The sequence below is a fragment of the Aulostomus chinensis genome, chromosome 1 (assembly GCF_037954235.1).
Source record: "Aulostomus chinensis isolate RoL2024-O1b breed Wild chromosome 1, RoL_Achi_v1.0, whole genome shotgun sequence".
NCBI classification, from domain to species: Eukaryota; Metazoa; Chordata; class Actinopteri; order Syngnathiformes; family Aulostomidae; genus Aulostomus; species Aulostomus chinensis.
In genome coordinates this window covers 32,714,053-32,786,141 of record NC_141320.1, presented here as the reverse complement: position 1 = coordinate 32,786,141, position 72,089 = coordinate 32,714,053, and the positions used below count along the sequence as shown (strand labels likewise).

Here is a 72,089-nt window from a genome sequence, read left to right as displayed (position 1 = left end):
TTGAGGTTCTTCGAAACACTTACTACATTACTGTAAGCATCACTGACTTGATTAGCAACTATCACTACATTACTGTTAGCATCATTTTAAGTTCATTAGCAATTCTTCCGACATCACTGTCGCAATATTTTGAGGTTCGTAGCAACTTTTACTACATTCCCGTGCAATATTTTGAGGTTCTTTGCAACTCTTACTACATGACTGTCAGCATCACTTTGAGGTTCTTCGAAACACTTACTACATTACTGAAAGCATTACTGACTTGATTCGCAACTATCACTACATTACTTTTAGCATCATTTTGAGTTCATTAGCAATTCTTCCGACATCACTGTCGCAATATTTTGAGGTTCGTAGCAACTTTTACTACATTACTGTCGCATTATTTTAGGTTCGAAGCAACTCTTACTACATGACTGTCAGCATCTCTTTGAGGTTATTCGAAACTTTCACTCCATTACTGTTAGCATCATTTTAAGTTGTTGAGCAATTCTCACGACATCACTGTAGCATTAAATTGAGTTCATTAGCAACTCTTACTAAATGACTGTCAGCATCACTTTGAGGTTGTTAGAAACTCTTTCTACATTACTTTAAGCATCACTGAGTTTCTTAGCAACTATCACTACTTTACTGTTAGCATCATTTTGAGTTCATTAGCAATTCTTCCGACATCACTGTCGCAATATTTTGAGGTTCGTAGCAACTTTTACTACATTCCCGTGCAATATTTTGAGGTTCTTAGCAACTCTTACTACATGACTGTCAGCATCACTTTGAGGTTCTTCGAAACACTTACTACATTACTGAAAGCATTACTGACTTGATTCGCAACTATCACTACATTACTTTTAGCATCACTTTGAGTTCATTAGCAATTCTTCCGACATCACTGTCGCAATATTTTGAGGTTCGTAGCAACTTTTACTACATTACTGTCGCATTATTTTAGGTTCGAAGCAACTCTTACTACATGACTGTCAGCATCTCTTTGAGGTTATTCGAAACTTTCACTCCATTACTATTAGCATCATTTTGAGTTGTTGAGCAATTCTCACGACATCACTGTAGCATTAAATTGAGTTCATTAGGAACTCTTACTAAATGACTGTCAGCATCACTTTGAGGTTGTTAAAAACTCTTTCTACATTATTTTAAGCATCACTGAGTTTCTTAGCAACTATCACTACATTACTGTTAGCATCATTTTGAGTTCATTAGCAATTCTTCCGACATCACTGTCGCAATATTTTGAGGTTCGTAGCAACTTTTACTACATTACTGTCGCATTATTTTGAGGTTCGTAGCAACACTTACTACATGACTGTCAGCATCACTTTGAGGTTATTCGAAAATTTCACTCCATTACTGTTAGCATCATCTTGAGTTCATTAGCATTTCTTACTACGTCACTGTCGCATCATTTTGAGATCATTAGCAATTCTTCCGACATCACTGTCGCATTATTTTGAGGTTCGTAGCAACTCTTACTACATGACTGTCACCATCACTTTGAGGTTATTCGAAACACTTACTACATTACTGTAAGCATCACTGAGTTGATGAGCAACTATCACTACATTACTGTTAGCATCATTTTAAGTTCATTAGCAATTCTTCCGACATCACTGTCGCAATATTTTGAGGTTCGTAGCAACTTTTACTCCATTACTGTGGCATTATATTGAGTTCATTAGCAACTCTTACTACATGACTGTCAGCATCACTTTGAGGTTATTCGAAACACTTACTACATTACTGTAAGCATCACTGACTTGATTAGCAACTATCACTACATTACTGTTAGCATCATTTTAAGTTCATTAGCAACTCTTACTACATGACTGTCAGCATCACTTTGAGGTTATTCGAAACACTTACTACATTACTGTAAGCATCACTGACTTGATTAGCAACTATCACTACATTACTGTTAGCATCATTTTAAGTTCATTAGCAATTCTTCCGACATCACTGTCGCAATATTTTGAGATTCGTAGCAACTTTTACTACATTCCCGTGCAATATTTTGAGGTTCTTAGCAACTCTTACTACATGACTGTCAGCATCACTTTGAGGTTCTTCGAAACACTTACTACATTACTGTAAGCATCACTGACTTGATTAGCAACTATCACTACATTACTTTTAGCATCATTTTAAGTTCATTAGCAATTCTTCCGACATCACTGTCGCAATATTTTGAGGTTCGTAGCAACTTTTACTACATTCCCGTGCAATATTTTGAGGTTCTTAGCAACTCTTACTACATGACTGTCAGCATCACTTTGAGGTTCTTCGAAACACTTACTACATTACTGAAAGCATTACTGACTTTATTCGCAACTATCACTACATTACTTTTAGCATCATTTTGAGTTCATTAGCAATTCTTCCGACATCACTGTCGCAATATTTTGAGGTTCGTAGTAACTTTTACTACATTACTGTCGCATTATTTTAGGTTCGAAGCAACTCTTACTACATGACTGTCAGCATCTCTTTGAGGTTATTCGAAACTTTCACTCCATTACTGTTAGCATCATTTTGAGTTCACTAGCAATTCTTACTACATCACTGTCGCATCATTTTCAGATCATTAACAATTCTTCTGACATCACTGTCACATTATTTTGAGGTTCGTAGCAACTCTTACTACATGACTGTCAGCATCACTTTGAGGTTGTTCGAAACACTTACTACATTACTGTCAGCATCACTGAGTTGATTAGCAACTATCACTACATTACTGTTAGCATCATTTTGAGTTCATTAGCAGTTCTTCCGACATCACTGTCGCAATATTTTGAGGTTCGTATTAACTTTTACTACATGACTGTCGCAATATTTTGAGGTTCGTAGCAACTTTTACTACATTATTGTTGCATTATTTTGAGGTTCGTAGCAACTTTTACTACATTATTGTCAGCATCACTTTGAGTTTTTTAGCAACTATCACTACATTACTGTTAGCATCATTTTGAGTTGTTGAGCAATTCTCACGACATCACTGTAGCATTAAATTGAGTTCATGAGCAACTCTTACTAAATTACTGTCAGCATCACTTTGAGGTTGTTAGAAACTCTTTCTACATTACTTTAAGCATCACTGAGTTTCTTAGCAACTATCACTACATTACTGTTAGCATCATTTTGAGTTCATTAGCAATTCTTCCGACATCACTGTCGCAATATTTTGAGGTTCGTAGCAACTTTTACTACATTACTGTCGCATTATTTTGAGGTTCGTAGCAACACTTACTACATGACTGTCAGCATCACTTTGAGGTTATTCGAAAGTTTCACTCCATTACTGTTAGCATCATTTTGAGTTCACTAGCAATTCTTACTACATCACTGTCGCATCATTTTCAGATCATTAACAATTCTTCTGACATCACTGTCACATTATTTTGAGGTTCGTAGCAACTCTTACTACATGACTGTCAGCATCACTTTGAGGTTGTTCGAAACACTTAATACATTACTGTCAGCATCACTGAGTTGATGAGCAACTATCACTACATTACTGTTAGCATCATTTTAAGTTCATTAGCAATTCTTCCGACATCACTGTCGCAATATTTTGAGGTTCGTAGCAACTTTTACTCCATTACTGTGGCATTATATTGAGTTCATTAGCAACTCTTACTACATGACTGTCAGCATCACTTTGAGGTTATTCGAAACACTTACTACATTACTGTAAGCATCACTGACTTGATTAGCAACTATCACTACATTACTGTTAGCATCATTTTAAGTTCATTAGCAATTCTTCCGACATCACTGTCGCAATATTTTGAGGTTCGTAGCAACTTTTACTACATTCCCGTGTAATATTTTGAGGTTCTTAGCAACTCTTACTACATGACTGTCAGCATCACTTTGAGGTTCTTCGAAACACTTACTACATTACTGAAAGCATTACTGACTTGATTAGCAACTATCACTACATTACTTTTAGCATCATTTTGAGTTCATTAGCAATTCTTCCGACATCACTGTCGCAATATTTTGAGGTTCCTAGCAACTTTTACTACATTACTGTCGCATTATTTTGAGGTTTGAAGCAACTCTTACTACATGACTGTCAGCATCTCTTTGAGGTTATTCGAAACTTTCACTCCATTACTGTTAGCATTATTTTGAGTTCACTAGCAATTCTTACTACATCACTGTCGCATCATTTTCAGATCATTAACAATTCTTCTGACATCACTGTCACATTATTTTGAGGTTCGTAGCAACTCTTACTACATGACTGTCAGCATCACTTTGAGGTTGTTCGAAACACTTACTACATTACTGTCAGCATCACTGAGTTGATTAGCAACTATCACTACATTACTGTTAGCATCATTTTGAGTTCATTAGCAGTTCTTCCGACATCACTGTCGCAATATTTTGAGGTTCGTATTAACTTTTACTACATAACTGTCGCAATATTTTGAGGTTCGTAGCAACTTTTACTACATTATTGTTGCATTATTTTGAGGTTCGTAGCAACTTTTACTACATTATTGTCAGCATCACTTTGAGTTTTTTAGCAACTATCACTACATTACTGTGAGCATCATTTTGAGTTGTTGAGCAATTCTCACGACATCACTGTAGCATTAAATTGAGTTCATTAGCAACTCTTACTAAATGACTGTCAGCATCACTTTGAGGTTGTTAGAAACTCTTTCTACATTACTTTAAGCATCACTGAGTTTCTTAGCAACTATCACTACATTACTGTTAGCATCATTTTGAGTTCATTAGCAATTCTTCCGACATCACTGTCGCAATATTTTGAGGTTCGTAGCAACTTTTACTACATTACTGTCGCATTATTTTGAGGTTCGTAGCAACACTTACTACATGACTGTCAGCATCACTTTGAGGTTATTCGAAAGTTTCACTCCATTACTGTTAGCATCATCTTGAGTTCATTTGCAATTCTTCCGACATCACTGTCGCAATATTTTGAGGTTCGTTGCAACTTTTACTACATTACTGTCGCATTATTTTGAGGTTCGTAGCAACTCTTAGTACATGACTGTCAGCATCACTTTGAGGTTATTCGAAACGTTCACTCCATTACTGTTAGCATCATTTAAAGTTCATTAGCAATTCTGACTAAATCACTGTCGCATCATTTTTAGATCTTTAGGATTTCTTCTGACATCACTGTCGCATTATTTTGAGGTTCGTAGCAACTCTTACTACATGACTGTCAGCATCACTTTGAGGTTGTTCGAAACACTTACTACATCACTGTCAGCAACAATGAGTTGATTAGCAACTATCACTACATTACTGTTAGCATCATTTTGAGTTCATTAGCAATTCTTCCGACATCACTGTCGCAATATTTTGAGGTTCGTAGCAACTTTTACTACATTACTGTCGCATTATTTTGAGGTTCGTAGCAACTCTTACTACATGACTGTCAGCATCTCTTTGAGGTTATTCGAAACTTTCACTCCATTACTGTTAGCATCATTTTGAGTTCTCTAGCAATTCTTACTACATCACTGTCGCATCATTTTCAGATCATTAACAATTCTTCTGACATCACTGTCACATTATTTTGAGGTTCGTAGCAACTCTTACTACATGACTGTCAGCATCACTTTGAGGTTGTTCGAAACACTTAATACATTACTGTCAGCATCACTGAGTTGATTAGCAACTATCACTTCATTACTGTTAGCATCATTTTGAGTTCATTAGCAGTTCTTCCGACATCACTGTCGCAATATTTTGAGGTTCTTATTAACTTTTACGACATGACTGTCGCAATATTTTGAGGTTCGTAGCAACTTTTACTACATTATTGTTGCATTATTTTGAGGTTCGTAGCAACTTTTACTACATTATTGTCAGCATCACTTTGAGTTTTTTAGCAACTATCACTACATCACTGTTAGCATCATTTTGAGTTCATTAGCAATTCTTACTACATCACTGTCGCATCATTTTCAGATCATTAACAATTCTGATGACATCACTGTCGCATCATTTTGAGATCATTAGCAAATCTTCTGACATCACCGTCACATTATTTTAAGGTTCGTAGCAACTCTTACTACATGACTGTCAGCATCACTTTGAGTTTATTAGCAACTATCACTACATTACTGTTCGCATCATTTTGAGTTCATGAGCAATTCTCACGACATCACTGTAGCATTGAATTGAGTTCATTAGCAACTCTTACTACATTATTGTTGCATTATTTTAAGGTTCGTAGCAACTCTTACTACATTACTGTCAGCATCACTTTGAGTTTATTAGCAACTATCACTACATTACTGTTCGCATTATTTTGAGTTTATGAGCAATTCTCACGACATCACTGTAGCATTGAATTGAGTTCATTAGCAACTCTTACTAAATGACTGTCAGCATCACTTTGAGGTTGTTCGAAACTCTTACTACATTACTGTAAGCATCACTGAGTTTCTTAGCAACTTTCACTACATTACTGTTAGCATCATCTTGAGTTCATTAGCAATTCTTCCGACATCACTGTCGCAATATTTTGAGGTTCGTAGCAACTTTTACTACATTACTTTCGCATTATTTTGAGGTTCGTAGCAACTTTTACTACATTACTTTCGCATTATTTTGAGGTTCGTAGCAACACTTACTACATGACTGTCAGCATCACTTTGAGGTTGTTCGAAACTCTTACTACATTACTGTAAGCATCACTGACTTGATTAGCAACTACCACAACATTACTGTTAGCATCATCTTGAGTTCGATAGCAATTCTTCCGACATCACTGTCGCAATATTTTGAGGTTGGTAGCAACTTTTACTACATTACTGTCGCATTATTTTGAGGTTCGTAGCAACTTTTACTACATTACTTTCGCATTATTTTGAGGTTCGTAGCAACTTTTACTCCATGACTGTCGCATTATTTTGAGGTTCGTAGCAACACTTACTACATGACTGTCAGCATCACTTTGAGGTTGTTCGAAACTCTTACTACATTACTGTAAGCATCACTGACTTGATTAGCAACTACCACAACATTACTGTTAGCATCATCTTGAGTTCGATAGCAATTCTTCCGACATCACTGTCGCAATATTTTGAGGTTGGTAGCAACTTTTACTACATTACTGTCGCATTATTTTGAGATTCGTAGCAACTCTTTGTACATGACTGTCAGCATCACTTTGAGGTTATTCGAAACACTTACTACATTACTGTAAGCATCACTGACTTGATTAGCAACTATCACTACATTAATGTTAGCAATATTTTGAGTTCATTAGCAATTCTTCCGACATCACTGTCACATTATTTTGAGGTTCGTAGCAACTCTAACTACATTACTGTTGCTTTATTTAAAGGTTTGTAGCAACTCTTACTACATTACTGTCAGCATTACTTTGAGTTTATTAGCAACTATCACTACATTACTGCTAGCATCATTTTGAGTTTATGAGCAATTCTCACGACATCACTGTAGCATTGAACTGAGTTCATTAGCAACTCTTACTAAATGACTGTCAGCATCACTTTGAGGTTATTCGAAACTCTTACTACATTACTGTAAGCATCACTGAGTTTCTTAGCAACTATCACTACATTGCTGTTAGCATCATCTTGAGTTCATGAAAAATTCTTCCGACATCACTGTCGCAATATTTTGAGGTTCGTAGCAACTTTTACTACATTACTTTCGCATTATTTTGAGGTTTGTAGCAACACTTACTACATGACTGTCAGCATCACTTTGAGGTTATTCGAAAGTTTGACTCCATTACTGTTAGCATCATTTTGAGTTCATTTGCAATTCTTACTACATCACTGTCGCATCATTTTGAGATCATTAGCAATTCTTCCGACATCACTGTCGCAATATTTTGAGGTTCGTAGCAACTTTACTACATTACTTTCGCATTATTTTGAGGTTTGTAGCAACACTTACTACATGACTGTCAGCATCACTTTGAGGTTATTCGAAAGTTTCACTCCATTACTGTTAGCATCATTTTGAGTTCATTAGCAATTCTTACTACATCACTGTCGCATCATTTTGAGATCATTAGCAATTCTTCTGACATCACTGTCACATTATTTTGAGGTTCGTAGCAACTCTTACTACATTATTGTTGCATTATTTTAAGGTTCGTAGCAACTCTTACTACATTACTGTCATCATCACTTTGAGTTTATTAGCAACTGTCACTACATTACTGTCGCATCATTTTGAGTTTATGAGCAATTCTCACGACATCACTGTAGCATTGAATTGAGTTCATGAGCAACTCTTACTAAATGACTGTCAGCATCACTTTGAGGTTGTTCGAAACTCTTCCTACATTACTGTAAGCATCACTGAGCTGATTAGCAACTATCACTACATTACTGTTAGCATCATTTTGAGTTCATTAGCAATTCTTCCGACATCACTGTCGCAATATTTTGAGGTTCGTAGCAACTTTTACTACATTACTGTCGCATTATTTTGAGGTTCGTAGCAACACTTACTACATTACTGTCAACATCACTTTGAGTTTCTTAGCAACTATCACTACATTACTGTTAGCATCATTTTAAGTTCATTAGCAATTCTTACTACATCACTGTCACATCATTTTGAGATCATTAGCAGTTCTTCTGACATCACTAGCATTAAATTGAGTTCATTAGCAACTCTTACTAAATGACTGTCAGCATCACTTTGAGGTTGTTCGAAACTCTTACTACATTACTGTAAGCATCACTGAGTTTCTTAGCAACTATCCCTACATTACTGTTAGCATCATCTTGAGTTCATGAGCAATTCTTACTAAATCACCGTCGCATCATTTTGAGATCTTTAGCAATTCTTCTGACATCACTGTCGCATTATTTTAAGGTTCGTAGCAACTCTTACTACATGACTGTCAGCATCACTTTGAGGTTGTTCGAAACACTTATTACATCACTGTAAGCATCACTGAGTTAATTAGCAACTACCACTACATTACTGTTAGCATCATCTTGAGTTCATTAGCAATTCTTCCGACATCACTGTCGCAATATTTTGAGGTTCGTAGCAACTTTTACTACATTACTGTCAGCATCACTTTGAGTTTATTAGAAACTATCACGACATTACTGTTAGCATCATTTTGAGTTAATGAGCAATTCTTCCGACATCACTGTCGCAATATTTTGAGGTTCGTAGCAACTTTTACTACATTACTGTCAGCATCACTTTGAGTTTATTAGAAACTATCACGACATTACTGTTAGCATCATTTTGAGTTCATGAGCAATTCTTACGACATTACTGTCGCATCATTTTGAGATCATTAGCAATTCTTCCGACATCACTGTCGCATCATTTTGTGATCATGACCAATTCTTCTGACATCACTGTCACATTATTTTGAGGTTCGTAGCAACTCTTACTACATTATTGTTGCATTATTTTAAGGTTCGTAGCAACTCTTACTACATTACTGTCAGCTTCACTTTGAGTTTATTAGCAACTATCACTACATTACTGTTAGCATCATTTTGAGTTGTTGAGCAATTCTCAAGACATCACTGTAGCATTGAACTGAGTTCATTAGCAACTCTCACTAAATGACTGTCAGCATCACTTTGAGGTTATTCAAAACTCTTACTACATTACTGTAAGCATCACTGAGTTTCTTAGCAACTATCACTACATTGCTGTTAGCATCATCTTGAGTTCATTAGCAATTCTTCTGACATCAATGTCGCAATATTTTGAGGTTCGTAGCAACTTTTACTACATTACTTTCGCATTATTTTGAGGTTTGTTACAACACTTACTCCATGACTGTCAGCATCACTTTGAGGTTATTCGAATGTTTCACTCCATTACTGTGAGCATCATTTTGAGTTCATTAGCAATTCTTACTATATCACTGTCGCATCATTTTGAGATCATTAGCAATTCTTCCGACATCACTGTCGCAATATTTTGACGTTCGTAACAACTCTTTCTACATTACTGCAAGCATCACTGAGTTTCTTCGCAACCATCACTACATTACTGTTAGCATCATTTTAAGTTCATTAGCAATTCTTACTACATCACTGTCACATCATTTTGAGATCATTAGCAGTTCTTCCGACATCACTGTCGCAATATTTTGAGGTTCGTAGCAACTCTTACTACATTACTGTCAGCATCACTTTGAGTTAATGAGCAATTCTCACGACATCACTGTAGCATTAAATTGAGTTCATTAGCAACTGTTACTAAATGACTGTCAGCATCACTTTGAGGTTGTTTGAAACTCTTACTACATTACTGTAAGCATCACTGAGTTTCTTAGCAACTATCACTACATTACTGTTAGCATCATTTTGAGTTCATTAGCAATTCTTCTGACATCACTGTCGCAATATTTTGAGGTTCGTAGCAACTTTTACTACATTACTGTCGCATTATTTTGAGGTTCGTAGCAACTCTCACTACATGACTGTCAGCATCACTTTGAGGTTATTGGAAACTTTCACTCCATTACTTTTAGCATCATTTTGAGTTCATGAGCAATTCTTACTACATCACTGTCGCATCATTTTGAGATCATGAGCAATTCTTCTGACATCACTGTCACATTATTTTGAGGTTCGTAGCAACTCTAACTACATTACTGTTGCTTTATTTAAAGGTTCGTAGCAACTCTTACTACATTACTGTCAGCATTACTTTGATTTTATTAGCAATTCTCACGACATCACTGTAGCATTGAATTGAGTTCATTAGCAACTCTGACTAAATGACTGTCAGCATCACTTTGAGGTTGTTCGAAACTCTTACTACATTACTGTAAGCATCACTGAGTTTCTTAGCAACTATCACTACATTACTGTTAGCATCATTTTGAGTTTATTAGCAATTCTTCCGACATCACTGTCCCATTATTTTAAGGTTCGTAGCAACTCTTACTACATGACTGTCAGCATCACTTTGAGGTTGTTCGAAACTCTTACTACATTACTGTTAGCATCACTGACTTGATTAGCAACTACCACTACATTACTCTTAGCATCATCTTGAGTTCATTAGCAATTCTTCCGACATCACTGTCGCAATATTTTGAGGTTCCTAGCAACTTTTCCTACATTACTTTCGCGTTATTTTGAGGTTCGTATAAACTCCTACTACATGACTGTCAGCATCACTTTGAGGTTATTTGAAAGTTTCACTGCTGTTTGCATCATTTTGAGTTCATGAGCAATTCTTCTGACATCACTGTCACATTATTTTGAGGTTCGTAACAACTCTTAGTACGTGACTGTCAGCATCACTTTGAGGTTATTCGAAACGTTCACTCCATTACTGTTAGCATCATTTTGAGTTCATTAGCAATTCTTACTAAATCACTGTCGCATCATTTTGAGATCATTAGCAATTCTTCTGACATCACTGTCACATTATTTTGAGGTTCGTAGCAAGTCTTACTACATTATTGTTGCATTATTTTAAGGTTCGTAGCAACTCTTACTACATTACTGTCAGCATCACTTTGAGTTTATTAGCAACTATCACTACATTACTGTGAGCATCATTTTGAGTTCATGAGCAATTCTCACGACATCACTGTAGCATTGAATTGAGTTCATTAGCAACTCTTACTAAATGACTGTCAGCATCACTTTGAGGTTGTTCGAAACTCTGACTACATTACTGTAAGCATCACTGAGTTTCTTAGCAACTATCACTACATGACTGTTAGCATCATCTTGAGTTCATTAGCAATTCTTTCGACATCACTGTCGTATTTATTTTTAGGTTCGTAGCAACTTTAACTACATTACTGTCTTATTATTTTGAGGTTCGTAGCAACTCTTAGTACATGACTGTCAGCATCACTTTGAGGTTGTTCGAAACTCTTACTACATTACTGTAAGCATCACTGAGTTTCTTAGCAACTATCACTACCTTACTGTTAGCATCATCTTGAGTTCATTAGCAATTCTTCCGACATCACTGTCGCAATATTTTGACGTTCGTAGCAACTCTTACTACATGACTGTCAGCATCACTTTGAGGTTATTCGAAACACTCACTACATTACTGTAAGCATCACTGAGTTGATTAGCAAGTATCACTACATTACTGTTAGCATCATTTTGAGTTCATTAGCAATTCTTCCGACATCACTGTCGCAATATTTTGAGGTTCGTAGCAACACTTACTACATGACTGTCAGCATCACTTTGAGGTTATTCGAAAGTTTCACTCCATTACTGTTAGCATCATTTTGAGTTCATTAGCAATTCTTTCTACATCACTGTCGCATCATTTTGAGACCATTAGCAATTCTTCCGACATCACTGTCGCAATATTTTGAGGTTCGTAGCAACTCTTACTACATTACTGTTGCATTATTTTGAGGTTAGTAGCAACTCTTACTACATTAATGTTGCATTATTTTGAGGTTCGTAGCAACTCTTACTACATTACTGTCAGCATCACTTTGAGTTTATTAGCAACTATCACTACATTACTGTTAGCATCATTTTGAGTTGTTGAGAAATTCTCACGACATCACTGTAGCATTAAATTGAGTTCATTAGCAACTCTTACTAAAAGGCTGTCAGCATCACTTTGAGGTTATTCGAAAGTTTCACTCCATTACTGTTAGCATCATCTTGAGTTCATTAGCAATTCTTCCAACATCACTGTCGCAATATTTTGAGGTTCGTAGCAACTTTTACTACATTACTGTCGCATTATTTTTAGATTCGTAGCAACTCTTAGTACATGACTGTCAGCATGACTTTGAGGTTATTCGAAACTTTCACTCCATCACTGTCGCATCATTTTTAGATCTTTAGCAATTCTTCCGACATCACTGTAGTATAATTTTGTGGTAAGTAGCAACTCTTACTACATGACTGTCAGCATCACTTTGAGGTTGTTCGAAACACCTACTACATTTCTGTCAGCATCACTTTGAGATCATGAGCAACTATCACTACATTACTTTTAGCATCATTTTGAGTTTATTAGCAATTCTTACTCCATCACTGTCGCAACATTTTGAGATCATTAGCAATTCTTCCAACATCACTGTCGCATTATTTACGTTCGAAGCAACTCTCACTACATGACTGTCAGCATCACTGATTTTATTAGCAACTATCACTACATTACTCTTAGCATCATTTTGAGTTCATTAGCAATTCTTATGACATCACTGTAGCATCATTTTGAGATCATTAGCAATTCTTCCGACATTACTTTCGCATTATTTTGAGTTCATTAGCAATTCCTACGACATCACTGTAGCATTATTTTGAGGTTATTAGTAACTCTTACTACATTACTGTCAGCATCACTGAGTTTATTAGCAACTCTCACTACATTACTGTTAGCATCATTTTGAGTTCATCAGCAATTCTTCCGACATCACTGTCGCAATATTTTGAGGTTCGTAGCAACACTTACTACATGACTGTCAGCATCACTTTGAGGTTATTCGAAAGTTTCACTCCATTACTGTTAGCATCATTTTGAGTTCATTAGCAATTCTTACTACATCACTGTCGCATCATTTTGAGACCATTAGCAATTCTTCCGACATCACTGTCGCAATATTTTGAGGTTCGTAGCAACTCTTACTACATTACTGTTGCATTATTTTGAGGTTCGTAGCAACTCTTACTACATTACTGTTGCATTATTTTGAGGTTCGTAGCAACTCTTACTACATTACTGTCAGCATCACTTTGAGTTTATTAGCAACTATCACTACATTACTGTTAGCATCATTTTGAGTTGTTGAGAAATTCTCACGACATCACTGTAGCATTAAATTGAGTTCATTAGCAACTCTTACTAAAAGGCTGTCAGCATCACTTTGAGGTTATTCGAAAGTTTCACTCCATTACTGTTAGCATCATCTTGAGTTCATTAGCAATTCTTTCGACATCACTGTCGTATTTATTTTTAGGTTCGTAGCAACTTTAACTACATTAATGTCGCATTATTTTGAGGTTCGTAGCAACTCTTAGTACATGACTGTCAGCATCACTTTGAGGTTATTCGAAACGTTCACTCCATTACTGTTAGCATCATTTTGAGTTCATTAGCAATTCTTACTAAATCACTGTCGCATCATTTTGAGATCATTAGCAATTCTTCCGACATCACTGTAGTATTATTTTGTGGTAAGTAGCAACTCTTACTACATGACTGTCAGCATCACTTTGAGGTTGTTCGAAACACTTACTACATTTCTGTCAGCATCACTTTGAGATCATGAGCAACTATCACTACATTACTTTTAGCATCATTTTGAGTTTATTAGAAATTCTTACTCCATCACTGTCGCAACATTTTGAGATCATTAGCAATTCTTCCAACATCACTGTCGCATTATTTACGTTCGAAGCAACTCTCACTACATGACTGTCAGCATCACTGATTTTATTAGCATCTATCACTACATTACTCTTAGCATCATTTTGAGTTCATTAGCAATTCTTATGACATCACTGTAGCATCATTTTGAGATCATTAGCAATTCTTCCGACATTACTTTCGCATTATTTTGAGTTCATTAGCAATTCCTACGACATCACTGTAGCATTAATTTTAGGTTATGAGTAACTCTTACTACATTACTGTCAGCATCACTGAGTTTATTAGCAACTCTCACTACATTACTGTTAGCATCATTTTGAGTTCATCAGCAATTCTTCCGACATCACTGTCGCAATATTTTGAGGTTCGTAGCAACACTTACTACATGACTGTCAGCATCACTTTGAGGTTATTCGAAAGTTTCACTCCATTACTGTTAGCATCATTTTGAGTTCATTAGCAATTCTTACTACATCACTGTCGCATCATTTTGAGACCATTAGCAATTCTTCCGACATCACTGTCGCAATATTTTGAGGTTCGTAGCAACTCTTACTACATTACTGTTGCATTATTTTGAGGTTCGTAGCAACTCTTACTACATTACTGTTGCATTATTTTGAGGTTCGTAGCAACTCTTACTACATTACTGTCAGCATCACTTTGAGTTTATTAGCAACTATCACTACATTACTGTTAGCATCATTTTGAGTTGTTGAGAAATTCTCACGACATCACTGTAGCATTAAATTGAGTTCATTAGCAACTCTTACTAAAAGGCTGTCAGCATCACTTTGAGGTTATTCGAAAGTTTCACTCCATTACTGTTAGCATCATCTTGAGTTCATTAGCAATTCTTTCGACATCACTGTCGTATTTATTTTTAGCTTCGTAGCAACTTTAAATACATTACTGTCGCATTATTTTGAGGTTCGTAGCAACTCTTAGTACATGACTGTCAGCATCACTTTGAGGTTATTCGAAACGTTCACTCCATTACTGTTAGCATCATTTTGAGTTCATTAGCAATTCTTACTAAATCACTGTCGCATCATTTTGAGATCATTAGCAATTCTTCTGACATCACTGTCAAATTATTTTGAGGTTCGTAGCAAGTCTTACTACATTATTGTTGCATTATTTTAAGGTTCGTAGCAACTCTTACTACATTACTGTAAGCATCACTGAGTTTCTTAGCAACTATCACTACATGACTGTTAGCATCATCTTGAGTTCATTAGCAATTCTTCCGACATCACTGTCGTATTTATTTTTAGGTTCGTAGCAACTTTAACTACATTACTGTCTTATTATTTTGAGGTTCGTAGCAACTCTTAGTACATGACTGTCAGCATCACTTTGAGGTTGTTCGAAACTCTTACTACATTACTGTAAGCATCACTGAGTTTCTTAGCAACTATCACTACCTTACTGTTAGCATCATCTTGAGTTCATTAGCAATTCTTCCGACATCACTGTCGGAATATTTTGACGTTCGTAGCAACTCTTACTACATGACTGTCAGCATCACTTTGAGGTTATTCGAAACACTCACTACATTACTGTAAGCATCACTGAGTTGATTAGCAAGTATCACTACATTACTGTTAGCATCATTTTGAGTTCATTAGCAATTCTTCCGACATCACTTTCGCAATATTTTGAGGTTCGTAGCAACACTTACTACATGACTGTCAGCATCACTTTGAGGTTATTCGAACGTTTCACTCCATTACTGTTAGCATCATTTTGAGTTCATTAGCAATTCTTTCTACATCACTGTCGCATCATTTTGAGACCATTAGCAATTCTTCCGACATCACTGTCGCAATATTTTGAGGTTCGTAGCAACTCTTACTACATTACTGTTGCATTATTTTGAGGTTCGTAGCAACTCTTACTACATTAATGTTGCATTATTTTGAGGTTCGTAGCAACTCTTACTACATTACTGTCAGCATCACTTTGAGTTTATTAGCAACTATCACTACATTACTGTTAGCATCATTTTGAGTTGTTGAGAAATTCTCACGACATCACTGTAGCATTAAATTGAGTTCATTAGCAACTCTTACTAAAAGGCTGTCAGCATCACTTTGAGGTTATTCGAAAGTTTCACTCCATTACTGTTAGCATCATCTTGAGTTCATTAGCAATTCTTCCGACATCACTGTCGCAATATTTTGAGGTTCGTAGCAACTTTTACTACATTACTGTCGCATTATTTTTAGATTCGTAGCAACTCTTAGTACATGACTGTCAGCATGACTTTGAGGTTATTCGAAACTTTCACTCCATCACTGTCGCATCATTTTTAGATCTTTAGCAATTCTTCCGACATCACTGTAGTATTATTTTGTGGTAAGTAGCAACTCTTACTACATGACTGTCAGCATCACTTTGAGGTTGTTCGAAACACCTACTACATTTCTGTGAGCATCACTTTTAGATCATGAGCAACTATCACTACATTACTTTTAGCATCATTTTGAGTTTATTAGCAATTCTTACTCCATCACTGTCGCAACATTTTGAGATCATTAGCAATTCTTCCAACATCACTGTCGCATTATTTACGTTCGAAGCAACTCTCACTACATGACTGTCAGCATCACTGATTTTATTAGCAACTATCACTACATTACTCTTAGCATCATTTTGAGTTCATTAGCAATTCTTATGACATCACTGTAGCATCATTTTGAGATCATTAGCAATTCTTCCGACATTACTTTCGCATTATTTTGAGTTCATTAGCAATTCCTACGACATCACTGTAGCATTATTTTGAGGTTATTAGTAACTCTTACTACATTACTGTCAGCATCACTGAGTTTATTAGCAACTCTCACTACATTACTGTTAGCATCATTTTGAGTTCATCAGCAATTCTTCCGACATCACTGTCGCAATATTTTGAGGTTCGTAGCAACACTTACTACATGACTGTCAGCATCACTTTGAGGTTATTCGAAAGTTTCACTCCATTACTGTTAGCATCATTTTGAGTTCATTAGCAATTCTTACTACATCACTGTCGCATCATTTTGAGACCATTAGCAATTCTTCCGACATCACTGTCGCAATATTTTGAGGTTCGTAGCAACTCTTACTACATTACTGTTGCATTATTTTGAGGTTCGTAGCAACTCTTACTACATTACTGTTGCATTATTTTGAGGTTCGTAGCAACTCTTACTACATTACTGTCAGCATCACTTTGAGTTTATTAGCAACTATCACTACATTTCTGTTAGCATCATTTTGAGTTGTTGAGAAATTCTCACGACATCACTGTAGCATTAAATTGAGTTCATTAGCAACTCTTCCTAAAAGGCTGTCAGCATCACTTTGAGGTTATTCGAAAGTTTCACTCCATTACTGTTAGCATCATCTTGAGTTCATTAGCAATTCTTCCGACATCACTGTCGCAATATTTTGAGGTTCGTAGCAACTTTTACTACATTACTGTCGCATTATTTTTAGATTCGTAGCAACTCTTAGTACATGACTGTCAGCATGACTTTGAGGTTATTCGAAACTTTCACTCCATCACTGTCGCATCATCTTGAGTTCATTAGCAATTCTTTCGACATCACTGTCGTATTTATTTTTAGGTTCGTAGCAACTTTAACTACATTACTGTAGCATTATTTTTCGGTTCGTAGCAACTCTTAGTACATGACTGTCAGCATCACTTTGAGGTTATTCGAGACGTTCACTCCATTACTGTTAGCATCATTTTGAGTTCATTAGCAATTCTTACTAAATCACTGTCGCATCATTTTGAGATCATTAGCAATTCTTCTGACATCACTGTCACATTATTTTGAGGTTTGTAGCAACTCTTACTACATTACTGTTGCATTATTTTAAGGTTCGTAGCAACTCTTACTACATTACTGTAAGCATCACTGAGTTTCTTAGCAACTATCACTACATGACTGTTAGCATCATCTTGAGTTCATTAGCAATTCTTCCGACATCACTGTCGTATTTATTTTTAGGTTCGTAGCAACTTTAACTACATTACTGTCTTATTATTTTGAGGTTCGTAGCAACTCTTAGTACATGACTGTCAGCATCACTTTGAGGTTGTTCGAAACTCTTACTACATTACTGTAAGCATCACTGAGTTTCTTAGCAACTATCACTACCTTACTGTTAGCATCATCTTGAGTTCATTAGCAATTCTTCCGACATCACTGTCGCAATATTTTGAGGTTCGTAGCAACTCTTACTACATGACTGTCAGCATCACTTTGAGGTTATTCGAAACACTCACTACATTACTGTAAGCATCACTGAGTTGATTAGCAAGTATCACTACATTACTGTTAGCATCATTTTGAGTTCATTAGCAATTCTTCCGACATCACTGTCGCAATATTTTGAGGTTCGTCGCAACACTTACTACATGACTGTCAGCATCACTTTGAGGTTATTCGAAAGTTTCACTCCATTACTGTTAGCATCATTTTGAGTTCATTAGCAATTCTTTCTACATCACTGTCGCATCATTTTGAGACCATTAGCAATTCTTCCGACATCACTGTCGCAATATTTTGAGGTTCGTAGCAACTCTTACTACATTACTGTTGCATTATTTTGAGGTTCGTAGCAACTCTTACTACATTACTGTCAGCATCACTTTGAGTTTATTAGCAACTATCACTACATTACTGTTAGCATCATTTTGAGTTGTTGAGAAATTCTCACGACATCACTGTAGCATTAAATTGAGTTCATTAGCAACTCTTACTAAAAGGCTGTCAGCATCACTTTGAGGTTATTCGAAAGTTTCACTCCATTACTGTTAGCATCATCTTGAGTTCATTAGCAATTCTTCCGACATCACTGTCGCAATATTTTGAGGTTCGTAGCAACTTTTACTACATTACTGTCGCATTATTTTTAGATTCGTAGCAACTCTTAGTACATGACTGTCAGCATGACTTTGAGGTTATTCGAAACTTTCACTCCATCACTGTCGCATCATTTTGAGATCTTTAGCAATTCTTCCGACATCACTGTAGTATTATTTTGTGGTAAGTAGCAACTCTTACTACATTTCTGTCAGCATCACTTTGAGATCATGAGCAACTATCACTACATTACTGTGAGCATCATTTTGAGTTTATTCGCAATTCTTACTCCATCACTGTCGCAACATTTTGAGATCATTAGCAATTCTTCCAACATCACTGTCGCATTATTTACGTTCGAAGCAACTCTCACTACATGACTGTCAGCATCACTGATTTTATTAGCAACTATCACTACATTACTCTTAGCATCATTTTGAGTTCATTAGCAATTCTTATGACATCACTGTAGCATCATTTTGAGATCATTAGCAATTCTTCCGACATTACTTTCGCATTATTTTGAGTTCATTAGCAATTCCTACGACATCACTGTAGCATTATTTTGAGGTTATTAGTAACTCTTACTACATTACTGTCAGCATCACTGAGTTTATTAGCAACTCTCACTACATTACTGTTAGCATCATTTTGAGTTCATTAGCAATTCTTCCGACATCACTGTCGCAATATTTTGAGTTTCGTAGCAACACTTACTACATGACTGTCAACATCACTTTGAGGTTATTCGAAAGTTTCACTCCATTACTGTTAGCATCATTTTGAGTTCATTAGCAATTCTTACTACATCACTGTCGCATCATTTTGAGATCATTAGCAATTCTTCCGACATCACTGTCGCAATATTTTGAGGTTCGTAGCAACTCTTACTACATTACTGTCAGCATCACTTTGAGTTTATTAGCAACTATCACTACATTACTGTTAGCATAATTTTGAGTTGTTGAGCAATTCTCACAACATCACTGTAGCATTAAATTGAGTTCATTAGCAACTCTTACTAAATGACTGTCGCATTTTTTGGAGGTTCGTAGCAACTGTTACTACATCACTGTCAGCATTACTTTGAGGTTATTCGAAACTTTCACTACATTACTGTTCGCATCATTTTGAGTTCATTAGCAATTCTTCCGACATCACTGTATCATTATTTTGTGGTTAGTAGCAACTCTTACCACATGACTGTCAGCATCACTTTGAGGTTGTTCGAAACTTTCACTTCATTACTGAAAGAATCACTGAGTTTATTAGCAACTATCACTACATTACTGTTAGCATCATTTTGAGTTCATTAGTAATTCTTACTACATCACTGTCGCATCATTTTGAGATCATTGGCAATGTTTCCAACATCACTGTCGCATTATTTTGAGGTTCGTAGCAACTCTTACTACATCACTGTCAGCATTACTTTGAGGTTATTCGAAACTTTCACTACATTACTGTTAGCATCATTTTGAGTTCATTAGCAATTTTTACAACATCATTGTAGCATTATTTTGAGTTCATTAGCAACTCTTTCTCCATTACTGTCGCATCATTTTGAGATCATGAGCAATTCTTCCGACATCACTGTTTTGAGGTTTTTTAGGTACCTTTGTTTGTAACCTCGTCCCCACTGATCCTGGATCTGCTCGAGGTTCCTGCCTGTTAAAAGGAAGGTTTTTATCACCACTGTTGCAGGATGTGCTGCTGATGGAGAATTGTTGGCTATAAACTCATTGAACTCACTCCAAGTCAATAGTTTTGAGCAAACTCACGACTCCTGATGTTTAACTCAATTGTTTGTTAAACACAGAGATCCAGGTGTAGTCCCTCTATGTTCATCCACTAAACTAGAATAGAGTTCTCCTCTTTCCATGGTGGAACAAAGAAGGGGGAGGGTCAATAAGAATATGATCTTTGGACGTTACAGCATCTAAAGACTCAAATCCATATTTCAGGATACATATTTGAGAGGGAGGAAACAGTGATGGGAGGCTGGAGGCTTGAAGGGCTTGATTTTTAGCGGCCAGTGAAGCCACCTTTTGCTGGCTGAGTTCCAGAGACTCATGGAGGCTCTTTGTGGAGGATTTCCACGAGAGAGTCCAGCATCGAAACTTGTTAGTTTCCTGTCAACTGAGTCCAGGATGTCCCCGAGGTCCTTATTGGGTGATGAGGGTGCGCTGGACGGTCGGCTTCTTTTGGGAAGTGGGGTCACCACGTTACCGGTCCTCCCCATGACGGGTCGGTGGCAGCACTCGTCTACGTTCTCCTGCAGACTTTCTGCGGTTCCTTCTTCCAGATTTTATTGATGAGGATTGTTGTGGATGAGAGAATTGAAAATTCTTACTGCAGTTTGAGGTTTTGATGATTCAAACTGTGTAGATTGGCGTTAAGAAGTTAGCTAGTTTGGATAAATTCAGGTGTGAGCCACCACACTGAATCAGGCACAGGTAGGACGTTCACCCTGACATAGAACATCAACAGTTTAACGTTGCTGGCAGGACTCCAACCTGAGCAGGGACACCCCAATGGATTTCTAGTCCATCGCCTTCACCACTCAGCCACAACGACCACATTCACACACACATTTGTAGAGGATGGATATTCACAAAATGATCTTAATTTCTGTCACAAGCCCATTTGTGTGAGGTCCTATTTTCTCTTTTTCAGCATTCCTTTGTTTCCAGGTCTCTAATAAGTGCAGAATTACAAAGACAAGCAAGCTGGATCCATCCTGGGCAGGTGATAGGAGCCATTGACCACTGGCCAGAGACCCTGGCACAGACGTTGGGGGTGGTGAGAGAGAGCATTTCTACAATTATATTCTACATTTATAGAAGTCTACAATCCTACAATTTCATTGAGCAGACGCTTTTGTCCACAGCCACGTACGTACATCACATGTATAGAATATATATGTTCCTCTTTCATCTACTGATTAACCACTAAATGCAGTCAAATGCCAGTAAATTCTGAGCATTTATTCATTATTCATGATTATTCATTATTTTTGAATCCATTTTCACTGTCACTCTTCTGTTCATTTTCAGTTTGATTCATAAAAATGAACAAACTTTGACATGTTTTCTTCTCTTGTGTGTCAACAACTTTGGATTGAATCTCCTGACAAACAGACCACATGACCAGGAGGAAGTGTTGTTGGTGAGTTTGGCCCCTGAGCTCAAGACAGTTGGGACCAATAAAGGACAGCTTCCAATGCAGCTGTGAAGCCTCGTTGTCAGCTGGGAGGAACGACAGGTGTCTCCCTCTAGTGGCTCCTCACAGCAACACCAGCCTCATTTCATTCACATGCATCCACCACCTCACTACCAAAGGCCAGTTGGGCCTCCACAGACAGGAGAGTTTCAAGTGTTGGACAAAGGTCTTTAAGATGTTCTTATTAATTCTATAACATCTGAGATGAAAATCTATGGAATTACAACCAACAAGCAGCCAAACACCTGATCAGATGCTCCTTCATGAGGCTGAGAAGAATCAATCTAAACTGGGATGAAGAAAATTAACTGAGAGGAGAAACCTCCTGATTGGATGACATGGACCCACCTGATCCATGTCAGCCTTGTTGGAGCAGAAAGAGGTGGATCAGAGGAATCAGTGGATCAAGACTCAGGTGGCAGATGAAGAATCTCTTTATTCACAATGGAGTCAGAGAAATCTTCCAACGTGAGAGAACGTGACAGACCATTTTATACTGAAGACAGGCTGTGTGTGTGTGTGTGTGTGTGTGTGTGTGTGTGTGTGTGTGTGTTTATGTGCAGACTTTTCCCTGGAACAACGTTTTTTATTTGAAGCAAGAAAGCAAGAGCCTCCAGATCAAAGTCAGAATTGATGATGATGTCATCAGGGCTTTGATAGTGTATTTATTTGTACCTAGAATTCTGTCTTTGATCTCAGGAGGATGTGAGAGAAACTCAACTTTAAAAAGTATATGAGAGCATTCAGCTTGGTTAGAAAACATTTTGACTGTTCAACAGTAGAGTTTGTTAGAAACAGTTTACAACACTCAGAATTAAATTGAAGATACAAAAACCTTCCACACTTAAATCCTGTCTCTAACTTCAAACTGGGGATGAACATTTTTATAATCAATCTGTCTCTATGTGATGGCCCTGCCATGGACTGGTGACCTGTCCAGGATAAACCCCGCCCCTCACCTGAGGGATAGGCTCCACCCCCACGAACCATTGCAGATCATCAATAACCAAAGCTACTAAGGAGGATTACAGAGTTTGGGAGTCAGTGACTTAATAGAGTCTAACAAAGGGTTGGACCTGAATGAGACAGTCACCCTTCAACATGGGGCCATGGCAGAGTGAACCAAGAACACTACAATGGGGGTGAGAGTGGAGCCATGATGGACTCACAGTTCATCACCTCCACCATCATGTGGACCACCTGATCACCTCTCCCTCAACCTCTAAATAACTCATTCCCTGACCGGGAATCGAACCCGGGCCGCGGCGGTGAAAGCGCCGAATCCTAGCCACTAGACCATCAGGGACCACACTGAGCTCTCCAACAACAGAGACTATAGACAATGACTCAAGAACACAGGACTCTGTGGTCTCAGCTTGAGATGCAGAAGGTCCACCAAGACCACCAGACACCTCAGCCCCCTAAAGACAGTCCACCCCCAGGATCCTGCCCCCTCTGCTCCAACTCAGCCCTCCATTCATAACGTGACTTTCGCTACGTCCGAACTGCCAAGTACTAACCTACGTCCTCCTGCTACGACCTGAACATGGCGGCACCACTCAGACACCCTAGAAGATTGGTGGGGAAGCACGACCTCTGCTGGCAGAGCACAGACACCGCAATTAGGTAGACAGCACCAACGAAAGCCCCACCTGCTGGCCTGACTGTGGTACTGCACTCCACTCTGAACGCACCCTTCACTCATTCTCTATTATTAAGCACGTTAACGCACCTGTAAAGGTGTGTTCACATTATATACATATTATATATTTATGCTTGGCCGTTTTTGATGAACTTGGGCGGTACTCTGGTGCAAAGATGAGGTCATGGAGCTGATCTGGGAGCAGTCCTGATGTTAAATGCTGTGATGAAGGACAGTGTAGAGGAAAAATGCGTCAAATTTAAATTTTAAACAGTTTAACGTTGTTGGCAGGACTCCAACCTGAGCAGGGAGACCCCAATGGATTTCTAGTCCATCGCCTTCACCACTCGGCCACAACGACCACATTCACACACTTTTGTAGGAGACTGAAATTAGACAATGAAAGTTCATGTCAGCACAGTCAAACATTTTTTGTCCTCTCTCAAAGACAAACTATTTGTGTGTGTGTGTGTGTGTGTGTGTGTGTGTGTGTGTGTGTGTGTGTGTGTGTGTGTGTGTGTGTCAGTGTTGTGACTGAGCGGTGAAGAAGACGACCTTCTGACTCCATTTTCTTTGTTGCTCTTCTATCAGTTCCTCAGTTTCTCTCATCAAGTGAAGCAGCTTTGACAGGTTTACTTCTCTGTGTGTTCACAACTTTGGTCTTTAAACTCCTGACAAACTCACCACGTCACACATTTGGTGAATTAAAGCAACAAATAATGACATCATGATGATTCAGGTTCGGGGGGCACGGCCTGGAGGAAGAGTGGCCGTCTAGCAGAGTTGCTGGTTCAGTTCTCACTTCAGCTGGTGACCATGTTGAAGTGTCCTTGAGCAAGACACTGAGCCCCTCATTGCCCCTGATGACCAGCATCCAAGACCAACAAGCTTCTGATTGGCTCTGATTCTCTGAGCCAAAATCCAACACAGGAAACAGAAACTCTTGAGGTTGTCTCACATTTTTTAAAGAAACTCAGCACAGGACAGTGATAGGAGGCTGGTTTCCTTGATGTGGGCTTCACCTCCACTGCTGTCCACATTTAAATGCTGGCTGATGCTGGTCCCCTGTTGAAACCTGGACCAGACCAGGGACCTTCAGACCTTCAGTCTAACGCTGTTCCAGCATTGGATGAAAAAGTCTGGTCCTCTCATCTTCTTCAACATTGACTTGTTCTACCAGGACAAGAGAATCTGAGCTTGGATGTCATTTAGCAGTCAAAGGCTTGTTAAACTGGTCAACATCAGCTGGTGTTCACTCTGATGATGTAGCGATGGTCTGGATTCTTCCTTCTGGAGCACCAAGCTGCTGGGAAGAAGCCTGATGATGTCAGAGTTGTGTTCAGTGGCTCCTGCTGGGTCCATTTCTGACAAATGGGCTCCAAAGAGTTCAGCTGTTTCAAAGGCTAAGAGAAAGCAGCACATCATGGCGGTCAGGAGACGAGGTGGCCGAGTGGTTAAGGTGATGGACTGCTGATCCATTGAGCTCTGCAGGCGTGGGTTCCAATCCCACGACGTTCCTCGTCGTAGGAGACTTTGGTTTCTGCTCCTAGATTCTGGAACGACTCTGAACTGTGAGGCTTTGCAAGAGGAGATTCTGCAGCACCTGAGAGCTGCAGTTCCAGGACCCCACAGCACCACCTACTGAATTGGATGATAAAATGCATTTGTTGGACTTTTGTTTTTTGGTGACAGCGCCACCTATCAAATTAGATGATAGCAAAATACTACTTTCTAACTGTAGTATTAAAGGTTTATTCATTCATTTTAAACTTTTTGGAGGAAACAACTGTAAATTAACCAGCAGTTACTGGTGATGCTTCACAGTTTCCAAGCTCAAACGGCCTCCTGCTTGTTGGACTCACAATTTCCAAAAAATGTAGACATCAAAAGTCAAATCATGTTTTTGTTTGGTTTTGTGTTGTTTTGTTTTTTACTGGAGGAAAACTTCAAATTGTGATGATGTGTCTGACTTAGAAACTGAACCCCCAAAAATCAAAAAGTCTCCTTCTTCTGTGCCGTGATCTCTGAGCTGATCATGATTGATCTCATCAATAATCCTTGGCAGCCGACCAGTCACACACAGCCCCCCCCCCACACACACACACTGAGACATGCAGCAGCTCACAGTAACTGCCTCAGTCACACAGCAGATAGACTCCTTTCTATAACAAGATAAGCAGTAGAAAATGGATGGAAGTGATGATGAACTGATGAACAGGTGATTTGTCCAAAAGTCAACATCAGATTCATTTCCAATCTGTGGAAGCAGTTTCATCTTGAGGTTCCAGGTAAGAACAGCCAGCTGTGGGCTGACACACATCTCTTCAGGAGCACTTCTATGCTCCAAACTTGCCAGGTTGAATTGTGTCTGTATTCTGAGGGCAGCAGGAGGACGGAGGAGTGAGGACACACACATTTGGAACTGAGAGCAGCTGTGTGTGGGATTTCCCCAGCAAAGATAAAACCAGCTCCTTCATGCTGGCTATGAAGGCTCACAGTCACACTGACCCAGCTACAAATACTTTGATATGCAACAGACTGGTTTCTCTTCTGGTAGTTTGTTATCAACTGTTGTCACATTTATGGATCAATTTAGCTGGTAAGATGAAGGCTCCAAAGGACCAGCTGGAGATGCCGGGGATTGAACCCGGGGCCTCATACATGCGAAGCATGCCCTCTACCACTGAGCTACATCCCCTCTGTCAGAGTCACTGTTTAACTGATGCAGCAACACAAACACAGACACAACATTTTTCTCCTTCATTTTAGGGATAAAAAGGAAGTCAGCCTGTGATCTCAAAGGCTCTGTGATCTCAGTAGTTTCACTGTGATGTCAGCCCACACAGCCTTAGACCACAGAGGCAAGTAAGGCTCCAGGAAGCTGAGGCTGCTCCGTTCTCAGTTCAGTCCAGAGTGAAGGTTTTCCTCTCTGAAGCTTTCCAATCCAGCCCAGATCCTCTCTGACTAGCAGGAGTCTTTGACCAGGAAATGAGAATTATATTGAACGTCTGCTCATCCTCAGAATGAAGTAAAAGTATTTGTGTTCCTAAAATAATCTTCAGATGTTAAGATCAATTATTAACATTGATTGACAGCTCTAAACTGACCCATCATCACTATACAGTTGCAAACTGAGGACTGGAATATTTAGAAATCCACAGTTGCTCATAACAACTGGTAGTACAAGTACACAGTAGAGACGACTGTAGGAAGTAGCAGTTGTGAGCCTTGAAAAAAATGCAGTAAAGACAGGAAGCCCCCATCACATTGTCAGTGTTTCAGTGACTGGCATTGTGAAGAGACTGAGACAAAGTCACGTTATGAATGGAGGGCTGAGTTGGAGCAGAGGGGGACAGGATCCTGGGGGTGGACTGTCTTTAGGGGGCTGAGGTGTCTGGTGGTCTTGGTGGACCCTCTGCATCTCAAGCTGAGACCACAGAGTCCTGTGTTCTTGAGTCATTGTTTATAGTCTCTGTTGTTGGAGAGCTCAGTGTGGTCCCTGATGGTCTAGTGGTTAGGATTCGGCGCTCTCACTGCCGCGGCCCGGGTTCGATTCCCGGTCAGGGAATGAGTTATTTAGAGGTTGAGGTGATCAGGTGGTCCACATGATGGTGGAGGTGATGAACTGTGAGTCCATCATGGCTCCACTCTCACCCCCATTGTAGTGTTCTTGGTTCACTCTGCCATGGCCCCACGTTGAAGGGAAACTGTCTCATTCAGGTTCAACCCTTTGTTAGACTCTATTAAGTCACTGACTCCTGCAAGGACAAACTCTGGTCAGTGTGGTCCCTGATGGTCTAGTGGCTAGAATTGGTGCTCTCACTGCCACAGCCTAGGGTTCAAGTCCTGGTCAGGGAAGCTGTGGATACCCTGAGGTTCTAGCCAACTATGGACTGATAGCTGACCTCCCCTCCTCTCTAAAATCCTGGAGAAAGCAGCTGCTAATCAGCTGAGTGACTTCCTCCATAACAAGAGTTGATTTGAGGGTTTCAGTCTGGTTTTAGAGCCCAGCACAGAGACAGCACTGGTAGAAGTCACTGGATATATAAATATATATTATAGATAAATATCGGCCGACTCATCAATGGCTGAGGAATACATTCAGTCAGTAGCATAACAGTCCTCTGAAGCTGTAACGTGAGCCCACTTCTACCGACTAGAGGAGAGGTAAAATTACACCTGAAATCTGAGGTTTGTCCCTCAAAAAGAACCGCGATGTACTAAAAGTTTCCTCCCCAGAATGATTCTATCAACAAACACTTTAAATTGATATTCTGGAGTTTTATTTCAGTCGCCTGGAATTTGCTGTGGAGTGAGTAAGATGGTATTTAAATGGCAGGCCTATCCACTCGCGCTAGCACGAGCATTGCAGATAGCGTCAGCAGGACCAGACCCAATGGGTCCAGAACTGTCTCCAGTTGCTGGGAGCACCCTGGTGAGCTGGGAAGGCCAAAGGTCCAGAAAAGTGAACCTCCACTTCAAGACTGCAGCTGCTCCAGAAAGCAGCTGCAGTCTTGAAGTGGAGGAAGAAGTGCATGGACAGGAACTAGGAGGAGAGACCACATCACCAATCCAGAACAGAGTTTAAAATCCTTCTCCTCAGTCTTAAAGCTCTGAAAGGAACATTCCAGGTAAAAAGGAACCTCAGATGTGTTCTTGTGTTTTTATTATTTCGAACGATGGCAGGGATTTGGTTTGAGAGCATCCATGTCTAACTAGGTTTTGGTGCATACTGCTAATTAGCTCCCACCGCAGGTCGTGGGGGCAGCAGATAAACAGACAAATCATAACAAGAACATCCACTCCAAATAGTCAAACACCAGGGTGGTGATCAAGTAGAGCCTCTGCATGTCAACAAAAGCACTGACAACTTTAAAAGAGAACAGAAAGTTTATTAAAAGACAAGTTTATAAGGACAGTTAAAGGTGTGTAGACGGCTGTTTACACTTTAATTCAGCTGTAGAAGAAGAAGACCTTCACTGTGAAAACTCATCCTGTGTTACAGCCGCCCCTCCAGGACGGTCAGGGACCAACTTCAGTCCTGGTCCTGATACACCGGAAATCCAACCAATCCCTCCCATAGGAACCATGTATTTGTTAAAGCAGCGCTCGCTGTGTCTGTGTAGGAGCCGGTACTGAGCGTATACTGCATGTGTACTACTACTAAAGGTACTTCACCGGAGGCTCCAGCTGATGTCACATATTTCTCCATCAGCTGGATGACATCACTGATATCAGAGACTCCGCCCACTCATTTATTTTCACACATCTCAAAGACAATTCAGTGTTTGATCAGGGATCAATACATCAATATAAAGATCAGTACTTGGTGCCAAGTGGATCTTTGATGGTGACCTCAGAGAAATCAGATCAGCCCTCACACCCTCCTGTCCAATGGTGGCTCCATGATTTCAGCTTCATCCTGTCTCTTTCCTGATGTGTTTTCCCTTCTGCTTTCAAAAACTCTTTACACCCACAACCTTCATGTCTGGCCTCCACCACCATGATTAGTTTCAGTTTCTCCTCAGCTTCAGTCACACAACACAGGATGGACAAAGGAAGTTTCTCTGTTGCGTCGTCTCAAGTTTTCCTGACCTGAGGAGCTTTGTTAACTAACTCAGCAAGACTGATGTCTCTCAGCTGTGTGTTCTCATCATTGTTCTCCATGTAGACACGTTGTCTCCACTGACCATAATCCACTCACCTTCCTTCATTCGTTGCAGTGTCCCAACCAGAGACCAGTCAGGTGGTCTCTGTTCCTGCAGTCATACTGGATATTCGCTATGTGAAGGGGACCAACAAAGTGGTGGTGGACGTGTTGTCTAGAGTTCCTCAGTGTGGTATTTGATTGTGACCGGTTTTCCTCTCTCTGGTTCTCCTCTTGTCTTTTCCTAGCCTCTTAAATTGCAACAAGAGATGCTGGACCACCGGAGCAGGCCACTGGTTCCCCTCCTGATAGTTTGACCTTATCTGAGCAGTCCAATGGGGGACGTATATGGTTTTTAGAGGTTTAGTGAATTATCATTTTGGGATTCAAGAAAAATTACATTCATGGTATTTTGGTAGCGGGATTCCCTTCAGGACCCTGTTCTTGTAGGGGGGTGTGATGGTCCCTTGGCTGATGTCTTTCATGATGTTTCTTGTGTTGCAGCAGGGAGCTGGAGAGTGGGGAGCTGTTCATTCCTCCTAGTTGGTTAGTTGCTCTCTTCATAAAGAACCCGCCTTGCCGGCCAGGAGCCGCTCTTCCTCCTCATCCATTGTCACTTTCATTTTCAGCAGCCAACATCTCTTCCTTACAGCTCCCTTACACTCATGCAACCATAACATTGACTCCATTGCCTGTCAAATCCCATGGCTCTTTTTGTTCTATTTTGTTTTGTTGTTGTTTTCTTGGTTAAAAAAAACATTATTTGGCTTCCTACCCACATCTCCCACTGTTTTGCCATTGCTTCAGAGCCAAGTCGTGAGAAATGGTTTCTCCCCAGTGTGGGTTCTCATGTGACTTTTCAGATGTCCCTATTCTGAGAATTTTTTACCACAAACTGAGCAGGGGAAGGGTTCTCCTCAGTGTGCATTCTCGTGTGTCTTTTCAGACATCCCTTTTCTGAGAATCTTTTGCCACACACAGTGCAGGGGAATGGTTTCTCCCCAGTGTGCATTTTCATATGTCTTTTCAGATGTCCCTTTTCTGGGAATCTTTTATGACATACTGAGCAAGGGAATGGTTTCTCCCCAGTGTGCACTTTCATGTGTCTTTTCAGACATCCCCTTTCTGAAAATCTTTTGCAACAAACTGAGCAGGGGAATGGTTTCTCCCCAGTGTGCATTCTCATGTGTCTTTTCAGATGTCCCTTTTCTGAGAATCTTTTACTACACACTGAGCAGGGGAATGGTTTCTCCCCAGTGTGTGCTCTCATGTGTGATTCTAGATGTGCCTTCACTGAGAATCTTGTGCCACAAACTGAGCAAGGGAATGGTTTCTCCCCAGTATGTGTTCTCATGTGTCTTTTCACACATCCCTTATCTGAAAATTTTATGCCACAAACAGAGCAGGGGAATGGTTTCTCCCCAGTGTGCGTTCTCATGTGTCTTTTCAGACATCCCTTTTCTGAAAATTTTTTGATACAAAGTAAGCATGGAAAAGGTTTCTCTCCAGTGTGTGTTCTCATGTGTCTTTTCAGACATCCCTTTTCTGAAAACGTTCTGCCACAAACTGAGCAGGGGAATGGTTTCTCCAAAGTGTGTGTTCTCATGTGTGATTTCAGATTCCCCGTTGAGAATCTTTTACCACAAACTGGGCATGGGAATGGTTTCACTCCAGTATGTGTTCTCATGTGTCTATTCAGACATCCCTTTACAGAAAATCTTTTGCCGCAAACTGAGCAGGGGAATGGTTTTTCTCCAGTATGTGTTCTCATGTGCGTTTTAAGATGTCGCTTTTCTGAGAATCTTTTGCCACACACTGAGCATGGGAATGGTTTCACACCAGAGTGTGTTCTCATGTGAGTATCCAAACTACTTCTGTAACGAAAACCTTTACTGCATGTTGAGCACCTAAATGGACGCTCATCCTCACTGACTTCTGTCTCAGATTCAGAAGGACCAAAGGTCACGTTCCTGATGATTTCTGATTCTCTTCCAGTTTTTAGTTTTTGCTCTTTTGAGCTGCAATGACTCACTTCCTGTCCTGGGCTCAGTTTCTGAAGCAAATTCCTCCTTGAGCCAAAGGGTTCCTTGTGCTCAGAGGTGGCCGTGTTATCAGGTCTGACCCAATCATCCTCACTGACTTCAGTCTCAGCTTCAGAAGAGTCTGACATCTGGTCTTCAGTCTTAGGTTGTACAAGTGTATCTGGATCTACCTTGCTGGCTGGTTCTGGTTCTGGTCCTCCACTCTCTTCTCCATCAGCTTCTGTTTTCAGAGGATGAATTGGGCTCCTGCTCAGAGACTCTTCTTTCAAGTTCTCCTCAGTTAGACTCTGATGAAGCTGTGGGAACTGAGGTTTCTCTTCGTCCCCTTCACTCTTCACAGGGACCAGAGTGAAGGGGAACGTGGTGATATCAGCCTCCTCCTGCCCTTGAAGCTGCGCTCCCTCCTCACTGGTCCAGAGCTCCTCCCACTCCTCTTTAATGTGGGGGGGCTCTGGGTCCTGCAGCTCAGGGGGAACCTCTTCTTTAATCACCAGCAGCTGCTCCACATCTGCAGGACACAAACAGCAACATCAGAAATCTCTTCATTTGACTCTGAAACAGCGGAGCAACAGACAGAAACAGAAATCAACTCAATGAAAAGAGACGTCCTGCTACTGACGACCAGTCAGCAAACTGGGAACAGAAACGCTGGCTTCAGATGCTTGGATCAACGTTGTGTCACCCAGGTCAAAGGTCATAGGTCCCCTCTGCTGAATGGTTTTGGTCCATTCATAATCACATTCACTCGTTGGAATGTTAGTGTCTATAATGGGACAAATGGACAATTCTTGAACGGCCAGTCCAACCCAAGGTCGCCAAGAAAAATCTTTCTTTTTTTAAAGTAGGCCTTTATAATATCCGTGTCAGCCTACATCTTAATGTCAAAAAAGAAGCAACATGCACAGCATCCTGGGCCAGCCTGACACACACACACGACACGGCAAGGCTGAGTGAAGCAGTCCTAGTCCCCTATTATCCAGCTAGAACCCTTCGCTCCCAGGATGGAGGGTTACTGGTGGTTCCTAGAGTTCTAAAAGTAGAATGGGAGCCAGAGCCTTCAGCTATCAGGCTCCCCTCCTGTGGAACGGTTTGAGTCCGGGATGCCCCCCCCCCCCCCCCAAGACCTTCCTTTTTGATCAAACTTATAGTTAGGACAGCTTAAACCGGCCCTTCGATATTTTGCTGTAGGCTTCAACCTGGTTTATGCTTCTGCATGGCATCAACGCCGTACCTACACTGTCGACGCAGACCTACATGGACCCTACGCCGCAGCAGACGTGCACCTCCAAAATGTCCTGACTATTCATTGTGTCGACACGTCGTGACGTGAACATCAAGGACTGTGATTGGTCCGTTCAGAGGAGTCGCCGAATGCATTTAGAGGTGGAAGAACCTCCACGACAAAATGTGCGTCTCCGGAAGAAAATGGCCACAAGTCGTGTTTTTCATGTTCAAGGTTTTAAGTTTGATTCATGAAAACAAAGTCGTTCAAAGAGAAGCACTGGACTTTCTGTTGGAAATAGTTTTGTTTTGGAATCTGACAAGAGCCCCCGAAACCATAGAAAGACACAGCCACACCCCCTAGCAGCTTGGAGGTGAGCTGCAGAGCAACGCATTCCCTCAACACAGAACTGGGCACTGGGCTTCTCTCTCCTCCTCTCTGTCCTCCTATATGTGTCATACATAAATCACACACATTACTAACTCCTCTTCTCCCCTCATCCCAGATCCTGGTGCTGCTGAGGAGGCTGCAGACCTGAAGAGGCTCAAGCTGCCACCCGTAGCTCCACCTGCTCACGTCCCCGTCTGTCCATCAGTCTCTTCCTTTCTCTCTCTCTTTATCTCTGTCCCTCTCTTTCCTTCTGCATATCTGTCTTCCTCCATTCTCTGTCTTTGTCTCTGCCCTGCTCTCCTGCTCTCTTTCCCCCCAACCAGTCAAAGCAGAAGGCCGTCCCCACTGATCCTGGATCTGCTCGACGTTCCTGCCTGTTAAAAGGAAGGTTTTCATCACCACTGTTGCAGGATGTGCTGCTGATGGAGAACTGTTGGGTGGAGGTTCATTGAAGGAGTTTGGTGCTGGACCTGCTCTACTAGTAAAGAGTCATGAGAGAACTTTGTTGTGATTTGGTTCAAACAAATAAAATTGACTTGACTTGAACGTGATGATAGTGTGGAAAAACTGTCAAAAAGAATGAAGACAGGTGAGAAAGAAAAGGGAGGATTAAAAAGAAGAGATTAAAGAAAAGCTATGGTCCTGCTGAGTGTTGTGATGCTCATGTTTAGCTGTCAAGCTAGCAACTCTGGACTCACTGATCTGGACTGAAACTGCATTGAAATGAAACAACAGAGCTTCACTGGTGTCTGCAGGAGGTTTGCCTTTGGATTTTGTCCCCTAAATCGACTGTAACATTGGTTCATTCTGACGGGACTCATTTGGATATCATGTGACTTGCTGCAGTAGACAGAGAGACTGCTGACACGTGTGTGTGTGTGTGTGTGTGTGTGTGTGTGTGTGTGTGTGTGCTGACTGAGTCCCACCAACATTGTGCTGCCTGCTCTTTGACTTTGTCTCAGGGGTTTTTCCAGCTGGTCTGGACCACTTGGTCTGATGAAGCTCCAGCTAGAATTCCTAGACTTTGTTTCCTGAGCTACTAAAACCTCCCTTTATGTTGGGAACAATGCAGCAGGTCCCTGGGGGACTCACCTGCTCTGTCCAGCCTGACTCGGGGCTTCAGCACGGCATCGAGCAGCAACCTCTGCCGGCGGTTCTCCCGCTCGTACTCCGCCACGGTTTCCTCCAGCAGAGCCACGATCTGCTCCGCGGCCGCCGCCAGCCGCTCGGTGAGCAGCGCTCTCAGCACCGGGACTCCAGCCGCTGAGTCTCCTTCTCCCAGCTGCAGCAGGAAGTCTTCAGCGGCGGCGAGGATCCGCTCCTGGACCGACACCCGCAGCAGCTGCGCGGCGCACATGTTGAGGTTCTACCGGCGCCACTCAGCCTTCAGGAGACAAAGACCGAGGCCGGGGGTTCACGGACTTCTCCTTCTTTCCTTGTTGTTTGAAAACCTCCCGCGTCTTCGTCTCGTTCTGTGAAGCGCGTTTTGATGACGTATGTGGTGACGTCCGAAGCCTCTTCAGCCGGCAGTGACCACGTGACTGATTCAGGACCTGCTTCTCCGGCTTGGCGTGAGATTCTAAATGTAAAGCAGTGAAACGCCGTGGTTTCCTCCCTCCTCGTCCAAAAGCGTTCGCTATTTGATCAAAGGAAGGAAAAACAAGTGACTCGATGTTGTGGAGGCTGAACTCAGAGTTGAGAGAACTTTCATTCTGATCTGAGAGCAGCAACAAAGCCACTGAGAAAAACTGAACCACTGTCAGAGTCGGCACAGCATCAGCAGTCAGGCTGTGTTCACACTGGGAGAAACCATCGGACAGAAACCTCCCTCAGTCACACTGAAGGAACCTGAACTGACTGCTGCAGCTGGGACACACACACACACACACACACACACACACACACACACACACACACACACACACACACTCAGCAGGAAACATGAACAGAGAGATAAAAGCACAGGATGCCTCCTCCTCCTCCTTCCAGAGATCAACTGATCTCCAGATTGACTTCAATTCTTTGATCAGAATTCTTCTTCCTCCTTGATAGATTTATTGATACTTTGTCATAGACGGTCCATTCCTATTGCAGGATGTTAAAGAGCAGAAGAACCAGGTTCCCATGTATGGAACTAGAATATTTATATACTGTATTGCAGTCGTTTCCAACATCCATCCATCCATTGTCTTCCACTTATTCCTGTTCAGGGTCATGGGGGTGGAGCCTATCGCAGAGTCTACAGGTGAGAGGCGGGGTTCACCCTGGACAGGTCACCAGTCCATCACAGGACCAACACATAGAGACAGACAACCATTCACTCTCACAGTCACACCTACAGTCAATTTAGAGTATCAATCAGCCTCGTCCCCTCTTGATGTCTTTGGACTGTGGGAGGAAGCTGGAGTACCAGAGAGAACCCACACAGGAACAGGAGAACATGCAGACTCACACAGAAAGATCCTGTGCTCCAGCCGGGACTGGAACCCTGAACCTTCTTGCTGTGAGGTATTTTTATCTCACAAGTGGAAAAATGTAGAATCTTCATGTCATTACATGTCGTTCTCCATTGGGTCACTAGGGGGCAGCACCTACCTGCATCACCAATATGAGCCTTCAGTCTGTCAGGGGGTAGAATTCAGTCACCACCAATGACATCAGAGTCAGAGTTTAGACATCAAAGACAGACATTAAAGCCTCTCTGATAAAACAAAAATATACTGCAATATTTTTTTCCAAAGTGAGACCCTGTTTATTCTCTAGTTTAATCTGCTGCAATAATAATGAGCATCTTTGTCAGTCTACTGATGAATGTCAGATATCTTTGATGACCAAACCTGGACGTTTGTCTCAGTTTGACTGGAAGTCTCATTCATTCATTTCTCCTCCATGATTTCCTGCAATGATTTCCTGGTTCTGCTCCATTCAGGTTCAGAGAGCTGAGATTAAAATCACTCAGGAATAAAAGAGGAGACACCAACAAGTCAGCATGGAAGAGGAGCAGGTTTTCAAACTGGTCACCCTGGCTGCTGGTCTGGGCCTCCCTTTGCCTCGGTGCTCCTTGAACCAGTGAAGGTCCTGGTCCAGTCTTCTCCACTGAGTCCTCGTCAACAGGGAGCACCTCCCCACCAGAGAGGTGCAGGGCAAAGGAAAGGAAAACTCCAACCAGAATGAACGCTGCACTAAAAACTGCCCTCCATTTCTTGAGGGGAACGTTGGGTCTTCCTCAGGCAAACGGCAGTCAGCAGTGGCTCAACATCTGAACTGAGCCCAGACCAGGTCAGCTGATCATTCACCAGCTCAGCCCCTCCCACTCATGACGAAGACCTTGAAAACCCCAACATCACCTCCTCCACCTCAGTCTGGCGTGTGTGGATGGAGGGCTGTGACGTCAGCAGCGATGACATCACTGACACAAACACACTGATCTCTGACTGGTCTGGTCTGAGTGGGATTCAGTGACATCACACAACCTGCACCAGATGAAGGGGCGGGGCATCCAGGAGCTGTGACATCACTGGTGACTCTTGTTGGGCCGCCTTCTTGGCCAAAGTGGAGGAGAACAGGACCCAAATACAGACGGGGGAGAGGAGCGTTCAACAAAAGGAGGCTTGAATGATGAAAAGACAAAGAACAACAAAGGAACTCAAAGCACCAACAGAGGAGAAAAGACAAAGTAGCAAACAAAAGCCAAACTTCCACTGGAAACTTGGAGGAGCTGGAACAGGAGGGAGAGAACATGAGGCTGAGAACCCTGGAGAGTGAGAGGTGGACAAATCCACCAGCGCAGCATCAGGAGAGCAAAGAAACCAGAAGGAGCTTTGAGGAGCTGCTGACATGCAGCCAGGGAGCGTCTGCCTGAGATGGGAGGAGCTGCTCATCCACCCAGATGGAGAAGCAGCCATCTTGCTCTTCTGACGCCGACCGGCAGAAGGAACAGAGGAGGTGAGGGGCCTCACGTTGTCATGGCAACATGGAAACATTCCACTCTATCAGTGGTGCCTCCATCAGACGCACTTTGTCTTTGTGAAGATCAAAGTGAAAGGAAATAATAAAATAAAACAATGAAGGCTGCATGAACTGAGTGACACACTTGAGGATGACATCAGCGAAATGTGTGATGTCACACTGCTGAGTCGTGAGGTCACCACCAGAGAACAAATGAGTGATGAGATGCTGATTATTTACTCTCTACTTTAAATGATCTCACTCTCTTCCAGCTTGAAGAAGTTTGAGGATGAATGAAGTCAAGAACTGGAAAAATGGAGAACGTTCACGTCATTACATGTTGTTCTCCACTGGGTCACTAGGGGGCAGCACCTACCTGCAACTCCTGGGAGCCCTCAGTCTCACCTCATTTTCAGGCTCCAACTAAAATGAAGCTTCAACTCTTCTGAATCCTCTCCACCTGTCAGATCTGTTTGAAACTTCCAGGTTTGATCAACATCCCAGTCTGAACACATCTACAGGTCAGCAGTGACCACAGCGCCACCTACTGGCAGCAGGAAATGACAGATTTGACACTGAGATGTCCTCGTCACGGCGTGATGGAGAGTTCTGATGATTCATCAGCACAATCAGACTCTGAGAACTCCTCCCTGCATGGTTGATGAGGGTCAAAGTTCCCATGTGTCTCACTTCAGGTGGAGGACCAGAGATTTTAGGCTCATGTGAGTGGTTGATTCTAATGTAAGAATAACAGACCACAGACTAGTCAGTGAATAAAACTGCCGACTTCTTTATAGACAGAAAATGTCAGAAAAACAAAAACTATTGGTACCAAACCCTTTACATCCACACACATTCAATAAAGGAGTCTCCCTCCAACCAACAGACAGAAACCAGACCTCAGGAGAATCAGGTTATTGACCTCTTTTGAGTCTTATTTGAAGTTAACCCGACTTATTTGAGTTGAGGTTAAATTTGGTGGCTGGATTTCTATGATTGTTTGTTTACTTCACGGTGTCTATTTGAGTTTCCTCAGTCTAGGTTCTCATTTGATCTTGGTTCAGCCTTTTTATGAGTTTTAGTTCTACGTTCCCTCTTCCTGTTGGGTTGTTTCACCGGCTCTATCCAAGCTTGAACTCCCTTTCAACAACCCACTCATGTAACACCGATTTGGCACACAATCAGGAAACGTGAACAAAACAAAGTCATAAAAATAAAACTCAGGGCCAAAGTATTTCAATTTACAACTCAATCTCACAAATCAATGATCAGAGTCTCTCCCGTTCATCACCAGTCTTTTCGTTCAGTCCGTTATCAGTCCAAAAGAAATTCAAGGTGTCTCTGTGAAACCTGTCAGTTCTGTCCTACCACAATCCCACCGTCAGGGTCAGTGTCACCTGGGTGGGTGAGGTTTGCAGCGCCATTTTCCACTCCGACTCTCTCTCTCCTGTGGGTGGCTCGCCATCTTTTCTCCACAGCGTCAGGTGTGTTTGCACACCAGTGATCCCGCCTACAAAACCTGGCCAAATCCTCGTTCACAACGCGATCAACACAATCCAGAATCATGGACAGCAGTTGAGTCCAGTGTCTTCTCAAAAAATGAAGGAACCAAGGAGAAGACCTCAAAAGAGTCTGCTTTGTTTACTCTTTCCTCTCTCATTCTCGAGTCGTCCGTCTGCTTTAGTTTAGTTTATTTATATTTGTACAGCACTTTTCATCCAGAGACTGCAACACAAAGTGCTTCACAGAACTGAGAGAAAACAGGCAACATTCAATAAAATATAAAACAATACAATAAATACATGTTAAGAACCCGGCCTTCCCAACCCACATGACCTCATACATGCACACACCACCCCCCCACACACACAAATACACACACGCATACACACATACACACACTGACTGTCAGTAGGAACATGGCAGGGCACTGAAAATCCTAGTGAGGAAAGACCACCTATGGGGGCCATCCTCACCAGGAGGTGCCACAGCCCACAACCACAGGGAGCGCCGCCACCCAGACCCCCCGACCCGGACAGACCGGGTACACTCCACATATAATGCAGAGCCCCCCAGCTCTCCGGGCCTGGACGATCCCAAGGACGACGCCCCTGTGGGCGGACCAGACACACCTCCCAGTGTGGAGGGCCCCCACCAGGAAACACTGGAGCTAAAAACTAAAAGACTCAAAGAAGGTAGAATAGGAAAGAACAGAAATTACAATGATATTAAAGTATCAGAATGACATAAAATATATATAAAATCTAAAAGTTTTAAGAACTAATAAAAAAGTAGAATAAAATAATTAAAAGACTAAAGTAACAATAAGATATCGTGATAAAATGAAAGGATAAGAGAGACTAAGTCAGTTAAAAGCTAAGCTAAAAAGGGGAGTCTTGAGCCTCCTTTTAAAAACATCAACAGTCTCGCGGTCCTTCAACACCTCACTGGCGCTGTCACCTGTCCCCACCTGCCGAAAGACTGCCACTATTGTCCCTGTCCCCAAGTGCTCCACAGTGACAGGCCTAAATGACTACCGACCCATTGCACTCACCCCAGTAGTCATGAAGTACTTTGAGAGGCTGGTCAAGGCCCACATAGAGGCCTCCATCGACGTCTCTGTGGACCCCCACCAGTACGCCTACAGGCAACACCGCTCCACTGATGACGCCATTTCACCAGTGGTCCACACAGCCCTCACCCATCTGGAGAGCAGGAACTCCTATGTCCACCTTCTCTTCCTGGACTTCTCCTCTGCCTTCAACACCATCATCCCACATGGGGGACCTGTTCAGTGGACCTGAGGACTGGTGACCTGTTCAGGGTGAACCCTGCTCTCACCAAATGTCACCCCCCCATAACCTTTAACAAATCAGTGGTACAGAAAATGGATGGAGTGACTGATTCACTGCAGAGGCACAGTGATGTTATTAATGGAGGAGTCTTTTCATTAAAGACTGAAGCTCCATACAAGACAGAGTCTGTAGACCAGAACATCACAACCTGGGAAGCTTTCACTTCTTTGGACAGACAGCTTTGATTTCAGCTTCTACCTCTGTAAAATTGAAAGTAAAGTAAATGGAGCACCTGTGAAGGTAAAACTGATGATGTCATGACTTGTTCAGTCCTGCAACGTTAAAGTCCAACAAGCTTTTGATTGGCTCTGATTCTCTGTGGCAAAATCCTACAAGAGGAAACAGAAAATCTTGAGGTTGTCTCACTTTTTTTTTAAAGAAACTCTGCATAGGACAGTGATAGGAGGCTTGTTTCCTTGATGAAAGAGACTGGTGCTCTCATCTTCTTCAACATTGACTTGTTCTACCAGGACAAGAGAATCTGAGCTTGGATGTCATTTAGCAGTCAAAGGCTTGTTAAACTGGTCAACATCAGCTGGTGTTCACTCTGATGATGTAGCGATGGTCTGGATTCTTCCTTCTGGAGCACCAAGCTGCTGGGAAGAAGCCTGATGATGTCAGAGTTGTGTTCAGTGGCTCCTGCTGGGTCCATTTCTGACAAATGGGCTCCAAAGAGTTCAGCTGTTTCAAAGGCTCAGAGAAAGCAGCACATCATGGTGGTCAGGAGACGAGGTGGCCGAGTGGTTAAGGTGATGGACTGCTGATCCATTGAGCTCTGCAGGCGTGGGTTCCAATCCCATCCTCGTCGTAGGAGACTTTGGTTTCTACTCCTAGATTCTGGAATTACTGTGAGGCTTTTAACTGACAGACACCAGTTGAGTCAACTTCCCTTTCACAACCTGACCAAAACAACTCTGACACCCAGAGCTCACATGTGTCAATCACCTCTGGAGAAGGTCCCGCCCCCACAGAGCAAAAATCCTCCCATCAGTGAAGAAAACTGCAGACACCTCTTGGATGAGAGCTGAAGTGTCTTCTAGAAACCTGAAACAGTCCACTTGGAACGTTTAAATAATTCTACAATCCTACAGTTTCATTGAGCATTTGTCCAAAGCCACGTGCATGTCTCACATGTATATAATATATATGTGACACTCTTTCATCTACTCATTGACCAAAAATGCAGTCTAATACCAGTAAATTTGTGCAGAAGAAAACGTTATTTGTGCTGCTTCTTTATTTATTTATTTAGTTTAGTTAGTATTTTTTAATGTATTTTCTTTCAAGTCACATTTTGTCCATTAACTTCATAATCAGAGTCACCATCTCATCACATGACTAAAGTCTGGGTTCTGTATTGGTGGTAAAATATCCTTCCATGCCCCTCACTAGTTTGCACACAGAAAAGCATATTTTACTGGTTTCAGATCTCTTAGCTTGTTCTCTCTCTTAAACCTGCTGAGGCAGCTTTCATTGTGTGATTGATTTTAAAATATAAATATGGAACAGAACCATTGGAATCAGATGTCAGGACATTTGAAGGAATGTCAATCTCCTGTTGAAATGTTGCAGTGTGCAGCTGAGGCTCTCTGGCAGTGGCACCAGGAGCCACAATGGCAGAACCTGGACCCTCCTGGAGGAGAACCACAGGTGAGGGCCTTCTTGGCTCCAGATTGATGGAAATCAAGTGTCTGAGGCTGTTAGCAGCCATTAAGTTGATCTGGTTGGCACTGGTATTTGTTCTTGCTGCAGCTCAGGAGTGATTCAGGAGAAGAGGTTCAGAACAGCCAAGGTTGGGGACTGGAATTTTAAAATGTCCCCTGGAACCAAACAACCTTGGAGGGTAAAAGCTCCAATCATAGCCACTCAGATGCAGCAGCAGAAGAAGCTGTCATCCACCCTGACAGTCAGAGCATCAAGTCAAGAAAACATCACCATCTTGTAGTTCCAAACCTCCACCTGTCAGATTCAGCTACTTCTTATTGTGGGACTTTAAACTTGAACACAATGGAATTTGGACAAGGAGTTTTCCTTCCAGTCCAAACATCATCGTCCAGCCTCCAACCAGAGGTCCATCAGTTATCATGGAGCGACAGGTGGAGTCTGGATTCTTTTCTAGAATGAGACGGCAATGAGAGTCCTGCCAAGTGACATCACTGACATGAATGGATGACTTCAGTCACGTGACTGGAGGACACCCAGATAGCAAAGGTCCACTCATGTGTGTCCTCACTGCTCCACAGGTCTGTCAAATGTTCTGTAAAATAGTTGGACCCAGCAGAGCTGCTAGATTAGGAGTTGATGGAGTCGTTGCAGATACCAGGGTCCAAAGTCCAGCTTGAACCTGGTTTGTGCAGTTCTTTGTCAAGCTAGCAGCCATTCTTTTCACTGCCAAGCTAAAGTGACTTCTGTCAACAAAGGTCAACATACAAAAGGATATTTCTACTGTCAGTTCAAGATTTTGATCAAACTCCTTTTTCAGAGCTGGAACCTTCCTCTTGTGTCAGCTTTCTGTTCCCATCTCCATGGTAACGGTCAGTTTTGACCCACGTCTTCAATCAGCTGTCAAATAAACTAAAACAGTTTTCTATCCTCCAAGTTGTTTCCATCTCTTGGTGACCTTGTTAGGCTTCCTTATCCATGGAAATATTGGTTTGAAGATTTAGTTGTGGGCCTCTGGACCTTTTTTTAGTCACTAAACCCTGGATTTATTTTTTCAGCAACAGAACTTTAATACAAACACAAAATGAAAAGCAGAACAAGCCAGAACCCTAAATATGGATTTGCAAGGTCAACAAACAACAACCAGTCAAGCAAACCAAACCAACAGAAACCAACTACAAACTGTTTGAGTCATGACAAAGTCCAGGACCCACTTTTCACCCTACAATGTAAACCAATGGGAGGCTGTCTCCTCAGACACACATAGCCTCAAACTGACGCTTCTCTCGTCTACACTGTAACTCTCTCCACTTCACAAATAACTTCACTACATTCCTGACAAAAATGCCGACGAAAATATGTTACATTCAACTTTTGACCACAATCTGGGGATTGATGAGCCTTTTTCAAACAACAAACTCCCCAAAAATCCTCTCTCCTCTCCACTCTGACAGAGAGCAGCGGGGGAGGGGCTCTTAAGAGGCTCAGCTCTGATTCTCACTTGGTGTCACACTGAGGCTTCTACCTCCTAAACTACAAGTCCCACCGCTCTCATAAAATACATCCTTGGATTCAGGACGACTCCTGCTACTTTTCTGCAGTGGACAGAAGGAGGCTCAGGCCCTAACAACACTGCCTCCAGCTTTAATTAAGACCTCAGTTTTGTTCTCTGCCTCCATGACAGGTTAATGGACATCAACTGGTCCTGAGTCACCGGGAGACACGGCGATGTCCAGCTGAGTGACATCAGCAGGACTGTGGAGGTTTATACTGAGTCTCCTGACGACAAGTGGCAGTACAGAGATATTAAAGAGGGTCTGAGCTAAAACTGAACCTTGGGGAACTTCAACCTTTGATCTCAGAGTTCTATTTTTAATCTTAGAATTCTTTCTTTGATCTCTCCTTGATTTCTCAATGATTTCTTTGTGGACTCCAATTGTCTCTGATCTCTCAGTGAGACAAAGACAGAGCAGCTCCAACCTCAGCCTCCAGGAGGCCCTGATCCTCTAGTGGTCAGTCCTCTGTGTTGTGGCTGCAGCAACCCTGGTTTGAATCAGGGTCCCAGCAGCAACATTCCTACTGACTAGTGTTTGTTGTTCAACTGGACAGTTTGTCTGGTGAAGCTCTCTCAGACACTCCTTTCTTCATCCTGCCTTCAGGCTCAGCAGCATCAGAGTCAATGTGTCTGACTCAGACCAGAACCCTCAACCTGGAGGCTGTGGTGCAATGAGAACACATCTGACAACCAATCAGAGGAGGGTCTGTTTGACCCCTGAAAACTCCATGAAAGCCTGAGAGGAACTTGTTCTTCATCTCCAAATTCCCTCCCTGCACGTTGTCTCTCCAGAAATCATTCCAGTCCAAGTTGAACCTTAGACTAAAAGCTCCCAGTGGGTGATGCAGGCTTCACCTCACTCCTGGTTCTGGAACCTCACCAGTTCTTGCTCTCTCACCACTTGGATCTCATGTTCCTGACATCTCTGAGCTTGTTTCCTATCCACCTGTCTCATGTTGATGAGGTCATCCAGCCTGATGATCTCCATGGTTCTCCTTTGAGTGGTTCCCTCTGGGAGAGTTCTCTCTCTGTAACTTGTGTGTGTGTTTGCTCGAATCATGTTTCTCCTTGACAGCACTTTAGTGTTTTTTCCACTGGTGTCTCATCTGTGGTTCACCTTTTATTTTACTTCTTTGTCAAAGATGAAGGTGTTTGTGGTCATTCATCAATCATGTGATGGCTCATGTGACTGTGAGTCTGATGGAGAGCTTGTAGCGTCTCTCACTCTGATCACTTCAGGCTATTGAAGCTACTCAGATGTAGCCTGACTAGCTCAGTCGGTAGAGCATGAGACTCTTAATCTCAGGGTCGTGGGTTCAAGCCCCACGTTGGGCGTTCATCTTGAACATCCCTGCTTGTCCTCTCACTTTCTGCAGCTGTGGGGCTTTGATTGGAATTGAAAGAAAAATCGCTGAATGAACAACACAAACACAGGCTGTGTCTGAAGGTCCACACCTGCACCCGACTCAGAATGAAAAAACCAGTGTGGACTCAATTGTATCCACTGTCAATTCTGATTCTGGAGAAATTTCTTCATATGTATTGATGGGCGCGAGCCAAGCAGAAATTTCCCACAATGCCGTAGTGTTTGGTCAGTGTTGAGCAGGCGTCAGTCTGACAATGATCTCATATTATTGTGTCATCACCTGACCAGACCCAAAAGTAGGCTCAGGTATCAGTTTCTTCTCAATGCTAATGTCTGCTAGCTTAGTCTGCTACTTTGATGGCTCTGCCTGCTCAAAGGTCCAGACCCAAAAGTAGGCTCAGGTATCAGTTTCTTCTCAATGCTAATGTCTGCTAGCTTAGTCTGCTACTTTGATGGCTCTGCCTGCTCAAAGGTCCAGACCCCTGGATGTGGTGGTTCCTACCTGAACGTAGATTCTGTCAGCTCATGTTGTTAAATCAACTCACCAGGAACACCAGTAGATTTCAATGGACTGACAATGAGTCTCATTGAATGGGTGTCTCGTCCAACGAGAAACAATCAGTCTCAGGTTGAAGCTCATCAATGAGGTCTTGTGGATCAGTGGCTTGCATGAATGAATGAGTTGGAAGACTTCTTGGAAATTAAAGTGGATTTAATACAATGAAGAAAACCCTTAAGACAGAGTGATAATTCCAGCAGAGTAATTAAGGCCCATATTGAGTAGCAGGTATGAATTAGCCTGGATTTATCTGAGCTTGAACATGAATGGATGACTTCAGTCACGTGACTGGATGACTTCAGTCACATGACCCAAACAGTGACCATCAGTCTCCCTCCAATCCTGTACTTTGGTAAACAACAAAAACAGAGTAAAAGTCTCTGGCAACATATTTGTTTCCTGTAGGGTTTCTTCATGTATGTGTGGTGTACTTGCTCTCCCAGAGGACTGCCATCTTTGTTCTGTGGGCTGACATGTTTTAGTGTCAGCACAGGTCATAGCGCTGAGACTTAACTCTCATTCTCCTCCAAGTATTATTTCCACCTCACACTCCTGCATATATTCAAGTGAACAGGGAACACAAATTCATGCTCAACTTCTCCTGTGTATTCATCCACAGTCACTAAACAACAACCAAACCAAACAAAAGAGGTTTGCTAGCATGGCGATCAGCTGTAGTTCACCATCATCTGGGTTCAAATCCCACCACTGCCATCATGTCCCAGGTCACAGGAGAGGTATGGCAGGTCTCTCGCAGCCTTTCCTTTCACTTCCACAGGTATCTTCAAACCTGTGACCAAAAGAAGAAGTAGGTCCTGAAAACTCTCCAGCTGGTCCAGAACACTGCTGCCCGTGTGTTGACTAGAACTAGTAGAAGAGACCATGTCTCTCCTGTACTGGCTTCTCTGCATGGCTCCCTGTCACATTCAGAATAGAATTCTAAATTCTCCTTCTACCATCAAAGTCCTCAACAGTCAGGCTCCTTCCTACCTGACAGAGCTCCTAGTCCCCTATTATCCAGCTAGAACCCTTCGCTCCCAGGATGCAGGGTTACTGGTGGTTCCTAGAGTTCTAGAAGTAGAATGGAGCCAGAGCCTTCAGCTATCAGGCTCCCCTCCTGTGGAACCGTCTCCCAGTTTCAGTGCTCACAGTGGTCCTCAGTGAGCTCAGGGAGCTTGTGAGGATAACCAGACACATGAAAAACTACAGGGAACATTGGCTGGAGCTCAGTATCTCCTGATGTACATGGCAGGGAAGCTGCTGCTGATGTCATCAAAATGAGCCCTGGAATCACAAGGTTTGCTGTGACGAGAGGCACTGACATCAAGACATGTTTGGAGCTGTTTATGGTTGATGGTTCTGTTCATTCCACTGTCACTAAAAAGAGTCAGCATTGCTGTGACAAACCTCAAAGGAAAAAAAGTCCATGGTGACAAGTGGAAAGACATTGATGAGGGACACCTGGATGCTTCTGTTGGTGTTCTTCTTCTTCCTGGAGTGTTCAGATCCTGCAGTGAGGCCACTGATCGTCTCTGGGACGCATCGACAGGCAGAAATATTTTCCGGGCCACAAGGCCACTTCAGAACTTTCAACGAACATCAAGAGTCCTCAGATTTGACGACAGAGACACCGGAGCAAGAACTGACAAGCTTGCCCCCATTGGGGATGTCTGGGAAAGATGGGTGCAGCTCCTTGCACCAACATTCATCCCAGGGCCAGAGGTGAGAGTGGATGAACGTCTTGTCCCTTTCTGAGGAAAATGCCCCTTCCAGCAGTCCATGCCCAGTAACCAGGAAGGACGGCAGAGCAGAGTTTGTGTTCTGGCTTGTTCTGCTTTTCATTTAGTGTTTATATTAAAGTTCTGTTGCTGAAAAAAAGACTTTTATGCCAAACCCAAAGGTTCATTTTATCATTTTTTTAATTGAAATCAAGGGTTTACTGACTAAAAAAAGGTCCAGAGGCCCACAACAAAATATTCAAATCAATATTTCCATGGATAAGGAAGCCTACCAAGGAAACCAAGAGATGGAAACAACTTGGATGATAGAAAATTGTTTTTAGTGAATTTTACAGCTGATTGAAGATGTGGGTCAAAACTGACCGTTACCATAGAGATGGGAACAGAAAACTCAAATGGAAGCTCAAAAGGGGACTTAGCTCCAATGGTAGAGTGCTAGCTTAGCATGTGGGAGGTAGAGGGATCCATGCCCTCATTCTCCAGAATACTTCAGCTTGTTCTGTTGATCAGAGGAGCTGCTGGGTGATGAATGCTGATGTTTGTCCACTGCTGTGATAAAGTGTCCCCTGTTACTGAGATGAGAATGAACACCTGCTCAGGTCAAAGCTGCAATCAAACCAGGGACTCTGAACCTCCCACACAGTGAAGGAGTTTGTCCTGCAGGTTGATGGACGCTTATTAAGTTCTATCTTTGATCAAATATAAGAAATGTAAAATAATTCAACATTGATTGCATTTCCCTCCTTTCTTTGGTGCCCTCAGACTTTCTGAGAACTGTAGGAGGAACTGCTCTCTGTTTTGTGTTTGTTCTGCTCAGTGTAGGAAGGAACGAAAGACCGGAGCTCTAAGTTTTCCAGTTCCTACATCAGTGAACAGACTTTCTGTGCTGCGAGGAACCAAAGCTACTAAGGAGGATTACAGAGTTTGGGAGTCAGTGACTTAATAGAGTCTAACAAAGGGTTGAACCTGAATGAGACAGTCACCCTTCAACATGGGGCCATGGCAGAGTGAACCAAGAACACTACAATGGGGGTGAGAGTGGAGGCATGATGGATTCACAGTTCATCACCTCCACCATCATGTGGACCACCTGATCACCTCTCCCTCAACCTCTAAATAACTCATTCCCTGACTGGGAATCGAACCCAGGCCGCGGCGGTGAGAGCGCCGAATCCTAGCCACTAGACCATCAGGGACCACATTGAGCTCTCCAACAACAGAGACTATAGACAATGACTCAAGAACACAGGACTCTGTGGTCTCAGCTTGAGATGCAGAGGGTCCACCAAGACCACCACACACCTCACCCTCCTAAAGACAGTCCACCCCAAGGATCCTGTCCCCCTCTGCTCCAACTCAGCCCTCCATTCATAACTGACTTTGTCTCAGTCTCTTCACAATGCCAGTCACTGAAACACTGACAATGTGATGGGGCTTCCTGTCTTTATTACATTTTCTTCAAAGGATCCCGTGTGTCTTCTTTCTCTCTGTCTGTACTTGAGTGTGGTACCAGGCCCAGCTTGAACGGGTGACTGTGTCTGAGTGGGTCGAGGCTGGGCTGCAGGTATTGGGAGGTTAGAACCCATCTGTGAGGCTCCAGGTGGAGCGATCACCTGTGAGGGTCCAGGGACAGCAGGAAGCTGCACAGATGGTAAAGACATGGAGGGGAGACAGGTGGTGCTAGAGCAGTAACAGGAAGTGTCTGGCATTTTGGTTCATCCTGTGAGATGACGTGAGGTTGTGGTTTTGCCTCCAGCCTCACCTCCTCATCAGTGTTCAAAAGGTTCAAAGGTGAAAAAATGGGATTCAACCAAACAGCTGGAATGAAGAGTTGGTAACACTTGCAGAGCTGCAGGGAGCTGGACAGGTCTCACCATGGGGGGATTTGTCCCACAGATCCTGCTGAAGTGGCTCCTCCTCCTGAGACCTGCAATGCTGGCTGGACCTTTGGAAAAAGAACACAACAAATTTTCATAAACATTTACTTCAGCAGGAACACACAAGAAGGTGGGACTGGTTCCTTTTTCATGTTCACTATTTTGTCGTCTTGGTTCATGTTTTGGTTGTCAAAGTTAATTCTGAATATTTGTGGAAAGTTCGCCTGCCTTTACTTGTACCAGTACTTCCTTTAGTAACAAATTAAAAAGCTCAAGCTAAACTTCAGTCAGGACAACCATTCTTTCTCATTCTTCGACCTCTGTTTTATGTCCATGACCATCCTGTCTGTCACCTTTGGTGATGGAGACATCAGTTGATGACATCAGCAACGGTCCTCAACCTAACTGCCTCTGCCAGAAGCGAGCTGTCATCTGTCTCAGGGGACACAGTCAAGTGGACCGGGGCGGATGAGGGCCTGCTGCTTCCTTGAAATATTTCTCAATATTTCAGTTGCAACTGTATAGTGATGGTGGCTCAGTTTAGAGCTGTCAATCAATGTTAATAATTGATCTTAGCATCTGGAGATTATTTTAGGAACACAAATACTTTTACTTCATTCTGAGGATGAGCAGACATTCAATATAATGATTATTTATTAGTCAAAGACTCCTGCTGGTCAGAGAGGATCTGGGCTGGATTGGAAAGCTTCAGAGAGGGAAACCTTCACTCTGGATTGGACTGAGAACGGAGCAGCCTCAGCTTCCTGGAGCCTGACTTGCCTCTGTGGTCTAAGGTTGTGTGGGCTGACATCACAGTGAAACTACCTAGATCACAGAGCCTTTGAGATCACAGGCTGACTTCCTTTTTTCCCTAAAATGAAGAATAATAATTTAAAAAATGTTGTGTCTGTGTTTGTGTTGCTGCATCAGTTAAACAGTGACTCTGACAGAGGGGATGTAGCTCAGTGGTAGAGCGCATGCTTTGCATGTATGAGGCCCTGGGTTCAATCCCCGGCATCTCCAGCTGGTCCTTTGGAGCCTTCATCTTATCAGCTAAATTGATCCATAAATGTGACAACAGTTGATAACAAACTACCAGAAGAGAAACCAGTCTGTTGCATATCAAAGTATTTGTAGCTGGGTCAGTGTGACTGTGAGCCTTCATTTGTTTCCTCCAAAAAGTTTAAAATGAACTCAATGCTGAATCCCTCGTCGTCATCACTGAGCTGCAGAATTGGTCCATGCAGGAGGCTGAGCAGGTCTTCCTCTCTGGTCCAGTGTCTCAGCACAGGTCAGAGTAGAGAATTAAAACATGAACACAAAACTTTATCAGCTGTTTACTGATATCAGTGACTACCTTCAAGTAAGAGTGTTCGTGAATGGACCCTTTTTAAAGTTTATGTTATAATGTTTGAAAAATGATGCTCACAAAATCAATATAAAAGTGTTTGTGCTAAAATGATTCCAGTAGATTTTATTGCCATTTTAAGAGTTCAAGCGTAATTTGATGACATTGTTTGATGTCATGACTCTCAGTTACTTTAGCAGGACCATCGTGACATGAAATCTTCCTCATCATCCCATATTGACCCTCAACCCCTCACACAGAACCAGGAGCCCTCAACTGAAGGAACCTTTAAAACTGAGAAGTTGGACAGAAAGCAGTATTTTGGTGGAACGAACCTTTAAAACTATAAATTAGAAAGTATTTTGTTGGAATGAACCTTAAAAACTATAAATTAGAAAGTATTTTGGTGGAACGAACCTTTAAAACTATAAATTAGTAAGTATTTTGGTGGAATGAACCTTTAAAACTATAAATTAGAAAGTATTTGGTGGAGTGAACCTTTAAAACTATAAATTAGAAAGTATTTTGGTGGAATGAACCTTTAAAACTATAAATTAGAAAGTATTTTGGTGGAACGAACCTTTAAAACTATAAATTAGAAAGTATTTTGGTGGAACGAACCTTTAAAACTATAAATTGTAAGAGTTGCTAATGAACTCAAAATGATGCTAACAGTAATGTAGTGATAGTTGCTAATCAACTCAGTGATGCTTACCGTAATGTAGTAAGTGTTTCGAATAACCTCTAAGTGATGCTGACAGTCATGTAGTAAGAGTTGCTACGAACCTCAAAATAATGCGACAGTAATGTAGTAAAAGTTGCTACGAACCTCAAAATTTTGCGACAGTGATGTCGGAAGAATTGCTAATGAACTTAAAATGATGCTAACAGTAGTGTAGTGATAGTTGCGAATCAACTCAGTGATACTTACAGTAATGTAGTAAGTGTTTCGAATAACCTCAAAAGTGATGGTGACAGTCATGTAGGAAGAGTTGCGACGAACCTCAAAATAATGCGACAGTGATGTAGTAAAAGTTGCTACGAACCTCAAAATTATGCGACAGTGATGTCAGAAGAATTGCTAAAGATCTCAAAATGATGCGAAAGTGATTTCGTAAGAATTGCTCATGAACTCAAAATGATGCTAACAGTAATGGAGTTAACGTTTCGAATAACCTCAAAGTGATGCTGACAGTCTTGTAGTAAGAGTTGCTACGAACCTCAAAATAATGCGACAGTGATGTCGGAAGAATTGCTAATGATCTCAAAATGATGCGACAGTGATGTAGTAAGAATTGCTCATGAATTCAAAATGATGCTAACAGTAATGGAGTGAACGTTTCGAATAACCTCAAAGTGATGCTGACAGTAATTTAGTAAGAGTTGCTACGAACCTCAATATAATGCGAAAGTAATGCAGTAAAAGTCGCTACGAACCTCAAAATATTGCGACAGTGATTTAGTCCGAATTGCTAATGAACTCAAAATGATAGTAACAGTAATGGAGTGAACGTTTCGAATAACCTCAAAGTGATGCTGACAGTCATGTACTAAGAGTTGCTACGAACCTCAAAATAATGCGACAGTGATGTCAGAAGAATTGCTATTGAACTCAAAATGATGCTAACAGTAATTTAGTGATAGTTGCTAATAAACTCAGTGATGCTTAGAGGAATGTAGTAAGTGTTTCGAACAACCTCAAAGTGATGCTGACAGTCATTTAGTAAGAGTTGCTAATGAACTCAATTTAATGCTACAGTGATGTCGTGAGAATTGCTCAACAACTCAAAATTATGCTAACAGTAATGTAGTGATAGTTGCTAATAAACTCAAAGTGATGCTGACAGTAATGTAGTAAGAGTTGCTACGAACCTTTAAATAATGCAACAATAATGTAGTAAGAGTTGCTACGAACCTCAAAATATTGCGACAGTGATGTCGTAAGAATTGCTAATGATCTCAAAATGATGCGACAGTGATGTAGTAAGAATTGCTAATGAACTCAAAATGATGCTAACAGTAATGGAGTGAAACTTTCAAATAACCTCAAAGTGATGCTGACAGTAATGTAGTAAGAGTTGCTACGAACCTTTAAATAATGCAACAGTATTGTAGTAAGAGTTGCTACGAACCTCAAAATAATGCGACAGTGATGTCGGAAGAATTGCTAATGATCTCGAAATAATGCGACAGTGATGTAGTAAGAATTGCTAATGAACTCAAAATGATGCTAACAGTAATGGAGTGAACGTTTCGAATAACCTCAAAGTGATGCTGACAGTCATGTAGTAAGAGTTGCGACGAACCTCAAAATATTGCGACAGTGATGTCGGAAGAATTGCTAATAAACTCAAAATGATGCTAACAGTAATGTCGTGATAGTTGCTAATAAACTCAAAGTGATGCTGACAGAACTGTAGTAAGAGTTGCTACGAACCTTTAAATAATGCAACAATAATGTAGTAAGAGTTGCTACGAACCTCAAAATAATGTGACAGTGATGTCAGAAGAATCGCTAATGATCTCAAAATGATGCGACAGTGATGTAGTGATAGTTGCTAATTAACTCAGTGATGCTTACAGTAATGTAGGAAGTGTTTCGAAAAAACCAAAAAGTGGTGCTGACAGTCATGTAGTAAGAGTTGCTACGAACCTTTAAATAATGCAACAGTAATGTAGTAAAAGTTCTTACGAACCTCAAAATAATGTGACAGTGATGTCAGAAGAATTGCTAATGATCTCAAAATGATGCGACAGTGATTTAGTAAGAATTGCTAATTAACTCAAAATGATGCTAAGAGTAATGGAGTGAACGTTAGCATCATTTTGAGTTCATTACAATTCCCTGGTTCAGATTTGACTCGTCTGAATCCAAACACAGCAGTGTTCTTCCACCAGGCCAGATGAGTTGATCATGATAACAAGATATCTTCATGCTACTACAACACACAAACTCATCACAAGAAAAGACTTCATGGTGGAACAACAAATCTCTTCCCAATGGGAAAAACACTGAGTTGAACAATCAACTTTTCCATGATGACATGGAGACCTTGGCAGCAGCAGCAGGCTTCCATTGGGGGCTGATATGCCAGCTCCACTTAGCCTTCTTTGGAATGGTTTCACCTGGAGTGATGCTGTTATTGAGACCTTTTATCTGGAACAACACCACCTGCATGGAGACTGAGGACTTCAACAGATGCAGATGTTGACCCAGAATAAATCTAAATATTCCAGATGTGTTAAATCAATCCAGCAGCAGTGGCGGGAGCGTCGTAAACTCACTCACTCAGCAGCCGTCAGCCTCTGTACCTGCACGGAGTCCAGCCTGATGTGGTCTCTGTTGTCTGCTCCCAGAGGTGGTCTGTCACTCTGAACCAGGGGGCTCATCTCTCTGGTGGGAGGTTAGTGGAGGAGCTGCAGCGGGGGAGGCCAGGATGGGCTCCTGTAGGAGGAGCTCTGGCCCTCCTTCAGCACCAGCCAGTGGGAGGGAGTTTGGAAACCTGAGGAGACACAGGAGGAGCTACAGGGGGAGGGAAGGTGGATCAGAACCGTTCTAACAAGAGCGCCGAGGGGACACAGGAGGAGCTACAGGGGGAGGGAAGGTGGATCAGAACCGTTCTAACAAGAGCGCTGAGGGGACACAGGAGGAGCTACAGGGGGAGGGAAGGTGGATCAGAACCGTTCTAACAAGAGCGCTGTCCCACTAATGTTCCTCACCAGAATCCTCCTGTCAGGGGGGAACTGTCCATGGGTGCTGATGCAGCGGACTGAAGGTTCAACGTAGTCCATGCTGAACTGGTCTTTAGGCACCAGGTGGACTTTGTGCTAAAAACAGCAGAAAAAAAAGACAAAAAGGGGAGAATTTCAACAAAAGTATGCAAATGAGCTGAAGATCAAAATACAAAAAGTAAATCAAGGTTTTTTCAAATGATTGCCAGCTATTTAGCTAAGAGAAGGACAAATGTCAATCAAGATGTCAGAATGGAACGATCCCACTGGCTTCTGGTCAAGGGAACCATGGAGATGCTAACTTCCTGTTGGACTATCAGGGTGTCTCATCCCTGACATGCTAACTTCCTGTTGGACGATCAGGGTGTCTCATCCCTGACATGCTAACTTCCTGTTGGACGATAAGCGCGTCTCATCCCTGACATGCTAACTTCCTGTTGGACGATAAGCGTGTCTCATCCCTTACATGCTAACTTCCTGTTGGACGATAAGCGTGTCTCATCCCTGACATGCTAACTTCCTTTTGGACTATCAGGGTGTCTCATCCCTGACATGCTAACTTCCTTTTCGACTTTCAATCACTTTCATCAATCATCTTTCAATTCATTCGTAGTATTCGTTCCTCCGCCGTAGCCTGAAACGCGCCTCCAAAAAATCCTGCTTAAGCATCGCGTCGACGCGTGGTGACGTCAACGTCGAGGACTGTGATTGGTCCGCTCAGAACGTTATTTCCGGTTCAGTCGCAGCACAACACCGCCATTTTCAAAGTTTCTGTGGTGAAGGCTCCAAGAAAAAATGGACCAAGCTGAAGAAAGGATTATCGAGGAGGTGCTCAAGTACGACCACCTCTACAACTCCTCTTCGCGGCACTACAAAGACTGACAAATGGCCAACAATTGTTGTCTGTGACCGGAAGAAAACCAAGGAATCTGACAAGAGCCCCGTAAACAATACAAAGACAAAGCCACACCCCCTAGCGGTTCGGCGGTGTATTGCAGAGCAACGCGTTCCCTCGACGCAGAATAAACCAGGCTTTCCAGTCGCACCTGTTTTACGCCCCCGTGCCAGATAAGGACCCCCATCGGGCTGTGCCACTCTGGAGGGAGCGCGTCTCACAGTCAGTCAGCGGAACCATGCGGATCCGGGCCTGAGCTGTGGGAAGGAGCGCCAATTGTATCGGGTTGTTGTTTTCTGGACTGCAGCAGAACAGGAGCAGCCGGGACTGGAATGTAGACGTAGGTTATCTTGAAGTTGACTCAGTTATGGTGAACGATATTGTGGTTCAACACTTTAATGAGCTTTAAGGCAAACATATTTCATGAGGAAACAACGCCGGAATTGGACGGATTTCAGCGGCACACAACAACGTATCCGATACACCTCATTGGAAACCTGGTGGTCTAAGACTAAGAAACACCAGTCACCATGAAGAAAGGAACTTTTAGCTGAGTACTCATGTTCTTTTCTGCAGGTTGAATGTGGCATTTGTTGGACAGAAGCGTCTCATCTCAACAAAAGCACCTCTTCAGTGCTGAGGCATGATGGGGCCAGGCATGAGAATGAAGTCCCAGATCCACCAGGATGAACTCAGGTATACAGCCACTCTCCAACTGACTCACAGTTGCTTCATTGAGAATTAATTCCTATTCATTTCTTCTCTCCTTCATCTTTAACCATCCAGCTTCCAGGAAGCAGATGCTGGATGAGGCTCTGCTGAATTTGATCCTGAAGGACTGCCAGCCCCTCAGCATTGTTGAGAGGGAAGGGTTCAGGGAACTGGTTCAGGTCCTTGAGCCTCATATGTTTGCCAACCAGAAAGGTTTGTGTGGAAATGATCTAAAGCAGTCGTTGATATCTCCAGTTTATTTCATCTCTAATTTCAATGTATTGATTTACTCTGGGCGTCATTTTCAGACCATCAAACAAACGGTGGCCAAAAACTACCAGGAGGAACGGGAAGGAGTGAAAAAGGAAGTCCAGCTGCCATGTGGACATCTGTGGACATGGAGGCTCCCTTGGCTCTGACCTGTCACTGCATTCATGAGAATGAATGTGTTGGGAGTGCAAGACTTTCCACAAAGTCACCCTGCATCATTTTGAGGTTCCTAGCAACTCTCACCACATCACTGTCGCATCATTTCTTAGGTTAGTTGCAACTCTCATTACATCACTGTAGCATCGTTTTGAGATTCGTAGCAAGTCTCACCACATCACTGTAGCATCATTTTGAGGATCGTAGCAACTCTCACTACATCACTGTCGCATCATTTTGAGGATAGTCGCAACTCTCACGACATTACTGTAGCATCGTTTTGAGATTCGTAGCAACTCTCATTCCATCACTGTAGTATCATTTTGAGGATCTTAGCAACTCTCACTACATCACTGTCGCATCATTTTGAGGATAGTAGCAACTCTCACCACATCACTGTAGCATCGTTTTGAGATTCGTAGCAACTCTCATTACATCACTGTAGTATCATTTTGAGGATCGTAGCAACTCCCATGACATTACTGTAGCATCATTTTGAGATTCGTAGCAACTCTCACTACATCACTGTCACCTCATTTTGAGGATAGTAGCAACTCTCATTACATCACTGTCGCATCATTTTCAGGTAATTAACAACTCTCACCACATCACTGGAGCATCATTTCTTTGGTTAGTAGCAATTCTTAAGACATCACTATAGCATCGTTTTTGAGGTTTTTAGCCACTCTCACTACATCACTTTCAACATCATTTTGAGGTTAGTAGCAACTCTCACTACATCACTGTAATTTCATTATGAGCTTCATCGTAATTATCACATCACTGTCGCATCATTTTTAGGATAGTAGCAACTCTCACGTCATTACTGTAGCATCATTTTGAGATTCGTAGCAACTCTCACTACATCACTGTAGCATCATTTCTTCGGTTAGTAGCAACTCTCATTACATCACTATCAGCATCATTTTGAGATTTGTGTCAACTCTCACTACATCATTGCCACCTCATTTTGAGGATCGTAGCAACTCTCACCACATCACTGTCGCATCATTTTGAGGATCGTAGCAACTCTCACTACATCACTGTCGCATCATTTTGAGGATAGTCGCAACTCTCGCGACATTACTGCAGCATCATTTTGAGATTCGAAGGAACTCTCATTACATCACTGTAGCATAATTTTGAGGTTCGTAGCAACTCTCACCACATCACTGTAGCATCATTTCTTAGGTAAGTAGCAACTCTCATTACATCACTGTAGCATCATTTTGAGGTTCGTAGCAACTCTCACCACATCACTGTCGCATCATTTCTCAGGTAAGTAGCAACTCTCATTACATCACTTTAGCATGATTTTGAAATTACAATCAACTCTCAGCACATGTCTGTAGCATGATTTCTTAGGTTGGTAGCAAATCTCATTACATCACTCTAGCATCATTTGGTCATTTGTAGCAACTCTCATTACATCACTGTAACATCATTTCTTAGGTTTGTAGCCACTCTCATTACATCACTTAAGCATCATTTGGACATTTGTAGCAACTCTCATTACATCACTGTTGCATCATTTTGAGGATAGTCGCAACTCTCACGACATTACTGGAGCATCATTTTGAGATTCCTAGCAACTGTCATTACATCACTGTACCATCATTTTGAGGTTCGTAGCAACTCTCACCACATCACTGTAGAATCATTTCTTAGGTAAGTATCAACTCTCATTACACCGCTTTAGCATTATTTTGAAATTAGTATCAACTCTCACCACATCACTGTAGCATCACTTCTTAGGTTTGTTGCAACTCTCATTACATCACTGTCGCATCATTTCTTAGGTTAGTAGCAACTCTCACCACATCACTGTAGCATCATTTTGAGGTTTGTAGCAACTCTCACTACATCACTGTAGCATCATTTCTTAGGTTCGTAGCATCTCCCATGACATCACTGTAGCATCATTTTGAGGTTTGTAGCAACTCTCACTACATTACTGGAAGCATCAGTTTGAGCATCGTACCAACTCTGCCTACATCACTGTAGCATCATTTCTTCGGTTAGAAGAAACTCTCATGACATCACTTTAGCATGATTTTGAAATTACTATCAACTCTCACCACAACACTGTCAGTATAATTTCTTAGGTTAGTAGCAACTGTCATAACATCACTGTAGCATCATTTTGAGGATCGTAGCAACTCTCACTACATCACTGTCGCATCATTTTGAGGATAGTCGCAACTCTCACCACATCACTGTAGCATCGTTTTGAGATTCGTAGCAACTCTCATTACATCACTGTAGTATCATTTTGAGGATCGTAGCAACTCCCATGACATTACTGTAGCATCATTTTGAGATTCGTAGCAACTCTCACTACATCACTGTCACCTCATTTTGAGGATAGTAGCAACTCTCACCACATCACTGTAGCATCATTTTGAGGATCGTAGCAACTCTCATTACATCACTGTCAGCATCATTTTGAGGTTCGTAGCAACTCTCACCACATCACTGTAGCATCATTTCTTAGGTAAGTAGCAACTCTCATTACATCACTTTAGCGTGATTTTTAAATTACTATCAACTCTCACTACATCACTGCCACCTCATTTTGAGGATCGTAGCAGCTCTCATTACATCACTGTCGCATCATTTTCAGGTAATTAACAACTCTCACCACATCACTGGAGCATCATTTCTTTGGTTAGTAGCAATTCTTAAGACATCACTATAGCATCGTTTTTGAGGTTTTTAGCCACTCTCACTACATCACTTTCAACATCATTTTGAGGTTAGTAGCAACTCTCACTACATCACTGTAATTTCATTATGAGCTTCATCGTAATTATCACATCACTGTCGCATCATTTTTAGGATAGTAGCAACTCTCACGTCATTACTGTAGCATCATTTTGAGATTCGTAGCAACTCTCACTACATCACTGTAGCATCATTTCTTCGGTTAGTAGCAACTCTCATTACATCACTGTTGAATCATTTTGAGGTTCGTAGCAACTCTCACCACATCACTGTAGCATCATTTCTTAGGTATGTAGCAACTTTCATTACATCACTTTAGCATGATTTTGAAATTACTATCAACTCTCACCACATGAATGTAGCATCATTTTGAGGATCGTAGCAACTCTCACTACATCAGTCGCATCATTTTGACATTTGAAGCAACTCTCAATTCATCACTGTAGCATCATTTCTTAGGTCAGTAGCAACTCCCATGACATGACTGTAGCATCATTTCTTAGGTAAGTAGCAACTCTCATTACATCACTTTAGCATGATTTTGAAATTACTATCAACTCTCACCACATCACTGTAGCATCATTTCTTAGGTTTGTAGCAAATCTCATTACATCACTCTAGCATCATTTTGAGATTAGTAGCAACTCTCATTACATCACTGCAGCATCATTTCTTAGGGAAGTAGCAACTCTCATTACACCGCTTTAGCGTTATTTTGAAATTACTATCAACTCTCACCACATCACTGTAGCATCACTTCTTAGATTTGTCGCAACTCTCATTACATCACTTTAGCATCATTTTGAGATTAGTATCAACTCTCACTACATCATTATCAGCATCATTTTGAGATTTGTGTCAACTCTCACTACATCATTGCCACCTCATTTTGAGGATCGTAGCACCTCTCACCACATCACTGTCGCATCATTTTGAGGATCGCAGCAACTCTCACTACATCACTGTCGCATCATTTTGAGTATAGTCGCAACTCTCGCGACATTACTGTAGCATCATTTTGAGATTCGTAGGAACTCTCATTACATCACTGTAGCATCATTTTGAGGTTCGTAGCAACTCTCACCACATCACTGTCGCATCATTTCTCAGGTAAGTAGCAACTCTCATTACATCACTTTAGCATGATTTTGAAATTACTATCAACTCTCAGCACATGTCTGTAGCATAATTTCTTAGGTTGGTCGCAAATCTCATTACATCACTCTAGCATCATTTGGTCATTTGTAGCAACTCTCATTACATCACTGTAACATCATTTCTTAGGTTTGTAGCCACTCTCATTACATCACTTAAGCGTCATTTGGACATTTGTAGCAACTCTCATTACATCACTGTTGCATCATTTTGAGGATAGTCGCAACTCTCACGACATTACTGGAGCATCATTTTGAGATTCCTAATAACTGTCATTACATCACTGTACCATCATTTTGAGGTTCGTAGCAACTCTCACCACATCACTGTAGAATCATTTCTTAGGTAAGTATCAACTCTCATTACACCGCTTTAGCATTATTTTGAAATTAGTATCAACTCTCACCACATCACTGTAGCATCACTTCTTAGGTTTGTCGCAACTCTCATTACATCACTGTCAGCATCATTTTGAGATTTGTGTCAACTCTCACAACATCATTGCCACCTCATTTTGAGGATCGTAGCACCTCTCACCACATCACTGTCGCATCATTTTGAGGATCGCAGCAACTCTCACTACATCACTGTCGCATCATTTTGAGGATAGTCGCAACTCTCACGACATTACTGGAGCATCATTTTGAGATTCCGAGCAACTGTCATTACATCACTGTACCATCATTTTGAGGTTCGTAGCAACTCTCACCACATCACTGTAGAATCATTTCTTAGGTAAGTATCAACTCTCATTACACCGCTTTAGCATTATTTTGAAATTAGTATCAACTCTCACCACATCACTGTAGCATCACATCTTAGGTTTGTCGCAACTCTCACCACATCACTGTAGCATCATTTTGAGGTTTGTAGCAACTCTCACTACATTACTGGAAGCATCAGTTTGAGCATCGTACCAACTCTGCCTACATCACTGTAGCATCATTTCTTCGGTTAGAAGAAACTCTCATGACATCACTTTAGCATGATTTTGAAATTACCATCAACTCTCACCACAACACTGTCAGTATAATTTCTTAGGTTAGTAGCAACTGTCATAACATCACTGAAGCATCATTTTGAGGATCGTAGCAACTCTCACTACATCACTGTCGCATCATTTTGAGGATAGTCGCAACTCTCACCACATCACTGCAGCATCATTTCTTAGGTAAGTAGCAACTCTCAATACATCACTCTAGAATCATTTTGAGATTCGGAGCAACTCTCATTACATCACTTTAGCATCATTTTGAGGTTCGTAGCAACTCTCACCACATCACTGTATTATCATTTCTTAGGTAAGTAGCAACTCTCATTACATCACTTTAGCATCATTTTGAGGATCGTAGCAACTCTCAAGACATCACTTTAGCGTGATTTTGAAATTACTATCAACTCTCACCACATCGCTGGAGCATCATTTTGAGGATCGTAGCAACTCTCACGACATCACTTTAGCGTGATTTTGAAATTACTATCAACTCTCACTACATCACTGTTGCATCATTTTGACATTTGTAGCAACTCTCATTATATAACTGTAGCATCATTTCTTAGGTTAGTAGCAACTCCCATGACATCACTGCAGCATCATTTTGAGGTTTGTAGCAACTCTCACTACATTACTGGAAGTATCAGTTTGAGGTTCGTAGCAACTCTCACCACATCACTGTAGCATCATTTGTTTGGTTAGAAGCAACTCTCATGACATCGCTTTAGCATGATTTTGAAATTACTGTCAACTGTCACCACAACACTGTCAGCATCATTTCTTAGGTTAGGAGCAACTGTCATAACATCACTGTAGAATCATTTTGAGGATCGTAGCAACTCTCACTACATCATTGTCGCATCATGTTGAGGATAGTCGCAACTCTCACGACTTTACTGTAGCATCATTTTGAGATTCGTAGCAACTCTCACCACATCACTGTAGCATCATTTCTGAGGTAAGTAGCAACTCTCATTACATCACTTCAGCGTGATTTTTGAAATTACTATCAACTCTCACCACATCACTGTAGCATCATTTCTTAGGTTTGTAGCAACTCTCATTACATCACTCGAGCATCATTTGGACATTTGTAGCAACTCTCATTACATCACTGTAGCATAATTTTGAGGATAGTCGCAACTCTCACGACATTACTGGAGCATCATTTTGAGATTCCTAGAAACTCTCATTACATCACTGTAGCATCATTTTTAGGTTCGTAGCAACTCTTACTACATTATTGTTGCATTATTTAAAGGTTCGTAGCAACTCTTCCTACATTACTGTCAGCATCACTTTGAGTTTATTAGCAACTATCACTACATTACTGTTAGCATAATTTTGAGTTTTTTAGCAATTCTTACGACATCACTGTCGCATTATTTTGAGGTTAGTAGGAACTCTTACTACATGACTGTCAGCATCACTTTGAGGCTGTTCAAAACTCTTACTACATTACTGTTAGCATCACTGAGTTTCTTAGTAACTATCATTACGTTACTGTTAGCATCGTTTTGAGGTCAATAGCAATTCTTACGACATCACTGTCAGGATCATTTTTAATTTACTCGCAACTCAAACCACATGACTGTCAGCATCACTTTGAGGTTTTTCAAAACTTTCACTCCATTACTGTTAGCATCATTTTGAGTTCATTTGCAATTCTAACTACATCACTGTCACATCATTTTGAGATCATTAGCAATTCTTCCGACATCACTGTCGCATTATTTTGAGGTTCGTAGCAACTCTTACTACATGACTTTCAGCATCACTTTGAGGTTATTCGAAACGTTCACTCCATTACTGTTAGCATCACTGAGTTGAATAGCAACTATCAGTACATTACTGTTAGCATCATTTTGAGTTCATTAGCAATTCTTACTAAATGACTGTCAGCATCACTTTGAGGTTGTTCGAAACTCTTACTACATTACTGAAAGCATCACTGAGTTTCTTAGCAACTACAACTACATTACTGTTAGTATCATTTTAAGTTCATTAGCAATTCTTCCGACATCACTGTCGCAATATTTTGAGGTTCGTAGCAACTTTTACTACATGACTGTCAGCATCACTTTGAGGTTATTCGAAACGTTCACTCCATTACTGTTAGCATCATTTTGAGTTCATGAGCAATTCTTACTAAATCACTGTCGCATCATTTTGAGATCTTAAGCAATTCTTCCGACATCACTGTCGAAATATTTTGAGGTTCGTAGCGACTTTTACTACATTACTGTCGCATTATATTGAGGTCCGTAGCAACTCTTACTACATGACTTTCAGCATCACTTTGAGGTTATTCGAAACACTTACTACATTACTGTAAGCATCACTGAGTTGATTAGCAACTATCACTCCATTACTGTTAGCATCATTTTGAGTTCATTAGCAATTCTTACTAAATCACTGTCGCATCATTTTGAGATCATTAGCAATTCTTCTGACATCACTGTCACATTATTTTGAGGTCCGTAGCAACTCTTACTACATTATTGTTGCATTATTTTAAGGTTCGTAGCAACTCTTACTACATTACTGTAAGCATCACTGAGTTGATTAGCAACTATCACTCCATTACTGTTAGCATCATTTTGAGTTCATTAGCAATTCTTACTAAATCACTGTCGCATCATTTTGAGTTCATTAGCAATTCTTCTGACATCACTGTCACATTATTTTGAGGTTCGTAGGAACTCTTACTACATTATTGTTGCATTATTTTAAGGTTCGTAGCAACTCTTACTACATGACTGTCAGCATCACTTTGAGGTTGTTCGAAACTCTTACTACATTACTGTAAGCATCACTGAGTTTCTTAGCAACTATCACTACATTACTGTTAGCATCATGTTGAGTTCATTCGCAATTCTTACGACATCACTGTCCCATCAGTTTGAGATCATTACCAATTCTTCTGACATCACTGTCGCATCATTTTGAGATCTTTAGCAATTCTTCTGACATCACTGTCGCATTATTTTGAGGTTCGTAGCAACTCTTACTACATGACTGTCAGCATCACTTTGAGGTTGTTCGAAACACTTACTACATTACTGTAAGCATCACTGACTTGATTAGCAACTATCACTACATTACTGTTAGCATCATTTTGAGTTCATTAGCAATCTTCCGACATCACTGTCGCAATATTTTTAGGTTCGCAGCAACTCTTACTACATGACTGTCAGCATCACTTTGAGGTTATTCGAAACTTTCACTCCATTACTGTTAGCATCATTTTGAGTTCATTAGCATTTCTTACTACATCACTGTCGCATCATTTTCAGATCATTAGCAATTCTTCTGACATCACTGTCACATTATTTTGAGGTTCGTAGCAACTCTTACTACATTATTGTTGCATTATTTTAAGGTTCGTAGCAACTCTTACTACATTACTTTCAGCATCACTTTGAGTTTATTAGCAACTTTCACTACATTACTGTTAGCATCATTTTGAGTTTATGAGCAATTCTCACGACATCACTGTAGCATCGAATTGAGTTCATTAGCAACTCTTACTAAATGACTGTCAGCATCACTTTGAGGTTGTTCGAAACCCCTTCTACATTACTGTACGCATCACTGAGTTTCTTAGGAACTATCACTACATTACTGTTAGCATCATCTTGAGTTCATTCGCAATTCTTCCGACATCACTGTCGCAATATTTTGAGGTTCGTAGCAACTTTTACAACATTACTTTCGCATTATTTTGAGGTTTGTAGCAACACTTACTACATGACTGTCAGCATCACTTTGAGGTTATTCGAAAGTTTCACTCCATTAATGTTAGCATCATTTTGAGTTCATTAGCAATTCTTACTACATCACTGTCGCATCATTTTCAGATCATTAGAAATTCTTCCGACATCACTGTCGAATTATTTTGAGGTTCGTAGCAACTCTTAGTACATGACTGTCAGCATCACTTTGAGGTTATTTGAAACGTTCACTCCATTACTGTTAGCATCATTTTGAGATCATTAGCACTTCTTTCAAAATCACTGTCGCATCATTTTGAGATCTTTAGCAGTTCTTCTGACATCACTGTCGCATTATTTTGAGGTTCGTAGCAACTCTTACTACATGACTGTCACCATCACTTTGAGGTTATTCGAAACACTTACTACATTACTGTTAGCATCATTTTAAGTTCATTAGCAATTCTTCCGACATCACTGTCGCAATATTTTGAGGTTCGTAGCAACTTTAATACATTACTGTCGCATCATATTGAGTTTCGTGGCAACTCTTACTACATCATTGTTGCATTATTTTAAGGTTCGTAGCAACTCTTACTACATTACTGTCAGCATCACTTTGAGGTTATTCGAAACGTTCACTCCATTACTGTTAGCATCATTTTGAGATCATTACCAATTCTTCTGACATCACTGTCGCATCATTTTGAGATCTTTAGCAATTCTTCTGACATCACTGTCGCATTATTTTGAGGTTCGTAGCAACACTTAGTACATGACTGTCAGCATCACTTTGAGGTTGTTCGAAACACTTACTACATTACTCTAAGCATCACTGAGTTTATTAGCAACTATCACTACATTACTTTTAGCATCATTTTGAGTTCATTAGCAATTCTTACTGAATCACTGTCGCATCATTTTGAGATCTTTAGCAATTCTTCTGACATCACTGTCGCATTATTTTGAGGTTCGTAGCAACTCTTAGTACATGACTGTCAGCATCACTTTGAGGTTTTTCGAAACACTTACTACATTACTTTTAGCATCATGTTGAGTTCATTAGCAATTCTTACGACATCACTGTCCCATCAGTTTGAGATCATTACCAATTCTTCTGACATCACTGTCGCATCATTTTGAGGTTCGTAGCAACACTTAATACATGACTGTCAGCATCACCTTGAGGTTATTCGAAACTTTCACTCCATTACTGTTCGCATCATTTTGAGTTCATTAGCAATTCTTCCAACATCACTTTCGCAATATTTTGAGGTTCGTAGCAACTCTTACTACATTACTGTTGCATTATTTTAAGGTTCGTAGCAACTCTTACTACATGACTGTCAGCATCACTTTGAGGTTGTTCGAAACACTTACTACATTACTGTCAGCATCACTTTGAGTTCATTAGCAATTCTTCCGACATCACTTTCGCAATATTTTGAGGTTCGTAGCAACTTTTACCACATTACTGTCGCATTATTTTGAGGTTCGTAGCAACACTTAATACATGACTGTCAGCATCACCTTGAGGTTATTCGAAACTTTCACTCCATTACTGTTCGCATCATTTTGAGTTCATTTGCAATTCTTCCAACATCACTTTCGCAATATTTTGAGGTTCGTAGCAACTCTTACTACATTACTGTTGCATTATTTAAAGGTTCGTAGCAACTCTTACTACATTACTGTCAGCATCACTTTGAGTTTATTAGCAATTATCACTCCATTACTGTTAGCATCATTTTGAGTTTATTAGCAATTCTTACGACATCACTGTAGCATTAAATTGAGTTTAGTAGCAACTCTTACTCCTCCTGGAACCGTCACCTTACCGTGGTGGAGGATTTTGAGTGCCCTAGTGACCCTAGGAGTTATGCTGTCGGGGCCATTTTTCCCCTGGTAGGGTCAACCTAGGCAGACTGGTTCTAGGCGAAGGGCCAGACAAAGAACGGTTCAACAGACCCTTCATGGAAAATCAAGCAAGTGCTACATGTACCCTGCCCGGAGGGGCACTGGGGCCCCGCCCTGGAGCCAGGCCCAGGGTGGGGGCTCGAAGGCGAGCGCCTGGTGTCCGGGCCTTGGTCCGTGGGGCCCGGCCAGGCCCTGCCCGAAGAGGAGACACAGGCACGTCCTCCCTTGGACTCACCACTCATCGGGGGAACCGGAGGGGTCCGGTGCAATGTGGTTTGGGTGGCAGTTTCAGGCGGGTGTCTCGGCTGTCTGAACCACAGACATGGAAGCTGGCTTTTGGGACATGGAACGTTACCTCTCTGGTGGGGAAGGAGCTGGAGCTGGTGGAAGAGGTTGAGTGTTACCGGCTAGATATAGTCGGCCTCACCTCCACACATCGCTCTGGGTCCGGAACCCGAGTCCTTGAGAGGGGTTGGACTTTCTCTTTTGCTGGAGTTGCTCCGGGTGAGAGGCGGAGGGCGGGGGTGGGCTTTTTGGTTGCCCCTCGACTCTCTGCCTGTACGTTGGGGTTTACCCCCGTGGACGAAAGGGTTGCTTCCCTGCGCCTTCGGGTCGGGGAACGGGTCCTGACTGTGGTCTGCGCATATGCGCCGAAAACTAGTTCAGAGTACCCACCCTTTTTGGAGTCCTTGGGAAGGGTACTGGATGGTGCCCCGGCTGGGGACTCCATTGTCCTACTGGGAGACTTCAACGCTCACGTGGGCAACGACAGCATGACCTGGAGAGGTGTGATTGGGAGGAACGGCAGGCTCGACCTGAACCCGAGTGGTGTTCAGTTATTGAACTTCTGTGCAAGTCGCAGTTTGGCCATAACGAACACCATGTTCGAGCATAAGGATGCCCACCGGTGCACATGGCACCAGGACACCCTAGGTCGCAGGTCTATGATCGATTTTATAGTCGTATCATTTGACCTGCGACCGCATGTTCTGGACACTCGGGTGAAGAGAGGAGCTGAGCTGTCAACTGATCACCACCTGGTGGTGAGTTGGATCAGATGGCAGGGGAAGATGCCGCGCAGACCTGGCAGGCCCAAACGAGTAGTGAGGGTTTGTTGGGAACGCCTGGCAGAAGAACCAGTCAGAACGATCTTTAACTCCCACCTCCGGCAGAGCTTTGATCACATCATGGGGGTAGTGGGGGACATTGAGTCCGAATGGGCCATGTTCCGCTCTGCCATTGTCGAGGCGGCTGCTGTGAGCTGTGGCCGCAAGGCTGCTGGGGCCGGCCGCGGGGGTAATCCTCGAACACGCTGGTGGACACCAGAGGTGAGGGGAGCCGTCAGGCTGAAGAAGGAGGCTTACAGGGCATGGCTGGCCTGTGGGTCTCCAGAGGCAGCTGGCCAAACGGTGTGCAGCTGTGGCGGTCGCCAAAGCAAAAACTCGGGCATGGGAAGAGTTCGGTGAGGCCATGGAGAACGACTATCGGTCGGCTCCAAAAAGGTTCTGGCAAACCGTCCGTCGCCTCAGGGGGGGAAGGCGGCAACTTGCCCACACTGTTTACAGTGGGGGTGGGAGGCTGCTGACGTCAACTGGGGAGATAATTGGGCGGTGGAAGGAATACTTTGAGGAACTCCTCAATCCCACCAGCACGTACTCCGTGGAGGAGACAGAGTCTGGGGAGTGCTTGGGGGGGGGGTCGTCCAATCTCAGGGGCAGAAGTCGCCGAGGCAGTTAAACAACTCCGCGGTGGCAGAGCCCCGGGGGTGGATGAGATCCGCCCCGGGTATCTCAAGGCTCTGGATGTAGTGGGGCTGTCTTGGCTGACAGGTCTCTGCAACATTGCGTGGACATCGGGGGAAGTGCCTTTGGAGTGGCAGACCGGGGTGGTGGTCCCCGTCTTTAAGACAGGGGACCAGAGGGGTGTTCCAACTATCGGGGGATCACACTTCTCAGCCTCCCTGGTAAGGTCTACGCCAGGGTACTGGAGAGGAGGGTCAGGGCGATAGTCGAACCTCAGATTGAGGAGGAGCAGTGTGGTTTTCGTCCTGGCCGTGGAACCATGGATCAGCTCTTCACCCTCGCAAGGGTGCTGGAGGGGGCATGGGAGTTTGCCCAACCAGTCCACATGTGCTTTGTGGACTTGGAGAAGGCTTATGACCGTGTTCCCAGGAGCATACTGTGGGGGGTACTCCGGGAGTACGGGGTGGATGGCCCTTTACAAAGGGCCATTCGGCCATTCTACCGGAGGAGTGAGAGTCTGGTCCGTGTGGCCGGTAGTAAGTCGGACTTGTTCCCGGTGAGGGTTGGACTCCGCCAACGCTGCCCTTTGTCACCGGTTCTGTTCATAACTTTTATGGACAGAATTTCTAGGCGCAGCCGGGTGGTGGAGGGGGTTGAGTTTGGTGGCGGGAGGATGTCGTCTTTGCTGTTTGCGGATGACGTAGTCCGCTTAGCGCCATCGGGCCACGACCTCCAGCTCTTGCTGGGACAGTTTGCAGCCGAATGTGAAGCAGCTGGGATGAGAATCAGCACCTCCAAGTCTGAGGCCATGGTCCTCAGCCAGAAAAGGGTGGTTTGCCCACTCCGGGTCGGGGGGGAGGTCTTACCTCAGGTGGAGGAGTTTAAGTATCTCGGGGTCTTCTTCACGAGTGAGGGTAAGATGGAGCAGGAGATTGACAGGCGGATTGGGGCGGCATCCGCAGTCTTGCGGTTGCTAAACCAGTCTGTTGTGGTGAAGAGGGAGCTTAGCCAAAAGGCCAGGCTCTCGATTTACCGGTCAATCTACGTTCCAATCCTCACCTATGGTCATGAGCTTTGGGTAATGACCGAAAGAACAAGATCGCGAATACAAGCGGCCGAAATGAGTTTCCTCCGCAGGGTGGCTGGGCTCTCCCTTAGAGATAGGGTGAGAAGCTCAGTCATTCGGGAGGGACTCAGAGTAGAACCGCTGCTCCTCCATGTCGAGAGGAGCGAGTTGAGGTGGTTCGGGCATCTGGTGAGGATACCTCCTGGGCGCCTCCCTCTGGAGGTTTTCCAGGCATGTCCAACTGGGAGGAGGCCGACCCAGGACACGGTGGAGGGATGATATCTCTCGGCTGGCCTGGGAACGCCTCGGGATCCTCCCGGAAGAGCTGGTTGAAGTGGCTGGGGAGAGGGCAGTCTGACTTCCTTGCTGAGACTGCTGCCCTCGCGACCCGGACCCACCGGATGAAGCGGAGGACGACGAAAGACGACGAAAGAAACTCTTACTACATGACTGTCAGGATCACTTTGAAGTTGTTCGAAACTCTTACGATATGACTGTCAGCATCACTTTGAGGTTGTTCCAAACACTTACTACATGGGTGTCAGCATCACTTTGAGGTTGTTCGAAACACTGACTACATTACTGTAAGCATCACTGAGTTTATTAGCAACTATCACTACATTACTGTTAGCATCATTTTGAGATCATTAGCAATTCTTCCGACATCACTGTCGCAATATTTTGAGGTTCGTAGCAAAACTTACTACATGACTGTCAGCATCACTTTGAGGTTATTCGAAACTTTCACTCCATTACTGTTAGCATCATTTTGAGTTCATTAGCAATTCTTACTACATCACTGTCGCATCATTTTGAGATCATTAGCAATTCTTCTGACATCACTGTCACATTATTTTGAGGTTCGTAGCAACTCTTACTACATTATTGTTGCATTATTTAAAGGTTAGTTAGCAACTCTTACTACATTACTGTAAGCATCACTGAGTTTATTACCAACTATCACTACATTACTGTTAGCATCATTTTGAGTTCATTAGCAATTCTTACTAAATCACTTACGCATCATTTTGAGATCTTTAGAAATTCTTCTGACATCACTGTCGCATTATTTGAGGTTCGTAGCAACTCTTACTACATGACTGTCAGCATCACTTTGAGGTTGTTCGAAACACGTACTGCATTACTTTAAGCATCACTGAGTTGATTAGCAACTTTAAGTACATCACTGTTAGCGTCATTTTGACTTCATTAGCAATTCTTACTACATCACTGTCGCATCATTTTGAGATCATTAGCAATTCTTCCGACATCACTGTCGCATTATTTTGAGGTTCGTAGCAACTCTTACTACATTACTGTTGCATTATTTAAAGGTTCGTAGCAACTCTTACTACATTACTGTTAGCATCACTTTGAGATCATTAGCAATTCTTACTACATCACTGTCGCATTATTTTGAGGTTTGAAGCAACTATCACTACATCACTGTTAGCATTATTTTGAGTTCATTAGCAATTCTTCCGACATCACTGTAGCACTATTTTGAGGTTTTGAGGTAAACTTACAAAGCTGAGAAATGTTCATGAAGAAGAAAGGCACACGTTATGATTGAGGCCAGAAACTAAAACTCCACACCAAATGTACTTTGACTTGTAGGATAATGAACTTGAATGTGTTGAAACAGCAGATCAATGAATCCACTACCACACAACAAGATGATGACCCCCTACCACAAGATGGCGTCACAGATCCTGACGCTCTGAGCAGGAAACACCGAGCAAAACATTACAACAAAGCTCCTGTTGTTCCCTCCAGGAAAAACTGTGGCTCTGATGAGAAGAAGGATCCCAGCGTCCTCTGAGGATCCATGGCCGCACCATTGGGTAGAAGGACGATGGGGTCGGCACCAGGAGGAACCCTGGTGTCTCCGATGCAGGGAAGATGGAGCAGTGAAGAGGCCACATTGTGGCGTCCTAAAGAGGACATTTGGTGGAGCCTGAGACAGCAAACATCACGCCCCCTTCATCAGAAGAACCACAGCACCAGAAGAAAGAATCCCGGCAGTGACGACAGGGAGGATCAGGGTGACCTCCTCACCTCCACCTTTGAACCTTCAAATGAACTTCAAAAAGCTTTAGAGTGGAGAAGGATTTTAAAACATTTTATTGTTTTTTCCTTTCATTCTCATTTGTGCGATTGTCTGATTTATTAGAAATAAACACTGTCTGCTGGGTTTCCATTGACTGTGATTCTCTTTTTGCATGCAAGTTGAAAGTTCTGCCAATAAAAACACAAGTATTTGAAGACCAAAGGAAGAACCCCCAAAGTCACGACCCTGAGATCAAAGTGAACGCTCTGATCTCAGAGGTCTGGGATATTTCCCATCCCATGGTCCTTCAAATAAGAGCCCTGTGCCTCTGTCTCAAAGTTTTCAACCGTATTTGTTTGTTAAATTAAAACCAGACGACCACTGTGGTCCTTTTTACACGGTAAGTAAAGCACAGATGCCCTGGTGGACCTGTTGGCACCCTGGACTTTGAATCCAGTGACCTGAGTCCAAGTCTCCGTTCAAGCAGTTTTCCTGCAGCCTTCAGCAGAGCTGCCATGTTTCTCTGTAGAGAACTTAGTGATGCTCTCAGCAGGTTGAGGGCACCACCAACAAGTGAGGTATGAACCTCTGACTTCCTTCTTGGCAAACAGGAAACTCCTAATACCTCATTTGAGTAAAGTACCTCATATTCCTGACATCCAAGTAGTAGTGA

At 42.2% G+C, this 72,089-nt stretch overlaps 6 non-coding genes across 6 annotated transcripts; 3 read left to right on the top strand and 3 right to left on the bottom strand.

Annotated features, from left to right (window-relative positions):
• Positions 1-23,673: 23,673 nt before the first annotated feature.
• trnae-uuc (transfer RNA glutamic acid (anticodon UUC)) lies at positions 23,674-23,745 on the bottom strand. The gene has a single exon. It is a non-coding gene; the product is annotated as a tRNA-Glu (tRNA).
• Positions 23,746-26,707: 2,962 nt separating this feature from the next.
• Positions 26,708-26,779, bottom strand: trnaa-cgc (transfer RNA alanine (anticodon CGC)). Its single transcript has one exon. It is a non-coding gene; the product is annotated as a tRNA-Ala (tRNA).
• A 798-nt stretch (positions 26,780-27,577) lies between these two features.
• trnae-cuc (transfer RNA glutamic acid (anticodon CUC)) lies at positions 27,578-27,649 on the top strand. The gene has a single exon. It is a non-coding gene; the product is annotated as a tRNA-Glu (tRNA).
• A 17,015-nt stretch (positions 27,650-44,664) lies between these two features.
• Positions 44,665-44,737, top strand: trnak-cuu (transfer RNA lysine (anticodon CUU)). Its single transcript has one exon. It is a non-coding gene; the product is annotated as a tRNA-Lys (tRNA).
• Positions 44,738-48,190: 3,453 nt separating this feature from the next.
• Positions 48,191-48,262, bottom strand: trnae-cuc (transfer RNA glutamic acid (anticodon CUC)). The gene has a single exon. It is a non-coding gene; the product is annotated as a tRNA-Glu (tRNA).
• Positions 48,263-49,894: 1,632 nt separating this feature from the next.
• Positions 49,895-49,966, top strand: trnaa-ugc (transfer RNA alanine (anticodon UGC)). The gene has a single exon. It is a non-coding gene; the product is annotated as a tRNA-Ala (tRNA).
• The last annotated feature ends 22,123 nt before the right edge of the window (positions 49,967-72,089 follow it).